The 72,089-nt window shown below is 43.5% G+C and overlaps 2 protein-coding genes across 4 annotated transcripts; one reads left to right on the plus strand and one right to left on the minus strand.

The window, feature by feature from the left end:
* Window positions 1–28,558: 28,558 nt before the first annotated feature.
* PLET1 (placenta expressed transcript 1) lies at window positions 28,559–40,798 on the plus strand. The gene is made up of 4 exons (XM_066360775.1): window positions 28,559–28,766; window positions 33,706–33,907; window positions 36,702–36,763; window positions 39,875–40,798. Exons 1-4 carry the CDS (start codon window positions 28,583–28,585, stop codon window positions 40,126–40,128), a joined length of 702 nt encoding a protein of 233 aa, XP_066216872.1. The 5' UTR covers window positions 28,559–28,582; the 3' UTR covers window positions 40,129–40,798.
* Window positions 40,799–50,450: 9,652 nt separating this feature from the next.
* On the minus strand, window positions 50,451–60,169 carry PTS (6-pyruvoyltetrahydropterin synthase). Of its 3 annotated transcripts, none has more exons than XM_066373053.1 (6): window positions 60,020–60,169; window positions 58,122–58,201; window positions 54,388–54,410; window positions 53,950–54,006; window positions 51,610–51,680; window positions 50,451–51,423 (listed from the first exon to the last, which is right to left on the minus strand). In XM_066373053.1, exons 1-6 carry the CDS (start codon window positions 60,100–60,102, stop codon window positions 51,300–51,302), a joined length of 438 nt encoding a protein of 145 aa, XP_066229150.1. In that variant the 5' UTR covers window positions 60,103–60,169; the 3' UTR covers window positions 50,451–51,299. The 3 variants fall into 3 exon arrangements, with proteins under 3 accessions (XP_066229150.1, XP_066229141.1, XP_066229160.1); XM_066373044.1 differs by having other exon boundaries at window positions 54,364–54,410; XM_066373063.1 differs by lacking the exon at window positions 60,020–60,169 and adding an exon at window positions 59,669–59,937 and having other exon boundaries at window positions 54,364–54,410.
* Window positions 60,170–72,089: the final 11,920 nt, after the last annotated feature.

Below are 72,089 nucleotides of genomic sequence, written 5' to 3' on the forward strand. Positions count from 1 at the left end.
AGCAGGGGAAAAAAAGCTAAAAAAACTGAGGAAACTCAGACCTCTGCGACAACATGAAGAGAAACAACATCCACATAATAGGGGTTCCTGAAGAAGAAAAAACAACAAGGGATAGAGAACCTGTTTTTAAAAATCATAGCTGAAAATTTTCTTAAATTGATGAAGGAAGAAGTCACACAAGTTCAAGAAGCACAGAGAGTCTCATTAAAGAGGAACCCCAAGGAGGCCTACAGCAAGACACATCATAATTAAAGTGCCAAAGTTAAGAGATAAAGAAAGAATACTAAAAGCTGCAAAAAAAAACGTAGTTAATTACCTATAGAGGAGCCCCCATAAGGATGACATCCAACTTCTCAACAGAAACACTTGAGGCCAGAAGGGACTGGCAAGAAATATTCAAAGAGATGCAAAACAAGAACTTACAACCAAGACTTCTTTATGCAGCAAGGCTATCGTTTAAAATTGAAGAAAAATAAAAAGCTTCCCAGACCCCCCCAAAAAAAACCACAAAGAATTTATTATCAAATCAGTACTGCAAGAAATATTAAGGGGCCTGCTATAAAAAGAGCAATAAAAAAGTAAAAGAGATGAAGAAAAAAAGGAATGTATATTTAAAGAATAAAATGACAATAAATAAGTACATGTCAATAATAACCTTAAATATAATGGATTAATGCTCCAATCAAAAGACATAAGGTAGCTGCATGGATAAGGAAACAGAACCTATACATATGCTGTCTACAAAAGACCCACCTCAGAACAAAAGATACACACAGACTGAAAATGAAGGGATGGAAAAAAGTATTTCATGAAAATGGAAACAAAAAAAATGGAGTAGGATTACTTATATCAGATAAAATAGCCTTTAACCCTTTGAGCAGTGAGGTTTTTTTATACTCACTGACACCTTCGAGTGAGTTTATTTTTTTTCAAAGATGAAATTAGTTTCAGTGACTGTTTTATTAATTTAAAATCAAGTTTGTTTGATAACCAATTTATGGAAACAAGAAGAACATATATTTACCTTTTTTTAATGTTGCCTTATACATTTTTAAAATAGAGATATTTGTTACAATTGTACTCTGGATGGTCATGAGGCGTGAGGACATACATGAACATTTATACTACTCAAAGGGTTAAAACAAAGGCTACAGTAAGGGATAAAGAAGGTCACTATGTAATGATAAAGGGAGCGCTCCAACAGGAGGATATAATCATTGTAAATATTTATGTGCCTAATATAGGCACACCTAAATATATACAGCAGATTTTAATGGACATAAGGGCAAGATTGACAACAATACTATAATAGTAGGAGGTTTTAATACCCCACTAATATTAATAAACAGATCCTCCAGACAAAAAATTAACAAAGATCAGTGGCCATCAATGACACACTAGATCAACTGGATTTAATTGATATCTTTGGAAACTTTCACCCCAAAGCAGCAGAATATACATTCTTTTCAAGTATTCGTGGTACATTCTCTAAGATAGACCACATGTTAGGACACAAAACAAGTCTCAAAAGTTTAAGAAGACTCAAATCATATCAAGCATCTTCTCTGATCACAATGGCATGAAACTAAAAATCAACTACAATAGAAAAACTGGAAAACATTCAACACTTGGAGGCTAAATAGAATGCTATTAAACAACAAATGGATTAACAATGCAATCAAAGAAAAAATAAAAAATTTCCTTGAAACAAATGAAAATGAACATACAACAACTCAAGAATTATGGGACACAGCAAAAGCAGTCAGAGAGGAAAGTTCATAGCATTACAGGCATACCTAAAGAAGCAAGAGAAAGCTCAAATAAACAACTTAACCCTGCATCTAAAAGAACTAGAAAAAGAACAACAAATAAAGCCCAGAGGAAGTAGAAAGAAGAAATTAATAAAGATCAGAATGAAAATGAATGACATAGAGGTTTAGAAAAAATACAAAAGATCAATAAAACCAAGAGCTGGTTCTTTGAAAAGGTAGACAAGATTGATGAACCTTTAACCAGATTCATCAAGAAAAACAGTGAGAGGACTCAAATAAAATAAGAAATGAAAGTGGAAAAGTAACAACTGACACCATAGAAATACAAAGGATTGTAAAAAAAAAAAAAAATAGTATGAAGATCTATATGCCAAAAATTGGACAACCTAGATAAAATGGATAAATTCCTAGAAACATACAAGCTCCCAAAACTCAATATGGAAGAATCAGAAAACCTAAACAGACAGATTACAACAAATAAAATTGAAACAGTTATCAGAAAACTCCAAGCTAGCAAAAGTCCTGGACCAGATGGCTTCACAGACGAATTTTACCAAATATTCAAAGAAGAACTAACACCTATTTTTCTCAAGCTATTTCAAAAATTTCAAAATGAGGAAAGACTTCCAAACTGTTTCATGAGGCAAGGATGATCTTCATTCCAAAACCAGGTAAAGACACTACAAAGAAAGATAACTATAGGCCAATATCCCTGCTGAACTTAGATGCTAAAATTCTCAACAAAATATTAGCAAATTGGATCTAGCAATACATTAAAAAGATCATACATCATGATCAACTGGGATTCATTCCTGGGAGACAAGGGTGGTACAACATTCACAAATCAACAAATATGATTTATCACATAAACAAAGGGAAGGATAAAATCACATGATTATATCAATAGATGCAAAAAAGCCACTAGATAAAATCCAGCATCCATTCATGATCAAAACTCTCAGCAAAGTCGGAATACAGGGAACATACCTCAACATAATAAAGGCCATCTATGACAAACCCACAGCCAACATCATACTCAATGGACAAAAATTAAAAGCAATCCCCTTAAGATCAGAAACAAGGCAGGGGTGCCCCCTTTCACCACTCTTATTCAACATAGTTCTGGAAGTCCTAGGCATAGCAATCATACAAGAACAAGAAATAAAAGGCATTCAAATTGGAAAAGAAGAAGTAAAACTATCATTATTTCCTGATGCCATGATACTGTACATAGAAAACCCTAAAGTTTTGGTCAAAAAGCTACTAGACCTGATAAATAAATTCAGCAAGTTTAAAAGATATAAAATTAATATTCAGAAATTAGTGACAGTTTTATACACCAACAATAAACTGTCTAAAAGAGAAATTAAGGGAGCAATCCCTTTTACTATTGCAACAAAAAGAATAAAATACCTAGGAGTAAATTTAACCAAGGAGGTAAAAGACTTGTACTTGAAAAATTATAATACATTGAAAAAAATAAATCAAGAAAAATACAAAGAAGTGGAAGCATATATAGTGTTCATGGATAGGAAGAATAAACATCATTAAAATGTTTATATTATCCAAAGCAATCTATAAATTCAATGCAATTTCTATAAAATACCAATAGCATACTTCAAAGATATAGAACAAATATTCCGAAAATTTATATGGACCTGAACACAAATAGCCTCAGCATCTTGAAAATGAAGAATAAAGTGGGAGGTATCACACTTCTTGATATTAAGTTATACTTCAAGGCCATTGAAATCAAAACAGCTTGGTACTGGCATAAGAACAGGCATATAGATCAATGGAACAGAACAGAGAATCCAGAAATAAACCTATGCCTTTATGGTCAATTGATATTTGACAAAGGCGGTTAGAGCATACAGTGGAGTAAAGACAGTCTCTTTAATAAATGGAGTTAGGGAAATTGGACAGGTATTTGCAAAAACATGAAACTAGACTACCAACTGATACCATTCATAAAAATAAATTCAAATTGATAAAAGATTTAAATGTAAGTCACAAAACCATAGACAACTTGAAAGGAAACATAGGTAGTAAACTCTCTGATATCTCTTGTAGCAATATTTTTGCCAATATATTTCCACGAGCAAGTGAAATAAAGGACAAAATAAACAAATGAGACTCTATCAAATTAAAAAGCTTTTGCACAGCAAAAGACACCATTAATAAGATAAAAAGACAACTCACACAATGGGAGAACATATTTGCCAATACATGTGATAAGAGGTTAATAACCGAAATTTATAAAGAACTTCTAAAACTCAACACCAGGAAGGTAAACAATCCAATTAAAAATGGGCAGAGGAACTGAATAGACACTTCTCCAAAGAGGACATACAGGTGGCCAATAAGCATGTAAAAAATGTTCAACCTCACTAATCATCAGAGAAATGCAAATTAAAACCCTAATGAGATACCACCTCACACCTGTCAGAATGGTGCTTATTAACAAATCAACACACAATAAGTGCTCATGAGGGTGTGGAGAAAAGGGAACCCTCCTGCACTGCTGGTGGGAATGCAGACTGGTGCAGCCGCTGTGGAAAACGGTATGGCGTTTCCTCAAAAGATTAAAAATGGACCTGCCTTTTGACCCAGCTATCCCACTTTTAGGAATATATCCTAAGAATATCAAATCACTGATAAAAGAAGATATGCACCCCCATGTTTATTGCAACATTGTTTATGATAGCCAAGACCTGGAGATAGCCCAAGTGTTCATCAGTGGGTGACTGGATTAAAAGCTGTGGTACTAACTGACCGGGCAGTGGCGCAGTGCATAGAGCGTCGAACTGGGATGCAGAGGACCCAGGTTCGAGACTCTGTGGTCGCCAGCTTGAGCGCAGGCTCATCTGGTTTGAGCAAAGCTCACCAGCTTGGACCCAAGGTCGCTGGCTCGAGTAACCCAAGGGGTTACTCAGTCTGCTATAGCCACCCTGGTCAAGGCACATATGAGAAAGCAATCAATGAACAACTAAGGTGTCTCAACAAAAAAATAATGATTGATGCTTCTCATCTCTCTTCGTTCCTATCTGTCTGTCCCTATCTATCCCTCTCTCTGACTCTCTGTCTCTGTAAAAAAAAAAAAAAAAAAAAAAGCTGTGGTCATGGCATACTATGCGGCCGTGAAAAAGAGGAAAATCTTAGCTTTTGTGATGGCATGAATGGACCTGGAGATTATTATGCTAAGTGAAATAAGCCAGGCAGAGAAAGACAAATATCACATGATCTCACTTATATATGGAATCTAATGACCAAGGTGAACTGAGGAACAGAATAGAGGCAGAGGTGGGGTCATGGGGAGCAGAGGGACAGCTGTCAGAAGGAAGGGGGATAAGGGGAGGAGATAAAAGAAGGTGAAGGGGTTAGTGAAATTATATATTTATAAAACATAGATACAGATAACTGGACAGCAAATCCCAGAAGGAAAGGGAGGGAGTTAGGGGGAGGGGGCAAAGGGATTGTAATAGGGGACACAGGGGTGGGGGTGAAGGTATTATATTGAGAGAAACACTTGAATTCATGTTAGCACAATAAATTAACATTAATAAAAAAAATTTTTAAAGAAGTAAAAGTATCACTTTTTGCAGATGACATGATCCTATATATAGAAAACCCCAAAGACTCCATCGAAAAACTATTGGAAACAATAAACAAATACAGAAAAGTCATGGGATATAAAAATCAATATACAAAAGTCTACTGCTTTCTTATACACCAAAAATGGAACTTCAGAAAATACCTCAAAGCCTCATCACAGAAGGCGATATTTTAAATATCACACACACACACACACATACACACACACTCATGCGACAATGTTAAAATTAAAAACGTGTGTTCAGCAAAGCACACCACAGAGAGGTAAAAGACAAGCCATATTTTAAAGAAAAGTACAACACATACAGCCAACAGACATTCAGTGTCCAATATGATGAAGAAGTCCTATAAATCCGTAAGAAAATGGCAAACGACCCAACAGAGAAATGAGCGCAAGACATGAAGAGACACCTCAGGGGGCAGGAAGCCAGAACAGCCCCACAACAGATGGAGAGAGAGCGCATCAGAATTCTATGTTCGCCCATGTAAGGGAAATGTGACCAGAAAATGAGATGCTGATTCCCACCAGATTTGCAAAATGGAAGCCTGACCGTTCTGGGTCATAGCAGGGGCGGTGAGTACGTCCAGTCATTACTAAGAGGGGGGACTCTGAGACCTGAAAATGTTAGAGGAGCCTGTGGTGCAGTAAGCCCAGGGGAGACTTTCCAGGCAGAAGCTCAAGAGTGACCCCGAGCTGGGAGAGAATTAGGGGAGAACAAGAGGAGGGAAGTGTGGCTGACATCCACAAGAAGAGAGAGAGGCCCCGCGTCAGGTGCTCCGGGGATGGAGAGTAAGAGCTGCGGGGGTCAGAGTCTGGAAGAAGGGCACACGCCTGGGTGTGCTGAGCGCCTGGGCTGAGACCCTTGGTGAAGCACTCGTGTCAGCAGGCTTCTCCCTACTTCCCTCTCCTCTGTCTCAGTGACTTTCAACGTTTCTCATCTCATGACACAATAGACTGATTACTGAGATTCTGCAGCACACCAAAAAAATACTCTTATTCTGACAACCCAACAAAAAAAAAAATGGTATAATTTTGATTCATTCACTCCAGAAGACTATTATTGTCTTGGCTGTTGTCATTTTTTCCCATTTGACAATATCTAAAAGAAAAGAGGTTGGTGCCTCTGACTAAAAATAGTAAAATAGCCAATGTTGCAATGCTTCGAAAATTCTTGCAGCGCTCACCAGCTGAATAACCGCTGCTCTAGCTCATAGCTCCAAGCACATCCAGGTTTTATGGGGCCTGAAGCTTCTACAGTGAGAAAGGCAGCCTTATAAAAAGAGAAAAGAAAAAAGATTATAAAACTACACTTTTAAAACGGTTGGGCAATCATGCAAGTAAGGGACCTTGAAGATTAGGCACTGGGCCCGACCTGTGGTGGCGCAGTGGATAAAGCATTGACCTTGAAATGCTGAGGTTGCCGGTTTGAAACCCTGGGCTTGCCTGGTCAAGGCACATATGGGAGTTGATGCTTCCAGCTCCTCCCCCCTTCTCCCTCTCTGTCTCTCTCTCTCTCCCTCCCTTTCCTCTCTAAAAATGAATAAATAAAATTTTTTTAAAAATTTAAAAATTTAAGAAAAAAAAGATTAGGCACCATTAGTTTCCTGATACCTACTTCTGCTTACACATATTGCAGTTTGCAATTAATTTGTTTACTTTTTAATGGTCTGATTGTACCATTAAACTCTCTGTGGGGCGGGGGTCCTGCTCACCCCCTAGCCCGATGCTCATCACAGAGTAGTGCTCGGCAAGTCCCATGCAATGATTGAAACACACAGGGTGGGCAGACGTAGGTTTTCAGTTCTGAGCACACAGAACACAGCATTTATTCTTATATTATTATTTATTTATTATTGTATTGTTTTCCATATGAAGGGCCCAGTGTGAAAATGATGTCCTTGGAATTTTCTGTGCCCTGCTGCTCAGACCGGTAGCCCCTCTGGCCCTGGGCTCTGCAGTTAGAAACCTGCATCAGGAGGTCAAGGCCTTCCCCAGCCTCACGGCAGCTGTCATTTCCCCTCCTATCTCCCACTGTCACCCTCCTTCCCTCTCCCACAAGGCTCAGCTCCTCACTGCATACCCCCTGGGTCTTTTCTCCACTGTGTCTTCAAGTCTGCAATTTTTCCTTTTTCCAGTATGTCCAAATCCTACCCTGCCCTAGAGGTCCAGGTCACATGCCAGCTCTTCTCCTCTACCAAACACCCCCCTACACCCGCTGGAACCAATCTTCCCTTATCTCCACTGCCACGGCCCACTAGCTGGCCTTTGTTGACAGTCTCCACCCGTCTCTACCTGACTGCATAGCTGTTGACATTCCTGAAACCCTCTCCCAAGGATGAGCTCCTTAAGGACAGTTTGCTCCCCCCCCTCTTCAGCAAGACTTAACCACTGATCAGTAGGGGTTAGAAGGAGGATATGTGGGGAATGACATTCCGGAGCCTGATGCTCCTGGCAGAATAGGCAGATAGTCAGCCATGAGCACAGAGGACACTTAAGTCAGGTACATATGTCGCCAGGGCACAAAATGGCAGATGCCTAGCAATGGGCAAAACTAGAGAAAACAATATTATAGGCTAGGACCTCGCCCCCAAGGTGACCTTTCTTCCCCTGGCATGTCATTAGTCATGCTGTTTAGACCCCCTCAGAGGAGGAACAAGGGAGCTTCATATGACTCCTACATAAGCCCTATACAACCACTCCCTTAAGCATTAAGCCCTGAGCACAATGAGGTTCAAATGATCTTAGGAACAAAGCCTGGCGTATGCTGACCACAGAGACAAGGTTTGGGTCAAAGTATACATAACAACTAAGCCTCGGTTGTGTTTCAGCTCCTAGGCCCAAAAAAGCAGCAAAACCAAATAAGCAATGCCATGGCTGACCTCAGGACCAGCTGCAATGACTCATGATCATTGGTGCCAACCAATCAGTAGAGACCCTGGTGCCAACCAATCAGTAGAGACCATGACCCTGAAAGGACAAACCTAGAAAGCTGATGAATATTCTATTGAGATCCTCCCCTGAGACCTCCCTAAAATCCTTACCTTTAGAAAACAGATAAAAACTCTTAAGACATAGAATTTACAATGTGCGCTCTCTATCTCTCTCTCTCTCTCTCTCTCTCTCTCTCTTACACGCCCATGTCTTCTTTCTCAGGCACCCCTGATTTTCTTCTCCTAAGCTTCAAGGACCCTCCTTTTGCCTTAGTAGCTTGTTTCCTCAGCCCATGCAGCCCATCTGGCTCACCTCTACCTCTATGACTTTCTAAATAAACTTGTGTTACAGTTCTTGATTCTAAATTCTCTTTTTGACAGAGACAGAGAGTCAGAGAGAGGGACAGCTAGGGACAGACAGAAAGGGAGAGAGATGAGAAGCATCAATTCTTCACTGCGGCTCCTTAGTTGTTCATTGATTGCTTTTTCATATGTGCCTTGATGGGGGGTGCTACAGCAGAGCAAGTCACTCCTTGCTCTAGCCAGTGACCTTGGGCTCAAGTCAGTGACCTTGGGCTTCAAGCCAGTGATCTTTGGGCTCAAGCCAGCAACCATGGGGTCATGTCAATGATCCCACATTCAAGCCAGTGACCCGGCACTCAAGCTGGATGAGCCCATGCTCAAGCCGGCAACCTTGGGGTTTTGAACCTTGTTCCTCCACATCCCAGTCCGATGCTCTATCCACTGCACCACCACCTGCTCAGGCTCTAAATTCTTTCTTAGACAAACTCAAGAACCAAGATCTAGCATTTATTTGCCACTAATACTGCCATTTTCCAAGGTAGCATGCAGGGGGGAGAAACAGGAGCGGGAGGGAAGACGAGAGTTCTATGTCAGACACATGGAAGTGGAGGTCCCTGTATGACATCCACATGTGGATGAATAGATGGCACCCAGGAAACAGGGCTGGGCTAGAAATTACACAGTTTCCAGTGATGTCACTGTTGCCATTTAATGAGTTAAAAAATAGAATTTGGAGAATGAACTTATTCAAATTTATATATGGCAAAAAGGAGTATATTTCAGTAGTAAAGTATGTCTGACACTGTCCTGCCTGGGAACAAGAAAGGAGGTGGAAATCTTTCCCGGGGAGATTCAGGAGGGAATTCAGGAGACTTAGGATGCTACTGGTGACCCCAGTGGTCTGAGGCACATCCAGATCGAAAGGAGCCCCTCTCTAGAGCCCCATGTCATCGAAGGCAGATGAGTGTAGTTGTAAAAGCACTGGCTCAGGAAATGTGGGACCTGTGGCTCAGTTACGTGTCATCTTGGTGTCACTTTCCTCTCAGAGCTTCGGTGTCCTGAACTATATCAAAGGGAAGTTGAACAGGTGATCCTTAAGGTCTCTTATAATTCTAACGCAAACGGAGTAGTAATTTGTTTCTTTAATTCTTTTATTTTTTTATTTTTTATTTATTCATTTTAGAAAGGAGAGAGAGGAGAGAGAAGGGGGGAGGAGCAGGAAGCATCAACTCCCATATATGCCTTGACCAGGCAAGCCCAGGGTTTCGAACCGGCGACCTCAGCATTTCCAGGTCGACGCTTTACCCACTGTGCCACCACAGGTCAGGCCAATTCTTTTATTTTTAATACATTTAGACCATTTCTTTTCTAAGTACTTTGTTTTCTGATTAATATTAGTATTATTTTATAGTGTTTATCGTAGAAATGTGACAAAAGGGGAAAACCCAAAGAAGAGAAGATAAATCACTACAATTTCAGTAGTCAGAAACAAATTGCCAATGTTTTGCTGTAATTTCTACAGGTATTTCTTTTACTGTGAAAATATACATATGTCTTTTTTTTTTTTAACAGAAATTGGGTGATAATATCCACTACTAACTAAGCATCTGATGTTCATCAGGCCCAGGACCCAGTGCTCTGCACACCCATTTCCAGTCCCCGCAGAACAGAAAGCAATGTCCTCAGTTTACAGAGAAGAAAACCCATGGGCAAAAAATTCCAGAATTCCTACCAGACTAGCTTTCTAAGCTGGATATTTTGTGTGGTTCTTCTTTTACATAATTCACCTTTAAAATGTTCCCACTATTCGGCCTGACCTGTGGTGGCGCAGTGAATAAAGCGTCGACCTGGAAATGCTGAGGTCGCCGGTTCGAAACCCTGGGCTTGCCTGGTCAAGGCACATATGGGAGTTGATGCTTCCAGCTCCTCCCCTCTTCTCTCTCTCTGTCTCTCTCCTCTCCAAAAATGAATAAATAAATATTAAAAAGTGACATAAATAAAAATGTTCCCACTATTCAAATGCTTTTCTACCACATTTTCTAAGTTGCTTCAAGACAGTGATCACACAGTCCCTTAGTGTTAGCATCTAAGGTATTTTCCATTTTCGCTACATAGGACGACGCTGTGATTATCTTCCTTCCCTGCACTTCTCTCCCCGCGGCCAGGAGCCTTTCCTTGGGGTAAGTTCACAGAGGTTGAATACCTAGGTCAAAGGATATGTGCCCTAGTAAGGCTATTGATAAATACTATCAGGTTGCTTTCCCCTCAAAATTGAACAACTAGTCTCCCTTTCCCATAACTTTATTGAAGCCAAAAATAAAACAGTAATATTTGTACCAGTTTTTAAACTACAGTAGTTATATATTAATCATTATAAAAGTTCCATTGTCCTGTCACCTCATTAATGTTAGGAATCACCTTAGTTTTATTCATATTTGCTGGTGTTGTAAGTGAAACTTCTTGTCAATCAAGTTGAATTTCTTAATGCTATTGCAGGAATCAAAGAAGGACAAAACTCCCAGACAATTTGATGAAGGAAGTAGGATTTATTTAGCTGGTGGAGCAACGTGACCCTCAAAAGAGGCAACCAAGCACGTACTCCTCAAAGTTAGATTTCTTACATCTTATATACCTTTTGTAGAAAACAGGTTTTCATGCAAGGGGTTCGTGATCCCTTTGTTTAGAAGTATATGTTATTCTTGTGACTTCAGGATGAGAGGGTGGGTTTAAGTGGGTTCAGAGGATAAGTGTTGGAATTTTTAATTAAGGCATGTAAACATTGTCTCTTAAAGGCTTTTGAGAAAAGGGGAAGAGGTTTTCAGATCAGTTCTATCTTCTTTGCTCTGTGTAGCAAGTGGCCCCAGTCACCCTTTCAGAGAACTATAGGAAGTGGTTCATCTATAACTGGCTGACCCAGTTGCCCCTGCTGGCTCCCTTCCCTTACATTCTTGTTTCTTCCTCCTCAGGGAAGGGGGGGGGGATGCCCCTCCTTCCTCAATGCCATTGACCATTACATGATTCATTTTAATAAGTATTTCTTATACAAATCCTTGAGAGACATGAGAGAAATAAACTATTCGGATGAAAGAAAGGGAAAAATTAATGTTATTCATTTAACAAAAGCCAAATGCCTAACATCTACAGACCATGTTGTAAGCTCTGCAGGCATGAAAATGAGTAAGAGTGAACAAATATTGAGCTAACTCTGAGCTTGACTGCAGGTAAAGGCAGTATCATGAGAGACACACAAAAAAAGGTACAATAGTTATCCTCCAAAAACTGGCAGTCTTTTGGCGATGGAGAAAAACAATACAGAGAAGATGTTTTGAACTTGATTTCTCTCGTTCCTGCTCTGTCATGGAACAGCTTTCCACCTGCATTGTGGCTGTTTGAGTCAACCTTAAACCACTCTTCCTTGTTTACATGCCTCTTTTCCTCACTCACCTGAGAGCCCCAAAGGCAAGAGTGGTTTCTTACTCATGTTCTTGTCACATGATGTCACACGAAGGCTGAATGACTGCAGAACTTCTTCACAATTACTCAGAGTTGTAAAATCATGGTGGGTTGCCACATCTCTATCCCCTGCCCACCCCACCCCATATCAGTCCCCTGCACCCCTGAGGGCACTGGAAACACAGGCAGGTGCTCAAATTCAAGGTTATATAAATACTCATTAAATTAACACTAACAGCACTAACTTACTGGTTTCATTCAACAACTACGACACTCCCTTCATCGGCCAGGGTCCTAGGATTTTCATACCAACTCATTTAGATGGCTGAACATGTAGGGAGAGTCAAGGTTTAGGGTTTGCTTGCTTTTTGCTCTTCCTTCCAGCTCTCTGCTGATCCTGCCCTCCCAGGATGAGCGGACCTCACGATGATGTGCTGAAGACCTCACAGTTAGCACTGGGGAGGAATGTTGCCTGAGTTTTCCCTTTACTGTTCATTGATATAGCGACCTGCAGAGCCCAAAGCATCGAGGGCCAGCTCAGTCAGCTAAACACACATTTGTTTCATTCAATTTCTGACAGAATTTGAATTGAATTAATTCACATATCAAAAGAGTTTCAGATTGATGTGGGCTGGTGAGGTTGGCTGCCAGCAGTGAAGGACCTAACACATATAAGATTTAGGACCCCTTTTTTTCCTTTTCCCTTCCACCCATTTCTTTGAAGCTTTCAGTACAACAGAGAATAGAGGTAAATTGTTAGCAAAATACTGAAGGAAGTGAGGAGAGGCCATCAGCCCCAGTCTATTCGTGGTCCACACACAGCCTCAGGGATGCGCCTAGCGCTCAGACAGGGCCCTGAGAGAGGCTGGCACAGAAAAAGGACTCTTGTGGAAGAAGAAAGGAGAAATAAGGGCAGGGAGGGACCCCCAGAAGGGTGACAGAGAGGGACTGTCAAGGGGGGGGAAGTCATATTTTCCCCACTTCTACGAAGGTGTGTGCCTCACTCCTGCTCCCTATGACAGATCCTAACAGACTGAACTGTGGTTGGGTTGCATTTTTCAGGGATTTGACATGATGATGGGGCCAACTTGGACTTGGTGAACATGTTAAGGACACTACTCTTTTATGGATTCTTGCTGTATGGGCCAAGAGTTTGCTTAAAGGCTTTTAATCACTAAAAAAAATAGAAGGCTGGATAAAGAAGATGGGGCACATATACACCATGGTATACTATTCAGCTAGAAGAAATGATGACATCAGATCACTTACAACAGAATGGTGGAATCTTGATAACATTATGCGGAGTGAAATAAGCGAATCAGAAAAAAACAAGAACTGCAGGATTCCATACATTGGTGGGACATAAAAGTGAGACTAAGAGACATGGACAGGAGTGTGGTGGTTACGGGGGGTGGGGGGAGGGACGGAGGGAGGGGGGAGGGGGAGGGGTACAAAGAAAACTGGATAGAGGGTGACGGAGGACGATCTCTTTTTGGGTGATGGGTATGCAACAGAACTAAATGACAAAATAAAAAAAATTAAAAAATTAAAAATTAAAAAAAATAATAAACTCTCTTGGTGTAGAGCAGAGAAGAAAGATTCATTGTTGTAAAACCTGAGAATTTATCTGCTGAAATGGACTCCCCGTGGTCAACCACGGACCCACATTTTATAAACAACAAGAGCTGAGCCGCTGTTTCCTGGCAGGGGCTCCTCATACACTCTGTGCACGAGGAAGAACCTCAGACAGACCTCTTGCTTCCTGTGCCAGGCCCCACAGCTATGCTGTGCACGTTGACCACTGGTTTTGTCTTCATACCAATAGACTGAGACCTGCCCCCTCCAATCAGAACTGCTCACTTTGGATCACTTGTTTATACAAAGCGGACCTCAGTGAGAACCAGGGCAGGAACCTTCGCTATGAAAGGTGACTGACCTCCTCTTTGTCTCCATGGAGCACAATTTGAGTTGCTACCTGACTATCTCTCAGCCAGCAGCTCCTTTTTGTTCAAATGAATGCTTTTTACTCTCTGATACAATGAAGTTTGTCTCACACTGGCAACAGGCTGTGCCTATACCTACACACCCTCCCCTATGCCCCTGATCTGACCAGGGTGCATAATAACTCTCCCTGACCAGGCAGGCCCTGTGTTGGGTTCTGTATCTATGTTAACTCATTGGACACCACCAGCTACACATCCAAGACCACCTAGACTCCCAGTCAGGAGTTCCCAGACTTCAGGCTGCAAAAGAATCACCGTGGAGCTGACTAAAATGTTACATAAAGGTGCCATTTCCTTAGATCTAGAGTGGGGTCCAGCCACATGAGTCTTTGATAAGCACCCTGTGACAGGTGTGATGCAGATGTCCAAGCATCACCATAGTCTACCCAGCTCCACCCCACCCCTGGGCGCTAGTGGCTTCCCTTTGGACCCTTAGAATCAGCCAGTTATTAATGCCTCATGGCCAGCCACCCCCAGTCATTGTGGACAGGGACACCCCCTCTAGCATCCCTCCTCCACAGGACACTCCAGTGCTGTTCCGCCTTCCCGCCCCTCCATCTCTGTTTCCCTCTCTCACCAACCTTCCCTCTGTGCTACTTAAAACCCTCACTGTGCAATAAACTCCCCTAATATCTTTGACCCTTTCCCTGTGCCCTCTGGTGTTAGATAAAACCCATCTCTGCTAAGGGCACTGCTTCCCAGGCCACCACTAGCCTCTGGGGTGCCTTGGATAAGTTAGAAAAAAATGGCCCTTCTTGATGGGGCAATCACATTGGTTAAAAGTGCCCTGTAGAGTCTAGTAGACAATCTGGTCTCTGAGGACCCAAAGTGTAGTGGAAGCTCCAATTTCAGCCCCCCCCCCCCACCGCTCAGACAGCACACAGACTGCACACCCCCGCCCAACCATTGCCTTGTAACCTGTGGAGATTGCTGAACCCACTCCCATTGTCCCACTCCAGTGGCCTTCGCCTCCACTCGCTTCAGATTCCCCCACATCTAGAACCCTCGTCGGAAACCCTCAGACTCCACCAGCCCAGCCCAACAGCCGTCCACTTCCTGTGCCACTGTCTCCTGTCCTCACCCCTGCTGCTTCTGCTCCTTAGACCCCAGTCTCCAGGTCCTCCATTCTGCCTGCCCAGCCTGGACCAGACAGTTGACCACCTGAACCATTCTCTCCCATCTCATTTTTCTGGGAAAACTCAACCCTAATGAATGTCATGATTGACCTTCTACCCTCCCCTGCCCAGGCTGGACTGCAGCTAAAGAAAACCATGTGATTCTTCCAGGGCACCATGGTTGCCAAACCAGCCGGAGCTGAGTGCCACAGATACGGGACCCCTCTCTGCACGTCACAGGCCACCTCTCCCCCTCTCCTCGGGAGCTGCTCCATCTCCACAGCCCTCCTCAAGCCCCACACCTACTCAGCCCTTCCCTCTCAGCCAACAACATCTCCTCCTGTTTTAATGAGAAATTTGAATTCACAAAATGAGAAACTTCCCAGCCCTGACTTACCCCACCTGGCCATCTATGGCCCTCCTGTTTCCCTCTCCTCAGACTCCCAGAATGAGAACCCTCTTCCTGCCCACAGCTGGTCCCTCCATTCGTGTCCTCTCCCTTTGCAACTGGTCTCCACCAGTTCTCACTCTTCATCCTTCAGCCTCTCATTGTCTAGTCTAGGGGTCCACAAACTTCGGCCCCCTGAGGCCATTTATCCGGCCCCCGCCTCACTTCCAGAAGGGGCACCTCTTTCATTGGTGGTCAGTGAGAGGAGCAACCACATCCTGTGCTCCTGGAGTACTGTATGTGGCGGCGCCGCAAAGCATGGTGTCCCTCACGTACAGTACTACTTCCGGTGACACGGGATGCATGCATCACGGCTCTGGAAGCGCGTCATATCACTTGTTACGGCTAGCAGTGACAAATATGGAACCGAACATTGACCATCTCATTAGCCAAAAGCAGGCCCATAGTTCCCATTGAAATACTGGTCAGTTTGTTGATTTAAATTTACTTGTTCTTTATTTTAAATATTATATTTGCTCCTGTTTTTTTTTTTTTTTTTACTTTAAAATAAGATATGTGCAGTGTGCATAGGGATTTGTTCATAGTTTTGTTTATAGTCCAGCCCTCCAACGGTCTGAGGGACAGTGAACTGGCCCCTTGTGTAAAAAGTTTAGGGACCCCTGGTCTAGTGTGTCTTGCCTCTTAAGCCTGTAAACATGCTCAAGTTCTGCGACATTTAAAAACAAACAAAACCTTCCTGCCTCTGGGTCTCCAGCCCCCCCTTACCTTCCTTCTTTTCTGCTGAAACCTACACTTTCTCTCCCTCTCCTCACTTCCCCTCCCTCTTCTTCACTTCCCCTCCCTCTCCTCCACTTCCCCTCCCTCTTCTTCACTTCCTCTCCCTCTCCTCCACTTCCCCTTCCGAAGTCAACCCACAGCTGTCTAGATTCTCTATTCCCATTCCTCATTCAAGAATCACCAACACCTTCCCATTGCCAAATCCAATGGATAATTTTCTATGCTCGCCGTACTGTTGTGTTTGATCCTATGGCTCACTCTCTTTCTTGAAACTGTCACTCCCTTGGGACTGCAATGCCACTCTCCCCATGTCATTGTGGGTCTCTACCCTGTCTCCTCCTTCAGGCACCACTTAGTCGTTGGGGCTCCCTATCAATCAATCAGTCCTTAAACTGCTGCTTTTCCCATTCTGCACAGTGTCCTTGGACACCAGCAGCCACTTTTGGAGTTTCCACCACCATCACTATCTTGATCACTCACAAGTTTGTACTGTAGCCCAGACTTCCTTCCTAAACTCCAGAGTGGTGTAGACACAACACCATGCTGGACATCTCCACTAGGGCATCAAATAGGCACCTCAAACTAGACCTGTCTAAAGCTGTCTAAAGATGAACTCATCATCTCCACCCTCACCCCAAACTTGCTCCTCCTGTGATTCTCAACTTAGTCACGAGCGCCATCATCCACCCGTCCAGACAAGTCAGATGCCTGAAGTCATCCTGAATTCTGCCCGCTCCTTAGCAGTCTACCTCTGGGCTCTGCTCTCCCTGCTGCCCCATCTTCCCATGCCCTTCCAGCCCTACACCTATACATCCTATTTTGTGATGATTCCTCATTGCTCACCTGGACTGCTGCAACAGCCTCCTAATTGGACTCCTGAGATTTGCCTTTTGTATCCGTTCCCCACATAATCACTGAAGTGATTCATCTAAAGCCAGATCTGGCCTGTCAATTACCCACTTTAACACCCTGCTGCCTGAAGGAGACAGCTGTAAATTCTTGGAACACAAGGTCTACAAGGCCTCCCGCGACCTGTGCCCTATTTTTTGTCCAGCATCAGCCTGTCTTTCCCTGTCTCAAACAGGACATTGTGGTCATTCCCGCCCATCTCACGCTCATACCTCCACACTCCTCTCATCCAGGCACACCCGCCTCAACCTCCACCCACTTGCACGGGTCATCTCCCTCCACCCTTCAAAACAGCTCAGCCACCATTTACTACCAAAAGCATGCTTGCCCTTCCTTTGTAGTCCTAAGACACCTGTGCTTACCTTTGTCTTAGCATTCAGCCATTATTTTCAAATGACCCACACTTAACCTCCTAACACCCACATTCAAAAGCATGAATCTACGTGCCCTTCCCCCATCCCCAGCGCCAAGCACATATCAGGTACTCAGAAAAGGGTTACTGGATGGGTTGTCACCGCGGGGCTGTGAGGCAGGTATTATAAATGCAAAGGCTCCAGCTCAGACGTCAGGTTACACATGAGCAAACAGAGGAGCAATGAATGTGAAACTGGCTCTAAGGTCCCCGCTGCCTCAGATACAACCTGGGGAACAGGCTGAGCAGAGAGCCGGAGATAAGAACGACATGCCAGGGCACAGCTGAAGGGTGACGGTGCATGTGAGCGATCCAGGGAAAGGGCGGTGGGGAAGATTCCAGGGGTGGAGTGCAGGGAAGAACGTGGGCGGCTTGAGATCCTGGCGTTGTTGGTTCTAAGCAGAACTCTGACATGAAAAACTGCAGGCAGGGCCAGGCCTGGGCTGCCCACTAGTAAATCTAGACACTGGGCCTGACACTGTCCATTGTCCCCAAGTCCTCACAACTTCTGTCTCCTGAGAGCCGCACGTGCTCCTCTCCCAGAAACAAGCCTCAGGAAGTCCCTAGTACAGACCGAGGCACAAACCAGCCACAGGACATTCGAAGAGAAATAACTGTGGACCTGTGTGAACAGGAGCTGCCAAGTCCAGGAGGTCCCTATCCTTCTCCCACCAACCCTCCAGCAGCCCTCCCCAAGAAGCAGCCCACAGAAGGGGTTAGAAGGCAAAGGCATGAGACAAGCTCAGGAACCCACAGAGCACAGGAACGTTCCGAGAACAGCCAACAAAGGGGCTGCACTTGCCGTGAAAGACCCCTCCCCATGCACATTAGAACAACGTGGCTCTTCCCCACGTGCCTCCCGCCCCCTCCCTGGCTCTAGGCTGGAGGAAGACTGCTCTAAAGGAAGGCACCGGATATAGGGTTAGAATAAGCAGGGAAAGCAAGCTAAAAATACCATTCTGTGTTGACCAAACACAAAGCAGGGTGGCTATGGCATGGACAGCAAAGGATCAAGACACAGTGCCCTTTTCTAGTAAAGTCAGTATCAGACTAACCTGCCAGAATGACCTCATTAGCAGAGAACCTGGTAGGTGTCCAGGGAGAGAGCCCCACCCTCTGTCCTCACCTGAATCTCTGGGGGCCAAGCCAACCAATCACCTGCCCTGACTGGTCCTGGGAGCAGGAGCGTTCTCTTTCTCCCTGGGGAAGGGGCTGGAGCAGAGGACGGCTGAAGCCTTCCAGTGGCCTCAGTCTAGGTCATGTTTGCCATTCACACACCTGCTTGCCACCCTGTTTTTGCTCTATGGACTGTGATAAAGGCCTTCAGTGGGCAAAGATTCACAAGAAAAAAGAATTTCCTACCTTTCTTTCCCACCCCCCAACCCCTTAGTCAACCAAGCCCAGCTCCATCCAAACTCAGCAGCAGTGGAGAGCTCTGTATTCATCGGACCAGCCATCCTGGAGCCCAGGCAGCACTACAGCCTGATTCACCTCTCATTGCTCAAGCCCAGGAAGAAGCTGGGCATCTTGGAATTCCCCTCTGGAGGCGGTGTGGGCAACTCCTAGGCACCATCCCCCGTGGACTCCCTCCAGTGATGACAACAACAGGAAAAATAAGCATTTATTGAGAGTTCTCTCTATGTTGCACATTGTGACTTACATGTACTATCTCATTAAAACGTTGGAGGTGGGTGCTAACATCATCCCTAGTATATTAGATGAACATTAGAGCAGCTCAATGCATTGTTCTGAGGTCACATGGGTAGCAAATAGAGAGACAGGGATAGTAACAGATCTCCCTTCCTGACTTCAGCGGTCCTGCTCTTAACCACCCCCACAGAAGGGGCCAGCATCCCAGCCTCTGTGTGTGTCTTCTTGTCATTGCATGAACTGTGACCTTTCCCTTTTCTCAGCTGCTCAACTTTTCTGAACGATGGTTTTCCCTCAGAGCATAAGCTTCCTGAGCTGAGAAATCGTGTTTAATGATGCTTTAAACAGGAGATACCAAGAATATAATTGTTGACTGACCAACTGAAGGTTCACAACATTATAGATGATTCACCAATGCTATTTACTGGTTGTCATTAAAACCATTATAATGTTCCATATGCCAGATAAGTCCATTCCTTTCCTCCAGAGCAGGTTTCAACCCTCAGCCCTGCTGACAGTTGGGGCTGGATTATTCTCAGCTGTGGGAGCAGTCCTGTGCTTGCAGGATGTTCTAAGGCACCCCTGTTCTCTACTCAATAGCAACCCCTGCAAATGTGACAAACAAAATGCCTCCAGAGATGGCCAAGTACCCCAGGGGTGACAAAATCACCCTCAGTTGGCTTGAGCAAGCAAACAAAAATCACAGTACTATTTCCTCAGAGTAAAACAGCAAGAATGCCTACTTCCACTTACAATAAAACAGCACTCTTATTACTTAGAGTTTGTAAATATGAGAGAGCCCGAGAATTACTTACAAAATAAAAGTCCCAGAGCACCAATATCAGAAAGTCAAGATAATGTTCCTGTTCTGCCTGAGCCAATCACTTCCTACTTATAGAATTTTTTGTAGGGCAATGTCATAGGCTGGGGTGGGGGTGGAGCCCAGAGCCAAAAAGAATAGGTCTAGGTTCAAATCTCAGCTCACAGCTCTAAAGTCATTGCTTTTAACAGGGCGGAGCAGAATAAACCTCAGCTTCTTTACTTAATAGCTTTTGGTCCAGTCAGTTAATATCCCCAGGTCTCACTTTCTATAAAACGGGTGACAGTACCTAGCTAAGGATTGTCGTGAGGATCAAATACAATAACAAAAGAGCAACTATCTAGCAATTTTGGCTCAACAGGGCTCAGGAATAGTCATTCCTTTTTCCGTCCTCACTGGTCACAGGGCCCTTGAGAGCATCATAGATGTCTTAGTTTTGTTTGCTGCACGCACGTGCACACACACACACACACACACACACACATCCAATGCAAGGCAGCTCTCACCCTGTACACTCAAGAGGACCTGAAGAGCTTTAAAATGCTGGTGTCTGGCCCCAAGGCACCTGGGCTCAGTCAGAATTTCATCCTTGACAGTATATGTCATAATCATTCAAATATTTATTCATAATGAAGGTAATATATTATCTTTCCCATAACTCTATTGGTGCCAAAACAGTAATATTTGTACCAGTTGTTAAAATACAGTAATTACATATTAATCATTAGTAGTTAATACCTTATAAATAATTTAAATAAGTCAGTATATCTCCAAATGGGATCCATTGTATTCTTAGGATCCACAAGTCTCATTAGAATTTTTAGGTTTTAAATTTGTTTGTTTTTTGTGAGAGACAAATAGGGACAGACAGATAGGAAAGGAGAGAGATGAGAAGCATCAATCTTTGTTGCGGCACCTTAGTTGTCCATTGATTGCTTTCTCATATGTGCCTTGACCAGGGGCTACAGCAGATTGAGTGACCCCTTGCTCAAGCCAGCGAGCTTGGGCTTAAGCTGGTGAGCCTTGCTCAAACCAGATGATTCCGTGCTCAAGCTAGAGACCTTGAGGTTTCGAACCTGGGTCCTCCGTGTCCCAGTCCGATGCTCTATCCACTGCACCACCACCTGGTCAGGCTAGATTTTATGTTTTAATTTCAGTGATGATTTAAAAATAGACTTTTCGGTCCTGGTTGGTTGGCTCAGTGGTAGAGTGTCAGCCAGCCCAGCATGCGGATGTTCTGGGTTTGATTCCAGGTCAGAGCAACCATCTGTTTCTCCACCTCTCCTTTTACCTGTTTTCTCTCTCTCTCTCTCTCTCTCTCTCTCTCTCTCTCTCCCTCCCTCTTCTCCTCCCACTGCAATGGCTCAATTGGTTCGAGTGCATTGACTCTGTGGAGCCTCCATCTCAGGTGCTAAAAATAGCCTGGTTGCAAGCATGGCCCCAGATGGGCAGAGCATTGGCCCTAGATGGAGGTTGCCAGGTGGATCCCAGTTGGGGCATATTTGGATGTCTGTCTCTCTGTCTCTCCTCTTCTCACTTGGAAAAGAAGGAAAAAATTGACTTTTCATGTGCTTTTTAAAAAATCTTTGAAGTGATAATCCTCAATGGAGGGGCATATTCATAGAATAAACTTTTAATTTCTTAAGTCAATGCTTCTCAAAGTTTCAGGTAACAGTGCTACAAATAATTTGGAAATTACCATTTCGATAACAAATAAGCGACAAAAGTGCATGGGCACACACAGCTAAAATAGTGCATATTTACTTTCAGGAGAGTAGATACTGTCATTTGCTTTATTTTTAGAGAAGATCACATGCTGTGTTATACAGTAATAATATTTAGTTGTTTGTTTATTTTTATTGATTTTAGAAAGAGAGGAAGGAGGAGAGAGAAAGTGAGACAAGAACATTGATCTGTTCCTGTACGTGCCTTGACCAGGGATCAAACTGGCAATGTCTGCACTTTGGGATGAAGCTCTAACCAGCTAAGCCATCCAGCCAGGGATACAGTAATGATATTTAAATACTGTTACATAATATTAGATCAGTACAAAAGGCACGGGTGGGGGGTCACAGTTCACAAGTAAGGCAAAAGTGAATAGCATCTAAGGGAATTAAATGGATTAGAGGATATTCCTGTGACTCAGCTGATAGAATGTTACTACTGTAAAGGGAAAGGTCTGGGCGGGATTCAGGGTCGTTTCAGTGGCCTCTCTGTGGCATATGAGCCTGCCCTTGGAAGTGTGCACTGCAACAGCCCAGCACAGACCCTGTGGGGCAGGGTTCGTCTCCTTCTCCCAGGCCCACAGCAGTACCAAACCTGCAGACACACTAAACAAACATTTCTTTTTTTCTTTTTTCTTTAAGTGAGAGAAGGAGAAATAGAGAGACAGACTCCCACATGCACCCCAACCAGGATCCACTTAGCAACCCCCATCTTGGGCTGATGCTTAAATCAATTGAGATATCCTCAGTACCTGAGGTCAACGCTGAGACCAACCAAGCCACTGGCTGCTAGAGGGGAAAAGGGAGAGAAAGAGGAGGGGGAAGGGGGGAGAAGCTGGTGGGCACTTCTCCTGTGTGCCCTGACTGGGGATTGAACCTGGGACATCTGCACACCAGCCAACAACACTCCATCCACTGAGCCAACTAGCCAGGACCTCAACAAACATTTCTGAAATAACCAACCTGCCATCCTCTATTACCTTATTCTTCCCAATTTTTTTCCCTTATATCCTTAATTTCTCACTTTTTATTTTATACCTTGTATGTCTGCAAGATGTCTGAAGACCTATGAGAATTAGATAGGATATTAGGAAACCAATACACTTTTACAGGGAATTCCATGAGTAGCGCATTTCCATGACTTTGCCCTTGGAGCAGTGTCTCCATCACATTCTGGTCAGAGCAGATTACAGCCAATCCGAGGAGTTCCCAGTCATGCCCCACTGATTAAACTGTACTTTATTTTTTTCACTATTGAGCTGTCTGGTTAAACAGTTGACACAATGCATGTGAATTGCTTGATAAGATGCTTGTATGCCCTCTGCCTGACAGATCCACCAGACTGTGGCGCAGTGGATAGAGAGTCAGACTGAGATGCAGAGGACCCAGGTTCGAAACCCCAAGGTCACCAGCTTGAACGCGGGTTCATCTGGTTTGAGCAAGGTTCACCAGCTTGAGCCCAAGGTTGCTGGCTTGAGCAAGGGGTTACTCGTTCTGCTGTAGCCTCCCTGTCAAGGCACATATGAGAAAGCAATCAATGGACAACTAAGGTGCTGCAACGAGGAATTGATGTTTCTCACCTCTCTCCTTTCCTGTCTGTCTGTCCCTATCTGTCCCTCTCTCTGACTCTCTCTATCTCTGCCTCTGTCATACACACACACACACACACACACACACACACACACACACACACACACACACAGGAAAAGATGGTATGCCCTCCAAAGAAATGGTAAAGTGTAGCTAACAGGAACTGAGGAGAGCCGCTCTCTCCAGAGGATACTGGCCTGGGCTTGCTAAGCTCTCCTCCGGCACCTGCAGAGCACATCCTGCTAGGACTGAAGGTGCTCTCCTCTGTAGGGAGGACCCCCACTGGCTGGCTGGCCCCAGGAAGAGGGGAGACAAACATTCCTCCCTCTGCTCAGATGCTGTTTCTAGTTCCTCTTCTATTGGGGACTGGGAAGTCCTGAGCCCTGACTTTCCCTCTTGTCTCATTTCTCTTCCTCACTTACCAATCCACTCTCTGGCCAGACCACCAACTATCTTCAACGCTTTTATTTGTCTAAAAATGAATGGAATCAATTTTCATTTGGGGGAGGCAGACCATGGATTTTTTTTTTCATTTTATTTATTGATCTTTAGAGAGAAGAGGGAAAGGGAGAGAGAAGGGGGTGGGGAGAAGCAAGAAGCATCAACTCAGAGTAGTTGCTTCCTGTATGTGCTTTGTCCAGGGAAGCCCAGAGTTTTGAACTGGCAACCTCAGCGTTCCAGGTCAACGCTTTATCCACTGCACCACCACAGGTCAAATGAGACCATGGATTCTAACATTGAAAGAAGGAGCTTAAAAGACCCAACCTTTTCACGAGAGAAGAAAGGGGTCTTCTCCCACTCTTCCTGAGTCACCGTTCCAGCTCCCCTTACCCACCAGCCACCCCTGCTTCTGGCCACAGCCACACAGGCATCTCTGGGAATTACGGGAAAAAGCAAACCTTCCTGGGTCACTGGCTTCCAGACTTTGAATTTCTGGGACCTAGAGAACGTATTAGTTTTTCATATTGCCAAGTAAGGACATTTAAAAAATTAACAAATAGGGGCCGTCTACTCTCTATTATCTACCATGACCATAATTTCATAAAAGAAAGAATCTTCTATGAAAAAAAATATCAAAAAGCTGTGTTGTGAGAATAAAAGGCAGGCCTTTAAGTTGAATAAATGTTTTGCTTTCTTTTTTTTTTTTTTAAATCTTGCCATTTTGTTCTCATTTCTCTTAATCTGTGAAGACAGTAAGCAGTTGGTCAGACTGACAGCAGGCCAGAATTTGGTGACAGCCAGCTGTAGAGCAGGGTTATTTTCCTCCGAAGCTGTCTTCCCTTGGGCAGCTTACTCAATGCCCACCAACCTGAGGCCGCTGACCACTGCACACAAACAAGGCTTTGAGGGTAAAGTATGCTGCAGAAATGACACATTTTTTATCCACTCAGGAGTTGGACATTTGGGTTGTTTCACTTCTTGGCTATTATGAATCATTCTCCTATAAACATTTATTTACAATTTTTGTGTGGACATATGTTTTTAATTCTCTTCAGTACATACCTAGGAGTGGAGCTGCTAGTTCATGTAACTATGTTTAATCTTTCGAAGAAATGTCAAACTGTTTTCCAAAGGGTTGAATTATGTTGCATCCCCACCAGCTATATATGGGGGTCCCAGTTTGCCCATATCCTTGCCAACACATCATCTGTCATTTTCATCGTAACCATTCTAGTGGCTGTAAATTGGTATCTCTTTGTAATTTTGATATACATTTTCCTAATGACTAATTATGTTAAGCATATTACATATGCTCATGTATATATTGGCCATCTGTATATCTTCTCTGGAGAAAGTATTTAAATCATTTGTCCATTTTTAAATTGGTATAGTTATCTTTTTATTGTTGAGTTGTAAGTGTTCTTTATGTATTCTAGATACTAAGCCTAATCAAATATATGATTTGTAAATTTGCAAATATTTTTCCATTATTTATGTTGCCTTCACTTTCTTGATAGTGTCTTTTGAAGAATAAAAGCTTTCAGTATTGATAAAGTTCAACTTATCTTTTTTTTCTTTGGTTGCTTTTGTGTTAGGCATTATATCTATTAAACTATTGCTAATCCAAGGCCATGAAGACTTATACCTATGTTTTGTTCTAAGAGTTTTACAATTTAAATTCTTAGATTTAGGTCCTTGGTCCATGTTGAATGAACATGGTATAAGGTAGGGGGTTAATTCCATTCTTTTGCATGTGGATATCCAGTTACCCCAGCATCATTTGTTGAAAAGGCTGTTCTTTCCCCTCATCAAATCCTGACATCCTTGTCAAAGATCAATTGATCATAAATGTTTGGGTTTATTTCTGAGCTCTCAACTCTATTCCATTGATCTATATGCCCACCTTTATGCCAATACCACACTATCTTGATTACTTTAGCTTTGTAGTAAGTTTTGAAATTGGTAAGTGTGAGTCTTCCAACTTTGTTACTATTGTTTTGTTGAGATCATTCTGGCTATTTTGGGCTCCTTGTAGTTTTCAGTGTACATGTCTTGCATTTCTTTTTGTTTAATTTATTTAATGTCTTTACTGAGTATTTTCAAGTTTACTGACACTTTTTCCTGCCAGTTCTAACAAATTTGTTAAATCCTCCTAGTGAATTTTCCATTTTAGTTATACTTTTCAAATGCAGATTTTCTTTTGGTACTTTTTTCATCTCTATCTCTTCATTAATATGCTTTATTTGGAAAGACATTCATATATTTTTATTTCATTCTTTAGACATGGTTTCATTTAGTTCTTTGAAGATATTTATAATAGTTGAGTTAATGTCTTTGTCTAGTAAGTCCAGCATCTAGGCTTCCTCAGGGGAGTTCCTCTATTGGTTGGGACTTCCTTCCTGTGTGTGGACCATATATTCTTATTTTTTTTGGAATGTCTTGTGATTATTTTGTTGAAAACTAAACATTTAAAAAACATAATGTGGCCATTCTGGACTGCAGACTCCCTCCCTGGGTTTGTTGCCATTCTCACTGGTTGTTACTATTGTTGCTGCTGCTGCTGTTCCTGCTGCTGCTGTGGTGTGTTTAGTGACTTTTCTGAATTAATTCTAGGAAACCTGTGTTTTTTATCATGTATGGCCACTGAAGCCTCTGCTCAGTTAGCCTAATAGTCATTTAATGAATAGACAGAGAGGTCTTTAAGTGCCGTGAACCACTATGTCTCCCAACCTTTGCTGAATTTCTCTGTGTGTGTGTTTTAGAGCATGCATTCCCTGATCAGAGAGGCAGTTTATGACTCTGCCTTAGCCTTATTTTCCTGCTCACACAAAGCCCGAAAGGAGAGATTAGGACTTTCTTGGGTCCTTCCTGGGCATTTGCAGAGCTGGTATGTGCACATGACCTTCTAGAGTCCCAGAAATTTGTCAGAGCTTTTCAAAGACCCCAACAACATTTTATGTTGTTGTTTTTTACTTTTCTTACTCAGCTCCTCTTAGTCCCAATTGGAACCACTGCCTCTGGAAGCTGCAAGATTTTTAAAAATCCCATTCTTTATTTTTAACAAATACCCTAGCAAGAAGGCTGTTTGCACAGAGAACATTCTGAGTCAGGTCAAATAAGACAAGCCCTGAGGTTGCAAGTTTATGGGACATTTCCGACAGGTCACATAGTGACAATTCTGTGAGGATGTGGCTTTCATGGAGAGCTCAAAACCTATTCTGTCCACTCCCGTTGGCTTTATTAGTCTGCTGGTTTTCATCACTACTATCCTGGCTAGACTGCTGGTTTCTAAGGCTACTGCAGAGATATGATGGGGGGGGGGGGTGGAAATAGGGCCAATTAAAATGCCATAATAGTGTGCTTAATGGGATTCAGTCATTCTTCTTAAACAAATTCTCCCCAGATTGTTGCAAGCTTTGGTTAATGTCTAGAGTTCATAAAAAGCTGATTTCTGTCCATTTTGTTCATGTTCTCATTGCTGTTCTAGAGGGCTGAATTTTTCAGAGGTTCTTACTCCACTGTTCTGTAAATGCTTCTCTTAAAAAAATGATTATAAATATCACCTTGATTCAGTTCTGCATGTTTTGTTTTCTTTCTACTCACATAGCAGAATATTTCCTCCCTCCTTTCTCCTGCAGTCAGAGGAGAAATATGGAAAAATATGTTTTCTGATTTTTTTAATAGTTTCCTTGTTCTATAGTGCTACGGAGGAAAGTATCAGGAGCAAGATGGACCCAAGCTGTTTCTTTCCAAATAAGTAAATAAAACCAGAAGCACAGTGTGTTTACTCCTGTGCTAGTCACAAAATAAACAAGAATTAGAGATGTGTTTGACTATGGAGAGTCGAAAATGGATATGGAGTACTCCAAAAAAAGAGGGTTTTGTTTGTTTGTTTGTTTGTTTGTATTTTTCTGAAGCTACAAACGGGGAGAGACAGTCAGACAGACTCCTGCATGCGCCCGACCGGGATTCACCCGGCACGCCCACCAGGGGACGAAGCTCTGCCCACCAGGGGGCGATGCTCTGCCCCTCTGGGGGGTCGCTCTGTCGTGACCAGAGCCACACTAGCGCCTGGGGCAGAGGCCAAGGAGCCATCCCCAGCGCCCGGGCCATCTTTGCTTCAATGGAGCCTTGGCTGCGGGAGGGGAAGAGAGAGACAGAGAGGAAGGAGAGGGGGAGGGGTGGAGAAGCAGATGGGCGCTTCTCCTGTGTGCCCTGTCCGGGAATCGATCCCAGGACTTCTGCACACCAGGCCGACGCTCTACCACTGAGCCAACCGGCCAGGGCAAAAAGAGGGTTTTTATCTCCGAGTTTCCTACAGGGAGAACAGTGGAGCTTTGAAATGAGCCAGGTTTGTGATGATGATTCAACCCCTATTTTCACTTCACCAGCATTAAACCTTTCTCAACCGCTTTCTTCAGATAGCAGGTACCAAAGGAAATGAGATGCACAATAAACCCTTGACCAATCCCTTTCTTGAGAAAAACTGGAATTGATAAAGGATCACCGTGACAAACTTCGCAAGCCAGGGCATTTTAGGGAGTAAGTTGGAGGTGAATTTGCATGCATGATCTCACCTAGAAACTCCAGCCCCAAAGCATATAAATAGGTGACGTCTCACCCTGCTCCAGGCCCAGCCGTCTCTAAACACTGAGACCATGGCAGCCCTTGCTTCCACACTGCTGTCCCTGGGGTTGCTTCTGTGTCTTGGACTGCTGTTGACTCCTGCCAGCGCGGCACAGGACAGTGACAGCTGCATGTTCTTCAGCTCAGTCTTCCCCACCATTGGCAGAGGCATCAGGGCCCATCCAGCCATCTATGAGAGCAGCACAAACTACACAAGTGAGTAGAAGCCCTTCTCTCTGTGTCTTCCTTCTCTACGGGGATTGCATACAGAACATAACTCCCAATCTCTGCTCTCAGTGACTCAAATGTGCGCTTTTGACCTGGATGGGAAGTGGGGATAAAAAGAATGAGAATGTGTGAGAGAGTGGGTTGGGTGGGAATATTTTTGTATGCTCCCTGTGCCTACAGAGCCCTGGCTAGCACAAACCCATGGCAGGCCCCGACTCAAAATCACCATGTTTATTATTTTAAGGGATAAGAATTGCCCCACAGTTTGTAATCTTTTCACATACCCTGTGATAACACCATGCCAACTGTGGATGACTGTATGTTGCACAACCCACAGAAGTACTCTTTGCATTTAGTCCACAAGTGAAAAATCTAGTTCACTGAACAGGGAACGTATTACTGTCCCACCTTCTATGTATAGGAAGAGCCAGAAGCTGAGAGAGATTAAATGACTTGCTCAGGGTCTTACTGCTCATGAGGGACAGAACTAGATCTTCAATCTTTTTCTTTTCATTCCTAATCCAGCACTTCTCTTAGAGGTGCCTCGTAATACTTTATAAATTTCCCTTTGGGGATCATTTACACCTACAGGTCAAGGCAAGTGCTTTCTAATTACTTTCATAACAACACTGAATAATGGTGGCTTATATGCAATAATTCCTTTAGCCCTCGTCACAACCTCTTAGGCAGTGACCGCTGCCATTCCCATTTCGCAGACAAGAAAACAGAGGTGGACATGCTGGCGACTCGTTCCTGTCACAGAGCTGCTCAAATGCTGGAGCTCGGATATGAACCTGAGCACCCATGTCAGAGACTTTGCCCTCATATGCCTCTCAATTACAGTAATAAGAGCTGATACTTCTTACTACGTGCTAGGTACTGTTCTAAGGGTCAATGTTATTATCTTCCCATTTTACAGATGGGGACTGAGCCACAAATAGGTTAAAGTTTTACCCAAGATCACTAGTAACAATGCTAATATTTGAATCGAAATAGCAGTCCAGCTTTGTTCAGCCAGGCTGCCCAGCTTCAGAGCCTGTCTTCTAATCTACTATGTCATCCTGCCTCTCCTGGACCTCCAACCAAATTCTGCAGGTGCCATCAGGGTGACACCCACACCCATGGTCTACAGATCCCAGACGTTGGCAGGAAAACAACCACAGCCTGCCTTCACTCAGCCATGCCAACTTGAACTTTTTTCTATTTATTTCATGGGGATTGTAACTAAATACTTCAGCTGTGATAAGGCTAACTGTGTCCTACTCGCTCAGGCAGTGGATCCTGTCCTACAGGGCAGGGAGGATAATCTAGTAACTCAAGGTGAAGACAAGGAGGGCATATGTGTGACCTTGTATACTGAGAAGGAACTGTGAGGCCGGCCAGGGGGACTCCTGCAAGAGAGATTATAGATCTCTGACTTAAGATAACATATCACAAGGTGAAGAGTGTTGTTGTTGAAATAGAAGAAACAGAAACCTAACTTGTGAAGGATTTTGGGGGGAAGGGATTATGAGTCTTCTGAAAGTAGGGAGAGAAGAAAGAAGAATTAAAACATGATCAGTAGGACGCCTTACAAGGGTAAGACCCTTGAAAAGGAATGCACTGGGTAGAAGGGAAGTCACTGCACTGACAGAGGCTGTGGTGAACAGAGGGAGAGGGGAAGGAGGCAGGACCCGGGGTGCACTGAATGCTGACTGCCCGCAGTGTACCAGCTCCAACTTCATCTCAACGTGCATCCGCTCTGTGATGCACTGACTGTAAGAATGATTCCAGTTGAGTCACACCTCTGCCCACAGAGGTGTGAAGTGCCAGGCGCCACACCTGGGGTTACACAACAGTCTACATGACTTCCTTGTGGAGTGCCACCGCTGGACACAGCTGGCTGGGGCACTGGACTTAGGGAGATGGAGTAAATGCCCACCCAGGCCAACTTCTTCTCCTCCTTATTTTGATTTTGAAATTCTCTAAATTTCAGGATTTGTGCCCACATTGGTAAGTCATGTATAAATGGCTTGGCAGGTCCCAAGACACAGTTGCAGCTCAGGCAATATCTTAAAGCTGGTGCCCAGGGTCTTCATATCCCTGAAAAAAACTGACAATGCAGTATTGTTTATGTTAAGACTGTAGTAGTTAATCATTGGCCTCCAATTTTTTACTTGTATAGGCAAGAGGGATGTGACCTGCCTGCCTTTTTCCTGAATCCTCAGCTGTTAAGGGCACTCCCTATACAACATTGGACACACAACTTTTAAAATCCATCAGTTAGTAGTTACTTACTACCCTCCAGGTGTCCAGCACTGGGCGGGCCAGATACTGACACAGGTGAAACCGCCATCTGTACTTGAGCCATAATGGGATTAAGCGCTCTACTCCAAAGTAACAAAGGTCAACATTTCAGGAGTAAGAGAGAAAGCAGGCTGAATGGGCCCAGAGGTGAGATGTAACAGGTAGGATGCAGAGAGTAAATGAGGGTGCAGTGCATGGTGAACACAGGTAAGGACCCTGCACCGACCGCAGCCATGAGTAAAGGCCAGCGCAGGTGGCACAGGTGTGATGCAGGTGGCTCAGGTGGCACAGGTGTGATGCAGGTGGCTCAGGTGGCACAGGTGTGATGCAGGTGGCTCAGGTGGCACAGGTGTGATGCAGGTAGCACAGGTGGCACAGGTGTGATGCACATGGCGCAGGGTGTCTACAGGGCTGGAGAAGCCTGGCTTCCCAGAGCGGGCCTGAGCGCACGCGGCAGAGCCAGTGCCGGGTGCCGCGCAGACAGGGCAGAAGCAGACATGCACGGATGCTCTAGGAAGAAGGGCCCTAGGACGGGTTGGGAGAGGACTGTCTCCTGGTGGGAGTGTTGTGCATGGAAGTCTAATCTGGCCACAGCCTTAAAGAGAAGAACGTGGAGAGCAGAAACCCAGATGCCCAGGAGAAAACTGAGGGTGTGAGCGAGAGGCTGGGAAAGCAAAAGGCAGACAGAGGCAAGAGTGTAACCACCGGACAGCTGACAGACCTGGTGATCACCTGGATGACACCATCACTTGCCCCAACACACTACACCGTCACGCACATTTAGGACAAATGTCAGGCTTTGGGCCGAGCTAGTCAGGGCCTGCAGGATCTGGCTCCACTCACCTTAATTGTCAATAGCAAATACTAGAACAGAGAAGTGTTTTGTGCTACCAGTAAAAACACCTGCAATTTATCCAACACCCACCACGTATCAAAGTCTTCGCATTGTTCTCTTTACTCCTCCCAGGAACCTTTCAAGATAAAGTATCATGATCTCCGTATCATGAAGGATGATGTCACTATCTCCAGATCTAGAATCAGGCCTGATGCAAAGTGAGCATTCTATAAATATTTGTGGGATGAATGACAAAAAATGAGGAAACTGAGGCTGAGAGGGGAAATGCTGTGTTAGAGCCAGAATTGAGAACCAGGACTGTCAGACCCCATTGTGCTACACGATCGATTTTCTTTGCTTTGTGAAAGAGAAGTCCTTGGAGGAACGTTGGCTGTTTGAACATGCCCTGGAAAACACCTGAGCATGAGGACTTCCTTCGGAGGAATCTTCTAAAACAGTCTCTTGAAATTCCATCATTGCACATCAGAATGCTGAAATTAGCAAGTGGAATTAATAAGTGTCAGTGGTGGCCCCTGTGAGTGCCTGCTGGGTGAGGTCAGGAGAGACTCACCTGAGTGGAGAAGGTTAGGAAACCCAAAGGGGTCATTGGACCAGTACCTGGACTAGAGCCCCAGGGACCCAGAGACGCCTCCTCCCACACCCTCGCTTAATCCCAAGTACAGATGGCGGTTTCACCTGTGTCAGTATCTGGCCCGCCCAGTGCTGGACACCTGGAGGGTAGTAAGTAACTACTAACTGATGGATTTTAAAAGTTGTGTGTCCAATGTTGTATAGGGAGTGCCCTTAACAGCTGAGGATTCAGGAAAAAGGCAGGCAGGTCACATCCCTCTTGCCTATACAAGTAAAGGGGACTCCCCCTCCCACATCCTCAACAGAGAGCAAGAGCTTTCACTTCTAGGACTAGGAAATGGGCTTTGCTTCAACTTGACAACAACATTCCCAATTTTCAGGAAACACTTCCCAGGAGGCCCAGTGGACCCTGTCACAAGCATCAATCTCGACTCTCCCCACGTCCCTCCCCTCCCCCTGAAAGATGGGCAGAGTCATTTATCCCCCTCACCTGACAGAGGAGGATAAGGGCCAGCCCAAGTCTCCCCTCAGGGATGCCGCAAACCCAGGGCCAGAGCACAGTTCTCCCGTCTACCTGTTACTGCAGGAAGTTTAGAAAACAGAAAAGCACTGGGAAGAACATAAAAAATTGTCTGCAATCCCACTACTGAGAAATCACGGGGGTTTGCATCCTGATGGCTTTCCTCCCAGACTTTTCTCAACTTCTTTTACAAAAATAAGACCCTCCTACGCCTGACCAGGCGGTGGCGCAGTGGATAGAGCATCGGACTGGGATGTGGAAAGACCCAGGCTCGAGACCCCGAGGTTGCCAGCTTGAGCACGGGCTCATCTGGTTTGAGCAAAAAGCTCACCAGCTTGGACCCAAGGTCGCTGGCTCGAGCAAGGGATTACTTGGTCTGCTGAAGGCCCACGGTCAAGGCACATATGAGAAAGCAATCAATGAACAACTAAGGTGTCGCAATAAAAAACTGATGATTGATGCTTCTCATCTCTCTCTATTCCTGTCTGTCTGTCCCTATCTATCCCTCTCTCTGACTCTCTCTCTCTGTCCCTGTAAATAAATAAAATAAAAAATAAAAAAAATTAAAAATGGGACCCTTCTACATGGACAGGCTATGTGTAACTTTCTCTTTTTACAGTTAATTTTGATTTTCATGACCTGCATCCTTTGTCTTACTATGTAGATGGCTGATTGTCCTTGTCATGTCTTCCTAGTCTCAGTTCCCGTGAATAACAACATCAACTCTGTGGTCCTGCGAGCACTGGACACAAACAACAACTCTGTGGGCCTCTGGCTTCACCCAGACCGTAGCTGCAACAGCAGTGTCCTGTATCGCACAAGGGACTCGCAGGATGGGCTCTTCATGGCCAGATGGAGGTCTCCTTCTTCAGTGAATGTAACCACAGTCGAGATACAGTAAGAACCTACCCACATGTGGTTTGCTTTGGCTTTAACGATTTGTCCTGGGTATATGCAGTTTTCCATGATCTTGGAGGGCTCAAAATACAATCCAGACACAATGTGGAAAATTCAGTACTTTTACCCCTTTCCTGACTCACCATCCTTTACACACACAGACACACACACCAGGTACGCACAACATGAAAAGAAAGAACTGGTGTTAAAGACAATCAGAGTGGCCCTGGCCATTCGGTTCAGTGGTAGAGTATTAGCCTGGTGTGTGGATGTCCCAGGTTCAATACCTGGTCAGGGCAAACAGAAAAAGCACCCATCTTTTCTATCCCTCCCCCTCTCATGAATCTCTCTCTTTCTCTCTCTCTATCTCTCTTCCCCTCCTGCAGCCATGGCTCCATTGGAGCAACTTGGCCCCGAGCACTGAGGTTGGCTCCATAGCCTCCACCTCAGACACTAAGAAGAGCTCGGTTGTTGAGCAACGAAGCAACGCCCCAGATGGGCAGAGCATCCCCTCCTATGAGCTTGCCTGGTGGATTCTGGTCTGAGCACATGCAGAAATCTGTTTCTGCCTGCCCTCCTCTCATTCTTAAAAAAAAAAAAAAAAAGACAACCAGAGCAAGACAGTGGTTAAGGCAGAATGAATGGATACATATAGACACACTTAATAAGACATATGTACATAGAGTAAAGATTTTATTCAGGACCACTGCAATAGGAGAAAAGGGACCTCAGTCTAAAACCAGGCTCCACTGTGACTACAAAATGGGCAAGTGGAAATCTATAGCCCAGGAGCAGGGTGGGGGTCAGTGAATGAAAATTACTAAAAGGAAATAGCAAGGCCTGTAAGGGGAACTTTGGCTCAACTAACCGAACAGGATCACTGCGCAAGGCAGGCCAAGGTGATCAAATATTACCCGGGGATGGCAGGAAATGAGGTACTCAATCAGATGCTAAGGGTTATCAGATATTAGGCGTATGAGGTTCTTGCTAAACTGACTTAGCAGGGTTCTTCTGAAACTGGATTTTCAAGCAAGTGCACAGATGGGTTTGGGAGCAGCTTCCAGAGACTGACTCAAGTTGGGTCAAGCAAAGAATCTTTGACACCAGGCACCCTGTTTGCTTCAAATTCTCTATGTTCAAACTGAAGAATCATTTAAAAAAAAACAGATTCATTTTGGAGGCGGCTTGCTAACTGAAAGTATGATGACTGTGCAATGACTGTTTCCTAGTGTCACACCAATGGGACACACTCTCATTCTGAGGTGACCCCAGCTGGGGCTCACACATTACACTTTAACAAAATATCTGCCTCCCAGCTAGGGATCTGTTACCAAGTTCACCCTAGAAAACCCAATGTTGAGAGATGCTTACAGTTTTGGACTGCCATTTCGCGCTGAAAGAACCAGTCTAACCCTCAGGCCATGTCCGCTGTGAACGCCACCTAGTCTTTGTGAACAATGGTGGTGAGGATGCTGTCAAGCCATCCACCTGCGCCTGCCATGCCCAGGGCCTGCTTGGGCCCAGCTGGCCCCCGCAGAGCGACGTGCAAGAGTGAACTCCAAAGGAGCTGCTACAGTCCAGCCTCAGTCAGAGCCGTCTCCCAGAAGCCCGCCAAGGCTAAAGGAGAGCAACGGCTCTCCTTCCACCTGTCCTCATTCAAGCCTCCACCCTCCATGCAACAAAACACCAAGCAGTGACAATCTGCAATAGAAACAGCACGTCCCCACTGACAGTGTGGTCTCCAGGGCCTCCCGAGCCCATGCCCACTAGGATGCACTGGCTTCCTCTCTTGTTTGCGATGTCCATGCACGGCCTTCATCAGCCAGGCTGATGCGTAGGGGAGCAGCACACATGACGCAGAAAGCAGGGAGCCCCGCTGTGCTGGGTAAGGCACAAAGCGAAGTGAACAGAGGCCCCTGGCCATGCACTTCACAGTGAGGCTCGATGAGGCAAGGCCTGTGCAGAAATGACAACGGGTATTCCCTAACTCCCAGAGAAGCTCCAGATCCCTGCGTCCCCTCCCCCAGCCTCCACTGCTTGTCAGCACATATCAGCCCTGGGATCAGTTACTGAATTCGTCAGCTGATGATTCATTTAAAACCTGTCTCTCTGAAGGGACTGTAAGTGCCACAGGGTAAAACCACACCTGTCTGTTTCACCACCATCCCCTCAGCACCAAGCACGACACTCTGCGTGTTGTGCACCCTCATTAATTATTTGTTGAATGGATGAACAAGAGGCTGATATAATAACGGACCCTACTAATATAAGGACAGGCCAACCTCTACGGAGCATTTAATGAACATTAAGCAGCTACTATGCATCAGTGATTGTTGACCACAGAAGCAGCCATCAAGGAGCTGCCCTTCAGGGGGTGCTCATAGCAAGATGTGTCTACTTGATAAAGATCTGTCTGGGTTATGGACTCAGAAAAAATGCCTTCACAGGGTAACTGAGAAGTCTGTAGCAGGCAAGGTCCAGACAGACACTACAGGCAGAGGGACTGACTCGAACAAAGGCCCCAGTATGCACCAGCCTGTGAGGAGTTCAGGGTGGTGAACCTGGTTGGGTGGGGGATGGACATGATCTTCCGTGGAGCAACATCACAGTTAGCATCTTAGTTAAGACAATGTAGAGCAGACCAGTATTTAAGGATCTGCTAATTGTGCGGTAGAGAAAGTAAGCACAGATGGAATTAAGAGGCGGGGCCCCTAGGAAGGCAGAAATGTGAGCTGAATGTGTGAAGTCCACAGCTGAGGCCCTCACATCCTCTGTCACTGATTTACCTCCACAGAGCCTTCGCTCTCAATCCCTACAACGAGGCTACATTTTCTTACCTGAAACTGAAAAACCAAGGTAAGTTCCTCTGCAGCACGGAACGTATCTGACAGTGAACTCCATCACTCTGGAAGTTACTTTGTGGGTGCCCTAGAAAAAGTCTTCCTGACTCTGCATTACCCAGACATCCACCAAGCCTTCTGAAAGCACCTTGAGACCTAGTAAAACTAGTTCCACCCCTTAATCTACGCCCGCCCATAGAAAATCATCCCCAAGATTCTGCCTGTGCCCTGGGGCTTATATTCTCACAGGCACCTGTGGCTACAGAGTCCTGCTTCTCAGAAGCCGTTTCTATTTAGTGCCACAGAGACGCCAGCAGGAAAGTCAGCTCCTTCGGCGATGTCCACCAAGACTTCCCTCACACATAGCACCTTCAAAAGGATAGCAGACTGTTTTTATTATTATTCATTTATTTATTTATTTTAAAAGACAGAGAGAGGAAGTGGGAGAGGAGAGAGAGAGAGAGAAAGAGAGAAGGGGGGAGGAGCAGAAAGCCTCAACTCCCATACATGCCTTGACCAGGCAAGCCTGGGGTTTTGAACCTGTGAATTCAGCATTCCAGGTTGACACTCTATCCACTGTGCAGGTCAGGCAGATAGCAGACTGAGGCGAGCGGGCAGATTTGCACAAAGAAGGGATGATAGCAGAGAACTGCCCAACACTTTATTTGTTCTCAGAATGGCCTTTGGCCACCACCACAGCCACCAGGATTTTCCACTGGCCTTTCACCTGCCTGCCCTTCCTCTCCTGTCTGTCCCCTTTTCTCTCACCTCCCTAGGGAGCTAAAACAAATTCAAGAAATTGAGGCTCAGAAAATACAGGTAATTGGCCTAAGGCTGCACAGAAAGTTGATGGAAAGGCTAGGACTCAAGTTTCACATCTTAACACTTTTTGCACTTTTCTCAGACTTAAATCAAACTATAAAGACAACCTTTTTTTTTTTTTAGTGAAGTTTTTAAAAACAAAGTTCAAACAAAAACAAGAAAGATGAGTCTTTCTCAATGTCCAGAAATCAGTCCCTCTCAGGAGCCCTACTGAAATGTGTCTGCTATGTGGCCAGTTCCCTGCAAATATGGTCAAAAAGGACACCTGTCATCAAAAACAAATTTTAAGGTGATTGTGCCCAGTGAAAGTATTATGAGAATGCCTGAACTATCTCCTTGGCTGCTTCCCCTCTGAGAAACAACTGGACACTATTTTTCTTTCTCAAGGACAGTTTCAAAATGACCACGAGTATAGTGCTAAGAAAGGGAAGAAAAAGTTTGCTTATAGTCAGGAATCCTTAGCTCCAGGCTAATAAAACCAAACAATAGAAAAAGATAAAAAGTAAAGTGGTTATGTCAGATGTCCTGGCTTCAAGATGCCAGAGAAACACTTGCCCTGGGGAAATGCTAAATGAGATAAGACAATGTCACAGACAACAGACACTCTCCTGGAAGCCACTGTACATTTCTCTGCTTCTTCACAGTCCCCTCTCTGGTCCACTCAGACCCTCAGAGGTATCATTGCCAACTCCAGTTTACCAGGATCAGACATCCCACCCACCTCTCAGGCTATAGGCCTGAATTTCTCTGCTTCTCAGCAAGGCAACCTCAGGAAACCAATGTGTGGTTGGTCCGGGCATGGGAAGATGAACCATGCCTCAGAAACCACAGAAAGAGATTCAGGGGCTTGGACAGGGATTCTTCCCATTTACTTAAAGCAGGATTAGCTGTCCTCAGGTCTTGATGGCCACTGGTTCTTACAAGCTTCACCTGCAACCTTTGATATTAGAGACAAGAAATAAAATTGTGCCATTGTGGATCATATCTGCATTGGTGGCTCTAATACAACAGTAAGGACACTTGCCTGACCAAGTGGTGGTGCAGTAGATAAAGCATCAGCCTGGGACACTGAGGTCCAAGGTTCAAGTGAGGATGCAACAGCTTGAGCACAGGGTTGCTGGCTTGAGCATAGGATATAGACATGACCCTGTGGTCACTGGCTTGAGCCCAAATGTCATGGCTTGAACCCCAGGGTTGCTGGCTTGAGCAAGTGGTCACTGGCTCAGCATAGCACCCCAGTCAAGGCACGTATGAGAAAGCAATCAGTAAAAAACTAAAGTGATGCAATTACTGATTGATGCTTCTCATCTTTCTCTCTTCCCCCCCCCCCTCTTAAAACAAACAAACAAAAAAATGTATTTCCCCATGTATAAGACGCTTCTATGTATAAGACACACCTTAATTTTGGGGCCCGAAATTTGAAAAAAATATTATATAAAGTTATTGAATTCAAGTTTTATTCATCATAAAATTCATACAACTCCTCATCACTGTCAAACTCCCATTCATTAGCTTGTCCTCATCTGTGTCTGATGACGATCACTGTCTACAACAATGAGCACAAAAATAAGTGCAAAAGAGCAGGAAATGCCAAGTAAAAAAATCTACAACCACTGTATAAGACACACCCAGTCTTTAGACCCAAATTTTTCGAAAAACAGTGCATCTTATTCATGGGGAAATACGGTCGTAACAACACTTGAGGGCTAACAACCCACAACAAATTCAGTAGTTATATAAACTAAGAATAAATTCCTTCTCCTGCAGGACTGTAGACCTAAGGGTAGATAGCGTTCTTACTTTTCTCCTTGACATTCTTTACCCCATAGGTTTCCCCTCCTCTGTACACACTTGGCCCTTGAGAAGTGCTTATTGAATTTTGCTCATGGACTCTGGTTCATGTTCCCAGAGGCGGATTAAGGTTGGATGAGGCCCCGGATGAAGAAAAAAACATTGGGTCCCTTAAAAAAAGAGAGAGAGAGAGAGAGAGAGAGAGAGAAGGAAAGTAAAAATACTTGGTGACCATATTTTTAAATAAATAAAAAATATTATGTACTATTAATGTTAAAATTGCACATATGAAACCAAACTTGATGTCATTAGAAAAAAGGATAAAGTTGGGGTTTTGCAAGGCCCTGCAGAAGTCGGGGCGCAGGGCATGCACCTGGTAAACTCACCCTTAAATCTGCATCTGCATGTTCCATCAGATTAGCTTTGTGTCTCTAGTGCCCACTTACCACCCAACAGAGTTTCTGATGCTAATTATTTATTTATTCAGTCATTCTGTTTTGCTTTTTTTCCCCAGCAATGATCATAAGCACATTACCCTCCACGGTCTCCAAGTCCAGGCCAACCACAACCCAAATCCCAACCACAACCCGAATCCCAACCACAACCCGAATCCTAACCACACCCCGAATCCTAACCACACCCCAAGTCCTAACTGCAACTTCAACTCTAACCGTAACCAGAAGCTTGGGCAACAGAATCTTCCTTGGCCCCATCACAGACACTGTTCAGATCCTGCTCATCTTCCTCACCAGCAAACTCCTCTTCTAGCAGAAAGCTAGGAGAGCTGCTGTTCCTGCCTCTGCTGCGTCCCTCTCCGTCCAATCTCAAGTCAGGGCTCCATCATGTGATTGGATGAAGCCCTTATGTTCTCAGATGTACAGCTCTACTGACAACTCTACTGCCACCACTTTGGACCAAAAAGGAGACTTTGTTGATCCACTCACTGGTGGGCTTGGGCCACACAGATGTTCAACTGGATCTTTTCAGGACAAAAATCGGGCTTTTTGTAACTATCAATACTTAGACCTGGTCTGGTGTAACCTGGAGTTCTGGCTCTGATTTAACATGCTGATGGCCAGTTCTATAGCCAATCCAAACTTTTATTCATTGTCAAATGAGTCCTGTGTGTCCACGAGTCTCTGTGGGAAAAAATCGTTCCTCGCTCAAAATGCTCTCAGATTTTTTACCAAACCACTTGTGTTACACAGAGCTTCCATGACTCGTGTGACTCAACAAGCTAAGGAGAAACAGCCCTCATGCTACTAGCAACACCAGCAGCATTTGAAGGGCAAGAAATAGGAATGCACCATGTTTGAGCAGCAAGTATTGGGAAGATTATGGCATAATGGCGTTATTTTCTGTCATACCAAATAAACTAGATTTCAAACAAGAATAATGTGTTAAATGCAAATATCTTTAATAAATGAGTAACTTAAAATGCAGAGAAGATCTAATTTACTTCATTTCTGTGAGCATTGAAATATTAGTAGAATGATGAGAGTGTGTACACTTTTAAAGCCAAATCTACAGGTAAAATTTTCTCAATTTTAATATTCCTCAAGTGCAAACTGGTCATTTTCTCCTAATGATGTTTTCCACTAGAAGAAATGGGCAAAATGTTTATAATACTCATAATACAATGTAAAACCCAAAGAAAGCGTGGTATTTCCAGTATGTAATAACCAACCAAGTTTTCTTTTCGTAACTACGCTAAGCTCCGGGATGCTGGCATGCAGTGGCTGGCCTTCCTCAGGGCAGCCTCTGTCCACTTCTACTTTTCCCTTTAATAGGCCGTGCATTCCTAGTTTTTAGGTCTTCTATTGTTCTGAAAACTAGACATTTTGAATATTACAAGGCGGTAACTCAGAAGGGAGATCAGACTCCCGCTTCTCTCCACGGTGAGCTGCCATTGCTTGTTGAGTGACCCTTTGTTTAAGCAACTTTTGTACATGACTTTTGCAAAGACAGCATTCTTGTGGTGTGGTCACTGAAGTTCTTTTCTGTTAACACAGTGGTCAGCCAGTGACCTGACAGATTTTCTTAAAATGTCAAAATGTGATAGCCTTTATTCATTTAGCATTCCCCTAATAGATGTGAGGGGCATTTTTTTATTAGATTCTAGAGTTGTAGAAAGGTTGACTGACAGTTTTTGCCAGCTTCATGGTTGCTTCGGTGGAGGGACCAATTCTTGGAGCTCCTTCTGCTACAATTTTCTGTGACATCACCCAGTGGCTATGTGTGTCTGCAGAGCTCTCTCACCATACTAAGCCTCTCACCTGCATCGTCTCGTTGAATCCCCACAACAACCTCTGAGACACATAAACCGTGTTACAGATGAGCACACTCAGGCAGGGGGAGAAGTTATTTGCCCAAAGTCACTCAGTGAATAAGCATGAAGAGTGGTCTATTCCACTTCAGAGCCTGCATCCCTAGCCCAGACCCACTGAGGGTTGAGTGGCTCTGGCATCACCTGAAAGCCCCCAGAAGAACGGGCTGCCTGGTCCTAGGACAGGAGAGGTCTGGGTATCCCATGCTGACACAAACAGGTGCCAGCTTCAGCAGTACCTCACCCCCTGGCCCACCTCCCTGCTACCTCCATGGCAAATGGCAGTGAGTCCTGACCCAGCCAGCTAGGAACAGCTGAGCGAGTGACTCCATGCTCAAGCTACCAACCTTGGGCTTCAAGCTAGTGACCTTTGGGCTCAAGCCAGCAACCATGGGCTCATGTCTATGATTCCACACTCAAGCTGGTGAGTCCACACTCAAGCCGGATGAGCCCACATTCAAGTTGGCGACTTGGGGTTTCAAACCTGGGTCCTCTACATCCCAGTCCAACGCTCTATCCACTGCACCACCTCCTGGTCAGGCCAGACGGTTTCTTATTGTCTGCCAACACTTGCATCAATTTGTAAAATAAATGTTGAAAATATAAATAATTAAGGAAAGCCTTATTATTTCATTAGAGCAGGGGTCAGGAAACTTTTTGGCTGAGAGAGCCATGAACGCCACAAATTTTAAAATGTAATTCCATGAGAGCCATACAACAACCCGTGTGTACGTGATGCATTATCCAATAAAAATTTGGTGTTGTCCCAGAGGACAGCTGTGATTGGCTCCAGCCACCTGCAACCATGAACATGAGCGGTAGGAAATGAATGGATTGTAATACATGAGAATGTTTTATATTTTTAATGTTATTATTTTTTTATTAAAGATATGTCTGCGAGCCAGACGCAGCCATCAAAAGAGCCACATCTGGCTCGTGAGCCATAGGTTCCCAACCCTTGCATTAGAGCAATAGTTTGGTAATTATCTTTAAGCAGAAACTTGGAAGCTAGACTGCCTGGGTTTGATATCATTTGATCTTGTCCCTTACTAATTGTGGGAAGTCATACCAGCTACTTAAATGTGTACCTTGGTTTTGTTTTTTGGGTTTTTTTGGAGAAAAACAGTACTTGCCTCATAGGTTGTTGTGTTTGTATAAAGCCCCTCCAACAGCACCCAGCACAAAGAAAGCACTATATAATTATTTAATGCCCGAAAAAGCCTCACAAATGATACACGGATGCATAGGAGAGCCAAGTATTTTAACAACATAACTATTTGCAAATAAAACAGTGGCTCTAACAAGGACTAAAATTACTGATTTATAACTGTTACAAATGGCTAACACAGGACTGTTCACAATCTTTCTCCCTCCAGCCTTTCTTCCCTGCACCCTCCAGCTTCTGAGCAGAAGGTACTCTAGCCTTCAGGGGCAGCCCTAGGTGTCCTCTTTTCCTGGGGAATCTAAATAATGAACAAAGGATTTAAATTATTCTACAGAATAAAAAGTTGAATCAGGAGGGTTAAAATTAGAATTATTTTACTTCTGATGGCTGGACTGTGTTTCTCTGAATGTGGCTCAGCAGTGGAACTGGGACATATGAACTGCCCTGCTTTTATGTAAGTTACAGCCATAGAGATAGATAGAATGAAGTTAATATATATATATATATATATATATATATATATATATATATATATATATATATACACACTTGATATAAGTGGGATTTAACAAATGCAAAAATATCTACATATTTGTCTATGCATACATATATCACCTCCACTTAAAAACAACCATAGATCTGGCCCTGGCCGGTTGGCTCAGCGGTAGAGCGTCGGCCTAGCGTGCGGAGGACCCGGGTTCGATTCCCGGCCAGGGCACACAGGAGAAGCGCCCATTTGCTTCTCCACCCCTCCGCCGCGCTTTCCTCTCTGTCTCTCTCTTCCCCTCCCGCAGCCAAGGCTCCATTGGAGCAAAGATGGCCCGGGCGCTGGGGATGGCTCCTCGGCCTCTGCCCCAGGCGCTAGAGTGGCTCTGGTCGCAATATGGCGACGCCCAGGATGGGCAGAGCATCGCCCCCTGGTGGGCAGAGTGCCGCCCCATGGTGGGCGTGCCGGGTGGATCCCGGTCGGGCGCATGCGGGAGTCTGTCTGACTGTCTCTCCCTGTTTCCAGCTTCAGAAAAATGAAAAAAAAAAAAAAAAAAAAAAAAAAAAAAAAACAACCATAGATCAGATAGATGCTTGAGTCCATCAAACTCAAAAGCCTTTGACTAAAATAACAAAAATATAGACAAAGCACATTTAAAGAGCTTAGAAAAATTTTGAAGTCATTATTTTAATTATTGATCATATTTTTCTTTTTAAGCCAAACAGACATAGATTCAAATCCCAGGTCCTCCACTTACTCTGTGACTTTGACCACTGTAACTCCAGACTCCTGGTCACCGAGCCAGCACTAGCTGCTGCCTGAAGGACATGGTGACTAAGACACCAGACACGTCATGGCTGCGTGATGTTAACTCACCAGCCAACAAGTGCCAAAAACCAGAAGTCAGTTATCTGCACAGACATCAACACAATCTCAAATGTGGGTGGAAGATGTTATACCCTCACAATCTGGTTAGGGTGCATTTTTTTCATTTTCTAAACACACTTCTCTCCTTCAATAATGGAGCCTTGACTTTCTCCCTCATACTCTGGGAATTATTAAAGGTTATTGTGACAACAAATTGGGTCCTTGTTTGCTAAAAAACACATACAGTACTGCCTCAGTGTTGCCACAGGTCTATTCAGGTCTACATTCCACAAGGAACCCTGTTCTCAGAGGCCATACAGGTGCCACGATAAAAGGCATTCTCTCTGCAAGACCAGCGGAGGCCCACCCTGCCTAGGTCAGACCTACTCTCCACGAGCTGCGACAGTAACTATAAACCAGTCTTACTGTTTATCCTGTTATAAAGGGAGCCACTTACCAGTGAGCCTGAACCTGGGCCATCAACAAATGACAGATGACAGTGTGGCCTGGAGGACAGCAGTTTACTGAAAGATCCTTGATTCAGAATCCCAGTTTATCTTTACTTAAGTGAGTAGCTGGGGACTAAAACAAATTTTACCTGCAAATGGAAATGGAAAATTTTCAGGTAAAGTTGGGCAGATACCCAGGCTTGGAGGGATACTAAGGGATTTATTTTATGTCATGGTGGCTATTCTCTGAGCTGAATTATGCACATAAAGAATACCCACTTTGTGAAGTATGTTTGAAAAGTTTGGTATTCAATCTCAAAAATGTTACAAACCAGGACCAACCAGTGCTTTAGAGATGGCGGGCACTGTCACTAATTCAATAACTACTTATTCAGCACCTGCTATGTACCAGACACCAGGCTGGGTCCTAAGGCAACAAGAGTAAGGCACACAGGGCTCTGGCCCTCCTGAAGTTGACATCCTTGTGCTTGGGATGGACAATAAACTAAGGCAAATATATAAGACAAAAGAAATCATGTATATGGGCCTGACCTTTGGTGGCGCAGTGGATAAAGCATCAACCTGGAACACTGAAGTCGCCAGTTCAAAACCCTGCACTTGTCTGGTCAAGGCACATGTGGGAGTTGATGCTTCATGCTCCTCCCCTCTCTCTTTCTTTCTCTCTCTCTCTCTCTCTCCTCTCAAAAATGAATAAATTAAAAAAATAAAAATAAATTTAAAAAAGAAATCACATATATAATTTTAAAACTGCAAGATAGGGGGTTAAGTAGGTATTATATTTGAAAACAACAGGATTTCTACCTATACTGAGTGATCAAGAGGGTGACATTTAGGTTGGGACCTGAAGAATGATTGGTTTTAAGAAGTGGTGGGGAGGAAGACAGGGACAGCCTTGAAGACAGAAGGTAACAAGGGAAAATTCCAAAATGTCCTCTATCAAAATACAGCAGGCTAGAGGCAAAGACCAGGAGGATGAGCAGCGACCAGCGCAGACACAAACCAGCGGAAGGCGGCTCACGGTCCTGAGCAAGGCTGAAACTCTGGATTGGCTCCAGGCAGGCGTCTAGGACAGTGGTCGGCAAACTCATCAGTCAACAGAGCCAAATATCAACAGCACAACGATTGAAATTTCTTTTGAGAGCCAAAATTTTTAAACTTAAACTATATAGGTAGGTACATTCCTTATCGAGGTAGTGCCCACACATGGTATTTTGTGGAAGAGCCACATTCAAGGGGCCAAAGAGCCATGTGTGGCTCGCGAGCCGCACTTTGCCAGCCACTGGTCTAGGAGAACCCACATCAGACCACCATATCCTGCCTCGCATAACATTTCAGACCAGGGCCCACAGCCAATCCGGACAGCAAACACTTCTCCCTTACAGACCACCCCTGCCCAGCACTTTCTCCCCTTCACCTTTTCCTGCCCCTTTACCTCCAGCCAATGTGAATGCTTTCAATAAATGTATATCTTTATTCCCCAAACTCATCACATGGAAGAGCCCACCAACCCCAGGATGGCAGGCATGCTCACACTCCCATCTTCCCCTGCTGCTGCTGCTGCCAGTGTGGACCACACGCCCCAGGACCGGGTCTGTCTTTGGCTAGTATGTGGCTCAATAAACCCTTTCTTTCAGGACTTTTGGCCTTACAGGTATTTTGTTCTGAACAGGCAGAACACGCAAAGGTCTTGAGCAAGGAATGAGATGGGTCTACCTCAGGACCTGAGAAAAGGCCGGTGTGACCAATACCCAGTGAGCAAGAGGCTGGGAAGGAGCCGGGTTCACAGAAGGCTTGGCAGGCCAGTGTGAGGAGTCGGCCCTTTGTCTTACACACAAGAGGAGGCTCTCAAGGATCAACAGGGTCCGAGTGGAGAAGTGGTGGCAGGAGTGTGGGAGAACAAAGTGAAGGCATGAGACCAGTACGAGGCCACGTCCATGACCTCAGCAAGAAATGGTGGCAGTTGGACTGGGGCAGTGGCATTGGAAATGTATATATAACAAAATCATTATGTATTTTAAAGGTAAAACCTTTAGAACTTTGGCAGATCAGAGGTAAAAGGGAGAAATCAAGACCAACTCCCAGATTTCTGGCTTGAAAAAAATGAGTGGATGATAGTGGCATTTTTAGGGAAGACTGGTGGAAGAATACATTTTGAAGAAAAAAAAATCAGGGATTCACTTTGGAAATGTTAAGTTTGAGATGCCCAAAAGATACCCCACTCCTCACCTATGGCTCTATCTGTGGACAAATAAAACTTTGAAAGGTAAAAGACAAAACCAGCCTTCTATTTCTTCAGGGTATATTGGGCCACAGTGCTCATATTTATTTCTGAAAAATGAAAAGGGTTTCCCAACTTAGTTCACATATATCATACTAAATGGGGAATTTTCACTAACTAATAAATTGGTTGAAAGGTGAACTTGGGCTGAAGTACTGAGGACTTGTTTCTTGGGCATCTTGAAGAATACAGGCCTGGAGCCTGACCAGTGGTGGCGCAGTAGATACAGCGTCAAGCTGGGACACTGAGGTCCCAGGTTTGAGACCCCGAGGTTGCTGGCTTGAGCGCAGGATCATCATCAGCTTGAGCCCAAGGTCACTGGCTTGAGCAAGGTGGTCACTGGCTTGGCTCTAGCCCCCCAGTCAAGGCATATAAAAAAAAATAGAATTCAGGCCTGGAATTTCGTTTCTTTAGCCAACAACCAGGGGGGAAAGCAGTGTTCCAATTTTCTCTTCAATGAGGCTACTCCTCCTATCTCATTGGTGACAGGATGCCAATGGGAACAGGTTGTTTTGAAGGACACAGACCAACTGTGGAACGGCATGAAAGCACAAATTCTGCTGAAAACCCTGTGGTGTGAGAACCGCCTTCGCTGCTTTCCCCTGTGGTGGCTGCAGCTCTCGGCAGCTACATCGACACAGTGTTTATCTGGGAAGTTTTCCAAAGTGTCTTGCAACAGAATCTTGCTCAAGTTAAATTGTGTGAAGCTAACAATGATTTTTTCTATGTGCAAAGGAGCCTAGAAATATCCCAGACATAACAAAAGCAAAATCAACACAGTCTTTTTCCCATCTTTGAGATAATTCCATTTTCAGGAGGAATGTCAACATTTGGAGTTTAAAAAAAAAACAAAACACCCATCCCAATCTAGTCTATTAGTGACCACGAGTACAACAGACCATATTATTCTGGCCATTTTTATAACCTATTGGCGGTGATGCCATCAGTTAAGGCAATAGAAATGACTGCTGAATTCTAGTCTTTCTGGACACAATGATATAGTCAATGTAACTTTTCTTAACTACTCACCTTGGAGTTGGTTTTAAATTTAAAGACTCCTGCTTCAAAGATTTACATGTACCTACCAACAAACCACACCCATCCCATTAGAAACTATCACTGCTGCTCTGATTATTCACTCCTGGAAAATGAAACGTGCTTCACTCCCCTGCAGTCAAAAGGGATGTGATGTGTGCGCCCTGCCTCTCTCCGCAGCCCCATCACCTGCCATTTGCACGTCATACTATAAACTAGCAACAGATGTGTAATCCCCTTCTTGTGAGTGTGGGATGGATCTAGTGACTTGCTTCTAAGGAACAAAACACAGAAAAAGTGCCTGGCCTGTGGTAGCGCAGTGGATAGAGCACCGACCTGGAACGCTGAGGTTGTGGGCTCCAAACCCTAGCTTGCCTGGTCAAGGCACATACTACAATCAATGAACAACTAAAGTGAAGCAGCTAGAGTTGATACATCTCGCTCCCCTGCCCTTCTCCCCCCTCTATAAAAATAAATTGTTAAAAACAAAACACAAAAAGAATGACCAGGTTCCGAGGAGGTGACTCTACCTCGCTAGTGCTGTGCTCACTCCCCACTGGCTCTCCCTGCCGTCCTCCTGCTCACTCAGATGAGCAAGCTCCTGACCTCTCACGGCAGGACCAGGCCCCATTGTGGCTCTACAATTGGTTTCCATGCTTCCCTTCATCTAGCTGCTTACCTTCCCTAAGAAGCAAACATGCAAAACGTCAACAGCTCCCGTCCCTTCAAGTATAAAAAACAAACTGAGTCAAGTCTCTCCAGACTGTCCCCATCCTGTATTACCAAGTAGCTTCCCATTAAACGCTCACACTCCATCACAACCCTATTAAGGTTAACCTGTGCACCATAGTCCAAATATACTTTCCACATCCCACCAGGTTCACTGAGGGAAGCTCACCTTTCTGTAGCTACTCCCTCTTTTCTCCCAAATTCCACACCACCACGCTCCCAAAACCACCACTTTAAGCACCATTTGGGACTTACCACATTGCCACTAAACTTTTCCAAACCTTACCACCCCATAACAATCTTACCCTTCTCTAAATCAGTATCTACTCATTTGGTATTAAGATCACAGAGATATAAAATCTGACAACAGGCAGAAGCTACTCCAGAAAGCATCCAACCCAAGCGTTCATCTGCGAGGCTCAGGGAATGACACAAACGAGCAGTGACAGTTCTGGGACGAGAACTCCAGCTTCAAAACTTTGTTATTCAATTCTACAAATATTTACAGATGTTCACTATGTATTAGGCACTATAAAATTTCAATGGTTTCCACCAATATGCCATTCATTTAATCAACAAAAAATTACTGAGTACTATTTACCAAATACTCTACTTAAAATACTTTGCCCACAAGGAACTCAGGTGAAAAACAAAAAGGTAAAGTAACAATTGCAGGATAGCTGGATAAGGTCTCTGATAGCACGTTCTAGGGAGACTTAAAAGAAACTCTTCTATCCACTCTTTGGTCTTTCCTTAGGTAGCTAATAGGAAGTACTCTCTTTTTCTAAGGAGAGCAAAGAGAAAGAAATGCTATCTTGAAGCAACTTACGAACTACACCCAGAGTGTCCATGTTACTATTAAAAATAATGTTTTTCTAAAATATCTGCAAAATATGGGATTTTTGTTTTTAATCTTGAAATATACATTCATTATTCTTTCTTTAGAGTCTGTGTTTGGTAGTCAGACCTTAAGTGTAAAACACTCAGTTGGCTATCTTTTGCTGAGTGGTCTTAGGCAAGTAGCTTAAACTCAATTTTAATTTCTCTCCTTTAAAGTGGGACTAATACTCACCTTACATTGCACTAGTGGGAATTAAAATATAAAGTATCTTAATAAATTATAGCTACCATCTTTCAAGTAATCAATACAAAATATACATGAATAAGTAATATAAAAATTGTTTAATAACTAAAACAGATTCAGATTTAACTAAGCAGGCATTGTATTACTGTCAAATTTTATCATAAAGCCCTGCCTGGGTGGCTCAGTGGATAAAGCATCATCCTGGCATGCTGAGGTCACGGGTTTAAGCCATACAAGAGGCAATCAATGAGTACACAACTAAATGGACCAACCAAGTGGAACAAGTTGATGCTTCTCTATCTCTCTCCTTCCTCCCCACCTCAAATCAATGGAAAAAATTTTAAATTAGAATTTAAAAATTATCATAAAATTTCTGCAGTTACCAATTCCCTAGAATAAAAGTATACTCCTTTGAAAATCTTTCTAGTATAGTAATAACTATGCAGGTCCTTTTACTATTTTCAGGAGGCAACATTCTAAGAACTCACTGTCTACCAGTCACTATGTGGAAAGAAAAATAAAACCCTATACTTAAGAAGTTTAGACTACAAATAAGAGCACCACAGGGAACAGTTCTTGTGCAAAGCAAGCAAATACATTCTTGTGGATTTAGTCATGAGGAAAAAATACCAGAGATAAAAGCCAAGAATATAGTTTAACTTAAGCAGGTAAGTTTAATGATCAGAACAAAACAAAATCAATCACAAAAAACTGTATACAGGAGATGCTTTACAAAGTTATCTTAACAGGGTTTAATATATGTGATTCTTCAGTCTTCTGAGTTAAAATTAGTCAGGTGGCCACAAGGTCTGGAAACATAAACAAATCACTAACAAGTAGTTTTCTGATATTCTGTGAGATCTTCAATGTGCTGCTCTTCACTGACAATTCACACTTCAATAAGCCGTGCAAAACTGCACTGAACAGCGCGCACTAAAGTCGCACTTCCATTAAACTTTGTATTCCCATCCAGGGCACTGCCTCAGATGGTTTGTTTCTAATTTTCATGGAATAAATTTGTGCCTACAGCATACCCTAGAAGTAATCAAGAGCTCAATCTATTAAGAAATATTGGCTGCCTAGGTTTTCAGACTTTGCAGTTACCCATATTTTAATTTTTAAGATTCTTCTGTTGTAAGTCTCATAAACACTTCTGCCATTTATAGTATACCAGAAAAAAAATGAATACTAAAAATTATATAACAAAAATAGATTGCTTCCATTTTCAAACAGTTCTACACCAAAAGAGTCTGCTGAAATGAAGCGATTTTTAATTTATACAAAACAGTCTCTAAATGACACTCAGGATACATTACACATCTGGTTTTAAAATTGATTTAAATTTAAACCAAGTTCTACTCACAATGATATTAATAAATCAGGCACTCCAGCACACAGTGTGGAGGTACAGTAATTATGTGACAACTTAACAGTCCACAGAGATATTTTTCAAATATGGAAAGAAATCAAATCTTTCCACAGCATTAACCCATAAGCACTATTCTCCTTTATAGACTACAATATTGCTGTCAGTTTCATATACTTTTACTTTATAAAGAATTCCCTCAGGAAGAAGTTTCTGGAGGTTTTCCCAGATACATACAGCTACATTTTCTGTCGTGCTGTAAAAGAAAAAGAAGATCAAAACACAAATTAATAAAATTTCATGTTAAATATTTACAAAGAACTGAAATTCTATTTTTAAAAGGTGTCATTAAACTAAAACTAGATACCATCTACAGCCATCAGATAAAATGTTAAAATCAATTCTTTCCTACCATCCGTTTCAGGTGAGAAGTCATACCCACCTCACAGTATCTGCAAAGTAAGGCACATCTAGATCCAGATTCTTATGATCCAGGGGCTTCATAATTGCCTCCTATAGAGGCAAACAAAGGAACACATCAGCTCCATGTCTGACTCAAATTCCAAAATGTTCCACCTTTGCCTGTGAAACTTACAATTCAGCCACTAACTCAACACTCTTAAGTACTTTATCCATGTCTTACAAAGCAATTTCAGAAAGTTTAAAACTGTGAAATAAATTAGTGTCGCCAATGACTGGTTAGCCCCTTACCGAATTCAAAGAGGTTAAGACACCAAAAAGTAGAGAATTCACTGGCACTTTCTCATAATGAGCCGTGTGGTTAAGAATTCAGCTGAACACTTCTTGCATTCTGTCCAAAGTTACCAGAATACTTTTCCATAAGAGTCTCACCCTGGAGACAATGCTACAATGTCATTAGGACAAGGATTCAGTCAGTACTACATTTTATAAAGCAGACTAAGACTGAAATTGTGTAGTAGTTCTAAATTTCTGCCATAGGGAGTAATTTAAGAATGATCTTGGGCTCTTAGAAGAAAAAATATAAGACATAAATGCTATTGCTTCCTAATGCTTACATATTATTAACATGTTTTCCCTTGTCAATGGCAAGAATTGTAATGACCTTATTGTAAATTTTTAGCTATATTCTAAACAATCTAATTTTCCCGTGGTATGTATGGTTCCAAGAAAGGTACATGAATATAAAAATAGCAATCATTTTTTGAGCAAAACCTGAATCATACAAAAACAGTAAGTCCTAAACTGAACAACTTTTAAAATAGGTCAAATGGTATCCACGTGGATATCAAGAAAATAAGTATCTTTGTTTTATCTTCAATTCCAGTTCAAGTCTCAACTTTTGCATCAGAGACTCACAGGATTCTCTCTAACTTGACTCTGTCTGCCATGATGAGCCACTTTTACTGATGGGAGTGTGCGGCATCCTCCAAAGTAGAATAAAAAGGTGTAATCATATCACTTGCTTGGGACATGTCATAGTTCTCATATTGCTGTCTTGCATTGGATAACATTCTGTGTATATATATTTAATGTCCTCAGTAGATGCAGGAACTCTGTATTTAGAGCTTTCCAAAAGTATTCTGAGTGCAGTACTATTGTTCATTCACTCATTCTCTTATTCATTTATTCAACCGAGAACTTAATTTCTTAGTTTATTTTTTAAAAAAAATTTTTCACTTACACTTCACATTCAATTTTATTTTGTATGAGTTTAAGGAGTAAAGCATAGTGGTTAGATACTTCATGAAGTGTTCCCCCTGATATGTCAAGTACCCACCTGGCACCACACAGTTATTACAATACTATCGACCGTATCTCCTATGCTGTGCTTTTTATCACCACAACTTTTTTGTAACTCTCAGTCTGTACTTATCAATCCCTTGACCTTTTCCAGCAGTAAGAACTTAATTCTCTACCTCCTAGAAAAAATGGCCGGAGTACTCTGTGGGCAAGGGCTATGTCTCATCTGTCTCTGTCTTCCCAGTACTTAGCTCAAACATGAGGCACGACATGAAGCAGGCAAACTTGAATGTATGGATAAGTAATATGAAAAAAGTACTGATAAGTAATATCAGCATTTTTATTAAACAAATGTTAAATTTTAGGACAAAAATAAAGAGCAGACCTGAAGCAAAAAACTAAACAAATAGGTGAAATGATGGGACAATAAAAACTAAGCTGGACAGAAGGAAGTCTACCCCCAACTTTGTAAAGGATTAACCATGACCTAGGGCAAGTCAGTTAACTTCTTAACATTTCTCAAACAATCTATGGCATGAAGAAGTTGGCTTCGATATCATCTAGGATTTCTTACAATGCAAGAAATCTAAAATTATACAATCACTATGTCCTTTATTGAACACATTCTTTTTGTGTTATCCTTATGATGAACTGCCCCAGTGACTTTACAGTAAAGCTAGAGGGAATAAAACAGGGTAGTGCTGAAAATCTAAGACCAGTGGAACGAGGAAAATTTGGGGAAAAAAGAAAGCTTCAAGAAGAAAGCTGCATCTAGAAAGTACAGGAGTTGTGATACGTCAGAAGTTCCGGGCCAGCAAGGAACACAGAGGCACAGCCATGTTGATTCTCATGGCCGTAATCCACTGCACCTAATTCCATTACGTCACCCAGACACCATCAGAACATAAAGGAATTCCTCCAACTACTCCCCCACTCCCACACCCAATTTCACTCACCGTCTGGGAACCTCTGGAGATACCTAGTTGGGAAAGTGAAAAGGGAACCATCAAAGATTATACTTAAGAGGGCAGCACATAATAAGCACCAAATATGCCATTACCTCCAGATACCCTTTGAGGTCGGTCAAATTCATAACCATTCCTGTAACAGGATCAATCTAAAGAATAAACAGAGGTGAATGTTACTGTAATAAGCTCTTCATATTTAAACCTCTGGCAAACTATTAAAGGCTGTACAACACACAGAAATTGTGCCCACATGTACCTTCACCCCCAACACAATCCTCAGTCTCAGCGTGGGAACCCAAGTGCTACGGGCACCCTTTCCTCTGCACTGCTTTCCTCCCTGTACACATGTAGCACATTAAAGACAACGCTGTGGTGGGGAAAAGCCTGGAATGGCAGCCGCTCACCACACACAAAGGACAACAATGAAGCAATGCTGACTTGAACAGAACTTTCCAACACAACAGCCATCACGTTGGCAAAAAGAGGGCCCAGCAATCTGTACAAACCACATAGATATATTCAGCATGTACCTCTCCACGTACTGTCACCACAACTATGGGAAAGAAAACAAAACACCAAAAATCAACATGACTTTCAACAGATCAACACACAAGCACAAGTCAGCAACATAAACTAAGTATTAGAGCTCTGCCCCGCAAAGCTATATTTCCCCCAAGACATTTGTTTTCTTAGTTAAGATCACTTTATCAACCAAAGCAAGAGTCAACCAACACAGAGGAGCTTAGCAGGAGCTCTAGCTAAGCATGAGCTTAGACCAGGGGTCGGGAACCTATGGCTCGCAAGCCAGATGTGGCTCTTTTGATGGCTACATCTGGCTCACGACAGATCTTTAATAAAAAAAATAATGTTAAAAATATAAAACATTCTCATGTATTACAATCCATTCATTTCCTACCGCTCATGTTCAGGGTTGCGGGTGGCTAGAGCCAATCACAGCTGTCCTCCGGGACAACACCAAATTTTTATTGGATAATGAGTAACATACACAGGTCGTTGTGAGGTCAGGAAGTAAACTTCCCTCCTATTAATCAAGTAGTCAGCTAGCTAATTGCAGAAACCCTTTTGACGAAGAAGATTGCTAAGAGAAAAAAGGATGAGGAGTATCGTACTTTTCAGCAGGAATGGACAGAGGAATTCGCCTTTGTGGAGAGAGCAGGTTCTGCAGTGTGTCTAATATGCAATGATAAAATTGCATCGATGAAACAGTGAAATATAAAGCGGCACTTCAACACACGCCATACTACATTTGCAATGAAATATCCAGCGGGGGACAGCAGGAAGAAAGCATGTCAAGAGCTACTGTGCAGAGTGCAAGCTAGTCAGCAGCAACTCCGTGTTTGGATCCAACAAGGTGACTGGATTTCAGCTAGCTTTGGTGCTGCTTTAGCAACTGTGAGAAACAGAAAGCCATTCACAAATGGGGAGTATACCAAAACATTCATGCTTGATGTTGTCAATGAACTTTTTGATGACTTTTCAGATAAAGACAAGATAATCAAACGAATAAAAGACATGCCTTTGTCGGCAAGAACTGTTCACGATTGTACCATCATGATGGCAAATCAAACTGAGGCAACATAAGTGAAGGACATAAATGCAGCACCATTCTTTTCTCTCGCTTTGGATGAGTCAACAGACGTAATCCATTTATCCCAGTTCAGCATGATTGCAAGGTATGCTGTCAGTGACACACTACGTGAGGAAAGTCTTGCTGTTTTGCCTATGAAAGAGACAACAAGAGGGGAGGATTTATTCAAGTCTTTCACTGAGTTCGCTAAAGAAAAAAATCTACTGATGGATAAATTTATTTCAGTGTGTACTGATGGTGCTCTGTGCATGGTGGGGAAAAACAGGATTCGTAGCACTTCTTCATGAACATGAAAAGAGACCCATCCTAAGTTTTCACTGCACCCTACATCAAGAGGCGCTTTGTGCTCAGATGTGTGGCAAGCAGCTTGGTGAGGTGATGTCGCTGGTCATTCAGGTGGTCAACTTTGTTGCCCGAGCTTTAAGTGATCACCAGTTTAAAACACTGCTGGATGAAGTTGGGAATAATTATCCCGGTCTGCTTCTGTACAGCAATGTGCGTTGGCTTGTCAAGAGGGAAGGTGCTCAGCTGCTTCGCAGCTTGTCTGAGCGAAATCCGGACTTTTCTTGAAATGAAAAACGTCGAGCATCCTGAGTTAGCTAACAGTGAGTGGCTCCCGAAGTTCTACTATCTAGTGGACATGATTGAACATCTGAATCAGCTCAATGTGAAAATGCAAGACGCTGGAAATACAGTCTTATTCCTTCAACAAGCAGTGTTTGCATTTGAAAACAAGCTGGAACTCTTTATCATCGACATTGAAACAGGTTGTTTACTACACTTTGAAAAACTGGAAGAGTTTAAAGATGCATGCACAGCAAGTGACTCTGCTCAACATCTTGATCTCCAGCAGCTAGCGGGCTTCACATCTAATCTCCTGCAGTCATTCAAAGGGCGCTTTGGAGAATTTCGTGAGCGTACTTGTCTTTTTAAGTTCATCACCTATCCACACGAATGTGCAGTGGACAGCACCAACCTGAGTTACATCCCCGGTGTTTCCATCAGAGCTTTTGAGCTACAAGCGGCTGACCGGAAGGCCTCAAACATGTGGGTGAATAAATTCAAGTCACTAAATGAAGATTTGGAAAGACTTGCAGGACAGCAAGCAGAGTTGGCGAACAAACACAAGTGGGAGAAATGAAAAAACTTCAACCCGTGGACCAGCTGATTGTCAAAACTTAGAGTGCGCTTCCCATCACATACCACACACTGCAGTGTGTGAGTATTGCAGTACTGACAATGTTTGGCTCTATGTATGCATATGAGCAGTCTTTCTCACATCTAAAGAACTTTAAGACCAACCTACAATCACGTTTAACGGATGGAAGTCTCAACACCTGCATGAAGCTTAACCTCACCACGTATCAATCAGACTACAAAGCCATCAGCAAAACCATGCAGCACCAGAAGTCGCATTAATGGTAAGAAGTACTTTATTCATCATTGGTTAGCAACAGCATAACAACGTTATTAAAAAGAATTCAGAGACTGATTGTACTTTAAAAGTGTTGGTCTTACATAAAATGTACACATTTACTTGTATTTAGTGTTAAACATATTGTATGGCTCTCACAGAACTATATTTTAAAATATGTGGTGTTCATGGCTTTCTCAGCCAAAAAGGTTCCCGACCCCTGGCTTAGACAAAGCCAAGGAGGGTGCAACTTCTGCTTATGATGTTGATGCACTCATCAGGACCCACCACAAGGTAGACCAAGGTAGCTCAATAGCTGCCTTAAATATAGAAAATGTACAGAGGAACCCCAGAGGCAGAGGTCTGCTCCAATTCCGGGCAGTCCCTTTCTAAACAAGCAACACTACTAACTAGACCCAAAACTCTTTTTTGTGGGGGAGAGTACTTAAATCTCTTATCCCTTTACTCAGATAAATGTTACAGTTTACAGTAATGCTTTGTAAATTAACAAGTGCTTGTATGAAGCATTTGAAAAATCTTCATAATCAGAATGCTTTACAAACTAACATTTTTTTTTCAGCTCCAAACACCATGGGGTATTATATGACAAATGAACAAACTAAGAATGAGAGGTATCACAGATCAAGTAAGAGAGAATAACTAAGCTAGGAATCCTGATCTGACACCTTTCCTGGTCTTATACCACATACTGTGATACTCAATGGCATACATACCAGTTTCTTGAGACATCAGCTACATCTCAAAGAATCAACTCTTATTCTTGTGTAAATTAATTACTTTCTTGGAACACTACTAGCCAAGTTTTAGACCCAATCTATTTTCATACCATTCAGCATATTCCTAGCCAATATTCCCCATTTGTCAGTCATTGTTTCTTCAAAAAACACAATCTAATTTTAACATTAGCATCAGCAATGCCTAATCAGAATGAAACATGGTGTCAAAGAATCTCATTATGTACACTAAGGCCAAAGGAAAAAAAAATATTTAAACCACTACTTGTTTTGGACTATCAGTAACACAGCAGACAATTAATTGTAAGGTAAAAGTTAAGACACATCCAATCAAAGAAACAGCTGTTCTCATTTTGAACTTCCATTCAACTTCTCATTCAAGGCTCAAAGCATTACTGCTCTGCCCATAAGGTTTTTTCTCATCAAGACAAATATATCCTTTCACTTTTATCAAAAGGGCTAGAATTTCAGTAGTTTTCCTCTTACCTTTATAATTGTGCCCATGACCATTTGGATTGTTGCATTTCCCAAACAATTTCAAGTTTTCTTCATTACTCAGAGATTTGCTGACCAGAAAAAAAGAAGAAAATCAACATGACACAAGTTCAGACACCTTCTCTGTTCCCTACATTTATTATTTGTTCTGGCTTTTTAAAAACTTCACAATGTAATAATACTTTAGCTCAACAAATGGAGAATGATAAATCAACTGGGTTTCATTATGTTTGGAACCATGCATGCCCTAAGTAAGATACTGTACTGTACAAATTAGTATAAGCAAACACAACCCCTATGGTCCCCCAAGATCGCAATACCTGATCTGCTCAAGGCCCTTTCATGTTTCAACTCAACAAACATTTACTGCCTACCTACTATGTCAGGGGTTCCCAAACTGCGGCCCCCTGAGGCCATTTATCCGCCCCACCACACTTCCGGAAGGGGCACCTCTTTCATTGGTGGTAAGAGGAGCATAGTTCCCATTGAAATACTGGTCAGTTTGTTGATTTAAATTTACTTGTTCTTTATTTTAAATATTGTATTTGTTCCCATTTTGTTTTTTTACTTTAAAATAAAATATATGCAGTGTGCATAGGGATTTGTTCATAGCTTTTTTTATAGTCCGGCCCTCCAACGGTCTGAGGGACAGTGAACTGGCCCCCTGTGTAAAAAGTTTGGGGACCCCTGTACTATGTAATTAGGCATAGCTAAATGATAAAGGATGCTTGTCCTCAAGTGGGAGTGGCTAAAAATCTCCTTGCTCCTGAAATAAGGACATGACCTATTAGTCTCTTCTTTAACATTCTTGCTGTATTACGCCTCAACTACTGCCTACTGATAACTTCACCAGTCCACAAGGAGCATTCAAATCAGATGGAACTTTAACACTACAACAATCAACTATTGTTCCAGGCAGAGAACACTTTGCTTAACGGATTTTTATACTTATACCTGTCCAATCTTTGCATCTTTAATGAGTCCTTACTACCCTATAGGTTCAAGCTTTCTATTACACAATCCCTTTCTTTCTGAGACTCTTTTTACTACGCTCCCTTCTCCTGCTTATGCACTTCTTACATTTAGAGTGCTACCATTCACGAAGCTTTGGCACAAAATCATCTCACTAGACCTTCCGCAATATTGATCAGACCGTACGCTCCCCGCATAAGGCAATGAGAGGTGCGTGTGGATCACCGCGACGCCCATGCTCTCTAGCACGGGATCCCACAAGCACGCCAGAAACACCTGTGCAGTGAATGCACGGACGCACCTGGTTAGGTATAAATGATTATCCTATTCCACAGCCAGGGAGTGGATGTCCAGAGAGCAGGGCTTGCTAATGGGTGACAAAGCTCTAGCGCCACCAAGCAGCCCGAGAGCTCTGCTTAAGGTCCCCACGGCCGGCCCGCTCTAGGAGCTGCCCCAGGAAAGCGGACACCTGCAACCACTGCCCCGCACGCCGTGATCACAACGGCCAGGGCAGCCGGAACTCGCTGTTTCCCTGTACCCGCACCGTATAGTCTGAGAAGTCTAACCCCCGCATGCGACAGCAACCCTTGAAATAACCAGGGGCCCTGGGGGACAGGAAGTCACTGCAGGTCGCAGAGCCAGCGAGGAGGGCCTCCGGGATCCGCGCCCGGTTCCTCTCCCGCAGTCGGCTCGGTCACCACCACGTTTTCCGCACTGGAGCCCGGTCAGCCCTACTAGTCACGCGTCACGCAGTCGCCAAGGAACCAGGCAGCCACAGCGCGACCCCGGGGACCCTCAGCGCGACTCCAGGAGACCTGAGCGCGACCCCGGGTGCCCCGCCCACCCGCGGCGCGCACACCTGCCTTCCGCCCCGGGCCCCGCCCCCGCCAGCGGCGCTGCTCACACCACATGCCTACCTGTGGAGCCGGTGGCTCGCGCTGAAAGAGACAAGGCGGGACACTCGCGCCCAGCGCCCACGGCCAAAGCCCGCAGAGTTCATCGCCGTGCAGACCACAGCGCTGGACTGTGATCTCTGCACTCTGCCTACGCCAGCCCGGTAGGGGCGGGGCCTCTACGGGCGGCTGCGCAGTGCGCCCCGCGCCCCGGAAATCCCAACTCCGCGACACCAGAAGTCTCCGCGCCCCTCCCTGCGGCCGGGCGCCCCATCCGGCCGGAGGCCGTAACAGCTGTCCCTGACAGGCTCTGGTACCCGCGAGATTTCAGAGAGCTGGACGCAGTCAGCAGGGGTCAAATGAACTGGGTTAGCCTAAGGGCACGTGACAAGCGTAGCGTGGGTCTGGGCACGCGTTGGGTCCTGCAGGACTTTCTGGGTGCCACCCCTGGGTTGCACTAGAAGCCTGCTGTAGCTGGTTACTCAGATAAATCCCAGGGCCTGTCTCCTTATCATAAAAGGAGCAGAAATGCAGGGCAGCGAAGGACCATGTGGGTCTCAGAGATGACACTAGGTTGTTCCTAAAGATGCTTACTACTAAGGTGACTGTTGTAGTAATATAATGCTATAGTAATTAAATATAGAAATATTTAAAAATATGGAAGATATATAAAAATAATTAAGATATAATATTAAAATTAATTAAGGAAATTAAAGTTATGCCATTTGGATAGGAATTAATATAGTGTGTGCAAATGTGATAAATAGGCTGACTTTCAAGCAGGGCCCAGTTTGTGTGTGTGTGTGTGTGTGTGTGTGTGTGTGTGTGAAGTTATACATAGTTAAGAAGTGGCTTGATGTCATAACTATGTAAATTAACATAAACAAGAAGCTTCCCTAGGAACATCTTAAAAGTGACTTGATGTAACATTTCAGTAAATTAACATAAAAAGAACTCCCTGGGAGGAACTCCCAAAAAGGTGATTTGACACCTGTTAAAACGGGGTAGTCAACCTTTTTATACTTACTGCCCACTTTTGTATCTTTGTTAGTAGTAAAATTTTCTAACCACCCACTGGTTCCACAGTAATGGTGATTTATAAAGTAGGGAAGTAACTTTACTTTATAAAATTTATAAAGCAAAGTTATAGCAAATTAAAGCATATAATAATAATTACTTACCAAGCACTTTATGTCGGATTTTCACTAAGTTTGGCACAATAAATCTTTATAAAACAACTTACTATAGTTAAATCTATCTTTTTACTTATACTTTGGTTGCTCTGCTACCGCCCACCCTGAAAGCTGGAACGTCCACTAGTGGGTGGTAGGGACCAGGTTGACTACCACTGTGTTAGAAGATGTTGGCCAGGAAAGGTACTAAAGCCAAGGGCCCCCCTCCCCGCTGCAGTAGGCACCCAGACTCCAACGTGAACATGGACTGTCTCCATGCCGCTCTGACCAAGGACAGCTGAGAGGAGCATGCCAACAGGGCCCCCGTAAGCTGTAACCAGGCATGCCAAAAGGATTCATGAGTAATAAACTGCCTATGTGGTTCTTGTAATTAACTTTGTGTGTCAGTCTCGTGTTTTCCCTCCAGTGGCAGTTAGTGTTGGCACTAATCAGTAGCATCCTCATAGCTGCCTCAAGAGTAGTCTTGAGGAGGCTGCCAGCCCTGCTTATAAGCAGCAGGAGTGTCCCACTGCATGGGTAAGCTGAATCAGGGACACTTGATCGTAGTAGAGCTTGGGCTCTACTGGGACAGTGACCAGTCGTCCTACTTTAGGGAGGACTGTCCTCCTTTTGTAAGTTTCATCCTTCCTCCAAAAGTGTCCTCCTACATGTCCTCCTTTTTGATATTGGAAGACTAAGCTGTAAATGTCCGTATTCGATCGATGCAGAGTCCATTCATTGCATATGATGTGACGTATTTGTATTTGACATGACGATTCATGAAGGATCAGTACAGTGCAGCAAGATGCAATTATGAGACGCATGCACTCCATACGGGAGACCTTGAGAGAGTGCGCAATATACCGAGCACGCATATGGCTTTCTGTACTTTTTACTGAAACACAACATGGCACATATGACATTGTAGACTCACAATTATTTTTTCAGTGAATATTCAATCATAAACAGGTAAGTACAATTCATGTAAAATTCAATATGAAGACTATTTCTTGTTCAGATATTTCCAATATATTTTACAAGATGATACACTGACAAAAAATATTCACTCAATGGAAAAGTACTCATTTAGATAATATTATCTAAATGAGTACTTTTTTCTTACAATTATTAAAAATTAATAGGCATGTAAGCATAATTACAATGTAAAATATTACAAATGTGCCCTGGCCGGTTGGCTCAGCGGTAGAGCGTCGGCCTAGCATGCGGAGGACCCGGGTTCGATTCCCGGCCAGGGCACACAGGAGAAGCGCCCATTTGCTTCTCCACCCCTCCGCCGCACTTTCCTCTCTGTCTCTCTCTTCCCCTCCCGCAGCCAAGGCTCCATTGGAGCAAAGATGGCCCGGGTGCTGGGGATGGCTCTGTGGCCTCTGCCCCAGGCGCTAGAGTGGCTCTGGTCGCAATATGGCGACGCCCAGGATGGGCAGAGCATCGCCCCCTGGTGGGAAGAGCGTCGCCCCATGGTGGGCGTGCCGGGTGGATCCCGGTCGGGCGCATGCGGGAGTCTGTCTGACTGTCTCTCCCCGTTTCCAGCTTCAGAAAAATGAAAAAAAAATAAAAAATAAAAAAATAAAAAAAAATAAAATATTACAAATGTTTTTATTATGCATTTATCATATTATAGTGTATTATTGCAATGAATAAAATGTTTCTTTTATTTACGATATTGGGTTTTTTTTATAAATAAATTTTTATTTTAATGGGGTGACATCAATAAATCAGTGTACATATATTCAAAGAAAACATGTCCAGGTTATCTTGTCATTCAATTCTGTTGCATACCCATCACCCAAAGTCAGATTGTCCTCCGTCACCTTCTATCTAGTTTTCTTTGTGCCCCTTCCCCTCTCTCTCCCCCTTTCCCTCCTTCCCTTCCCCCGCCCCCCGTAACCACCACACTCTTGTCCATGTCTCTTAGTCTCGTTTTTATGTCCCACCAATGTATGGAATCCTGCAGTTCTTGTTTTTTTTTCTGATTTACTTATTTCACTCCGTATAATGTTATCAAGATCCCACCATTTTGTTGTAAGTGATCCGATGTCATAATTTCTTATGACATTCTTATTTGAATAGTATACCATGGTGTATATGTGCCACATATTCTCTATCTAGTCCTCTATTTTTTTTTTACAGTGATTAAAGCCTTTAAGCAAACTCTTGGCCAATACAGCAAGAATCCATAAAAGAGTAGTGTCCTTAACATGTTCACCAAGTACAAGTTGGCCCCAACACCATGCCAAATCCCTAAAAAATGCAACCCAACCCCAGTTCAGTCTGTTAGGAGCTGTCACAAGGAGCAGGAGTCCAGGAAAAGCCCACATCCAGGAAAAGTCCGCATGGCACTGGAATTGTTGTCACAATTCTATACTTTGCAGCTCACATCCAAGTCCCAATGACCACTGCTTCTAGCTAGTAATGATTCAGGTAGACTGGAAATGCCATATGCAGCATGTGTGGATATGGAGCTTCTGTTCTCCTCTGCCTGGAGAGATGAGACCAGGTTGCTTTTCCCTGGAGCTCTGCGATTGTGGCTTGGTAAAGAACCTTGGGATACACTAAGCTGGGTGGCAAAGGTAGATTCATAATAGAAGTTGGCAAAAGGGGGAAAGTAGGTCCCAGCCTGAAATATGAGTGGGGCATTGAGGTAGGAGAAATAAAAGAAACACTATATATTAAACAAAGCAGCAGAAAATAGGACTATCAACACCCACAACAGAGATTTTCAAAGGAAGAAGAAAAAACCTGACTATTCAGGCAAGACATAGTTAAGTGGCCCTTGTGCAAATGAGATCAGTTTACCTGCTTCTTGGAAGAAATACCCCGATATTGTTTTCTTAAATTTATTTTTGTCCTCCTTTTCATTGTACAAAAGTTGGTCACCTTTTTACTATGGAAAATTCTCAAACTTCCCTCATGTACACGCATGCGCAAAACCTCTCATCACTCTGGGTTGGCAGTATGGAGACATGCTCCCATCTATGTCACAGGTAGAAACCTGTGTAGTGAAAGGATCTTGTTTCCTCCTATCTACTCCTAAGCAATATGCAAACAACTGACAGTTCCCAGCACCATGTAAACCAGGGGTCCCCAAACTTTTTACACAGGGGGTCAGTTCACTGTCCCTCAGACCATTGGAGGGCCGGACTATAAACAAAACTATGAACAAATCCCTATGCACACTACACATATCTTATTTTAAAGGAAAAGAAAACCAAAACGGGAACAAAGACAATATTTAAAATAAAGAACAAGTAAATTTAAATCAACAAACTGACTGGTATTTCAATGGGAACTATGGGCCTGCTTTTGGCTAATGAGATGATCAATGTCCGGTTCCATATTTGTCACTGCTAGCTGTAACAAGTGATATGATGCACTTCCGGAGCCATGACATGTGCATCCTGCGTCACCGGAAGTAGTACTGTACGTAAGCGATGCCGCGCTCTGCATCCTCTCACTGACCACCAATGAAAGAGGTGCCCCTTCTGGAAGTGCAGCAGGGGCCGGATAAATGGCCTCAGAGGGCTGCATGCGGCCCGCAGGCCGTCGTTTGGGGACCCCTGATGTAAACTCTTGTTTCTATTAAATATTTATTATTTGCTATGAGGCTGGCACTGTTCCAGGCACCGGGAAGGATAGATCAAATCATGGCTGTGGCGGAGGAAAAAGCCCCGATGGTCATTTCTCTCAAATGTCTCAGGTGTCCAGCTATATATTGTTTGTTCTGTACTGAATTATTAGTATGCTATGTAGCAAACATTCTTCACACATTTTCAAAAATGTTTCTCATCTTGCCTTTGTGCTGTAAATAAAGAACTTCAAAGAATTATGTAAACTTAAGAGATTTTTATATATGTATATGTTGGGCAAAGAGTTTGTAAAATTTATATTTTTTGTTTGCTCACTTTTATTGTTAAAAAATGGCGCTTGGCAACCTTGGGCTCAAGCTGGTGAGCCTTGCTCAAACCAGATGAGCCCGTGCTCAAGCTGGCGACCTCGGGGTCTCGAACCTTGGTTCTCTGCATCCCAGTCCAATGCTCTATCCACTGCACCACCTCCTGGTCAGGCTATGCTTCTGAATTTCATCTTCACTGAGTTTCTGGGGGGAGGGGGGGGGGGATCCTGTCAGAATACAAGAATTCATGAAGAGAAAATATTTACCATATTATTTCAGGGTAGCCCAGGGGTCGGGAACCTATGGCTCACAAGCCAGATGTGGCTCTTTTGATGGCTGCATCTGGCCCGCAGACAAATCTTTAATAAAAAAATAATAATAACGTTAAAAATATAAAACATTCTCATGTATTACAATCCATTTATTTCCTACCGCTCATATTCATGGTTGCAGGTGCCTGGAGGCAATCACAGCTGTCCTCCAGAACAACACCAAATTTTTATTGGATAATGCATAATGTACACGGGTCGTTTGTATGGCTCTCATGGAATTACATTTTAAAATATGTGGCGTTCATGGCTCTCTCAGCCAAAAAGGTTCCCGACCCCTGGGGTAGCCTATTACACTTTCAGAATGTTATAGAACAGAGAAAACTAGTGGTTAAAAACAAAAAAGAAAAAAAAAACGAAGAAAAAAACGGGAAAAAATGGCACTGGGAAGCCACGTGTGTGCTTGCCCTCAGAGCAGGGCAGTTGATTGCAAACTGCAGATGCATTTCTGCTTGGGAGGGGCTATTGTTTTGCTAATGTTTGCTGGAGGAGGGGGCTTTTTGGCCCCAGCCAGTTTTGCAGGGAGAGCAGAGAGAATGCAGAGTGCTGAAGGAGAAGCCAGTTTTTGCAGAGAGGGAGAAGGTGTGCAGATGGAGAACCAGAGCTAAGGGACTTTGCAAGCTCTACTGAGACTGGTGGGGCCTTTGATTCTGGGAGGAACTGGAGAAGATTCTCCTGGTTGTGGAACTGGAGAATGAGTCAGGGCTTCGGGAGCCCTGAATGAAAGGAAAGTGTTTTCCCTGCCTGTTTACTCATCAGCCAGTGCAAGACTTTAATAAAGGAATGGCCCACCATTTTTTGGCTACACTGTTTCTTTACCATCTGCCCAGTGAGAACCTGCATGGCCATGATGGGGGCAGCCACTGGCCCTACAGTATATAAAGACTATATGGTCTGTACAGTCCTCTCACTATACAGAAAAGAAAGCACAGCCCCAGGTTGTGAATGAAAAAGGACCAGAAGCTGAACCTAATAAACTCAGGAAAAGCCTGCTGGGTGGCTGTTGGGCAGATAAAATGTATTATGCTCACTTTGTTAAAGATAACACGAGGAGGCCGTCGCCCAGGTGATATTAATGTGTGTTGGGGTGGGCTAAAGGCAGGCAGAATCCTTGTAGCCTGGGGCTTGGTTTTGGGATTAAGCCTTTCCTACCCTTTTTGATGTGGGGTGGTACAATCCAATCATGCCTCAGAAAGTGACTTTGTATTAGAGACTTCCCTATTTTGTATATTGGATTAAGGGTTTTGAATCTACACTATAAAATAGGGGTAGAATGGGAGCTTGCGCTCTTGGTTCCTGAGGTTAGCATGAGAGAGCAGAGAGAGTAGAGCCAGCAGTGGAAGGAGGCCACGTGGAGGAGGCCAGGAAAAGCAGCCAAGATGGCGGAGTACTGAGTGAGATGCCAGTTTGTGTAGAGTTTGTATCTGGGATAAGGAAGGAGATGGGGAGCTGAGGAGAATAAGTCTGGTGAGCTAGAAACCTTTGATTCTAGGAAACTCGGATAAGTCAGTAGCTTTGTGAGCACTGAATGTGAGTGGGTTTTGGAGCCCAGTGTGTGTTTTTACTTGCCCGCCGGGTGCAAGCTAGAATTAAAGACTATGGCCCACCAGTTTGTGGCTCCGTTGTTTCTTTACCGACTGTCTGAATCCAATGCGAACCTGCATAGGCCAGAAGGCTGCTGTGATAGTGGCCCTGGCCCTGGCTCCTGGCTTTACAGTGGCCTTGTGAACTCAGACCTAAAGTAACCACACAGGATGGTCTGAAATGAAAGCTTTCTAACTAAAAGCAGTTCTTGGTGGGTAGTCATGTCCTAGGGAGGCATTTTTCTCTAACAAAGGTCAATGCTTACCTTAATCTAGCCTGTCTCTTGTCTTTTGCATATATAATAGCATAACTTTGAAATGTAAGGATGATCTTTTCCTGTCTCCCTCATGGCAGGCATCCCTCCAGAGCAGAAACCAACAAACCCCTTCCTTGTTATTGTTATCATGTTAATTACTAACTGTTAACTATTTTATTCCTGCCCCTGTAAAAGAAGTTTCAATATATACATTTTTACTTTTTATACAATAGCTGAGATTTCCCTATTTTGCTTTCTCTCCCTTCCCTTATCTATCACCAATCAATTTAATGCAACCCCCTTATGTCTTCCCCTTTGATTCTAATTTATAAAATAATGAAAAAGAAAGAAAAAATAATAATAAATAGTGAAACCGCCATTTTCTGAAACACCTTCTCATTCTGTTGAGACTTTCTTTCCCGTCACTGTCGACAGTTTGGCTCAAATAAACACATCAAAAATTCTTACAGGTTTGGATGTTTTTTAAATTTATAAGATAAATGAATTACTTAACCAAGGTCACTTATAAACGATATTTCCCAGGTATTGATTATATCAGAGATACTCAGGCAGTGGTTACACAAACACTTTATTCATTCAAAAAAAGTTTAAAGAACCAAAATTAAATAAAAAGTAAGAAATAGGCCTGACCAGGCAATGGCACAGCAGGTAGAGCACTGGACTGAGATGCAAAGGACCCAGGTTCAAAATCTCATAGGCTCACCAGCTTGAACGCGGGGTTGCTGGCTTGAGCATGGGATCATACACATAACCCCATAGTCACTGGCTTGAGCCCAAGGTCGCTGACTTGAGCCCAAGGTCACTGGCTTGAACAAGGGGTCACTCACTCTTCTGTAACCCCCCCCCCCCCCGTCAAGGCACATATGAGAAAGCAATCAATGAAGAACTAAGTTATCACAACAAAGAATTGATGTTTCTCATCTCTCTCCCTTCCTGCCTGTCTGTTCCTATCTGTCCCTCTCACCATCTCTCTGTCTCTAACACACAAAAAAGTAAGAAATAGAAGGAATTTCTGAGAAATTATTTTACCTATTTGCTTTAGCAAATTGTCTGAAATTGCAGTTCTTTCTCTAAATAATTTTTTTAATGAAAGCTAATTTTATATAAAGGTACTCACCAAATTCACCCTCAGTGATCCAGTTATGGGTTGACTCTATCCTCCCAATATTAATGTGTTCAAGTCCTAACCCCCAGGACCACACAACACAATTTTATTTAGGAATAGGGTTTTTTTGTTTGTTTGTTTGTTTTAAGTGAGGGAGAGAGAGAAAGAGAGACAGACAGACAGGAGGAAGAGAGATGAGAAGCATCAACTTGTGTTGGCACCTTAGTTGTCCATTCATTGCTTTCCCTCATACATGCCACATGCCACGATGGGGGGGGGGGTGCTATAGCTGAGCCAGTGACTCCTTGCTCAAGCCAGTGACTTTGGGCTCAAGCCAGTGACCTTTGGGCTCAATCCAGCGACCATGGGGTCATATCTATGATCCCATACTCAAGCTGTTGAGCCCAAACTCATACTGAATGAGCTTGCGCTCAAACCGGTGCCGTTGGGGTTTCAAACCTGGGTCTTCAGTGTCCCAGGTCAATGCTCTATCCTCTGCGCCACCACCTGGTTAAGCAGAAATAGGTTCTTTACAGATATAATTAATTAAGACAAGGTCACTAGGGCAAGCCTCATTACTTTTTCCCTTCACTTGTGGACCACACACCCACTTTCTAGAATCTCTGTACTCTGGCCAATGTTGAGTTGGGTTTAGGGAGAAGAAGAGGCTCTATCTACCTAGGCTCTGAGCCTTATACATATGCTCATTCAGTTTTACCAAAACTTTCTGGACTGGATTACCAGGCATATACACCTGGATTATAAAATATCATTGATCTCTTTTTGTCATCTTCAAGAACCTCATAGATGGCAGTGCCAAACCAGAATTCAAGCAACCTTATGAGGAGCCACTGAGCCATTTCACCTGCAGATGTTGTAAAGTACCAAAAGGCTACAGAATTAATATTAATATTTTAGAAGGCTTGGAGAACATTTTATTAATTTGGGTTAAGGTATGCAGAGAAATTGTGAGAATAGTCTCTGTACTGTGTGATTAGCATAACCAGGATGGCTCTTGCCATTGTATTGTAAATGAAAAGGGAAGGAAAGTATAGATTCCCTGACATTCCACTACACCTGTGGGGAAAGGAGTGAATGGCTAGCCAGGTGCAGGAAGGGAAAAGCCAAAATAAACCTTTTCTTATAACTATGAGCCATTTGCGGGCATTTGTCCCCAGGAAACTACCTCTCTTATGTAAATGCATGTGGTTAATACCTCTGACTCTGGACAGAGAGATGGCGGATGAACACTAGAAAATATAGGAAGGCCTTTCAATATGTAAAGAAATATCTTTCTACCATTGTGTTGACTTGTAAATTTTGTTCTCTCCAAAATGATGTATGGTTTGCAAATTGAATGTGGTCTTATCATGTTAAAGGACATATGACTATAACCAATAGCAGTAAGGGGCTCCTAATTGCAATTTTTGCTTCTGTACTTCCCACTTACAAAACTATAAAAACTAAGTAGAACAAAGGGCCAGCGCGCTCTCCGTCAGATTTCTGTCGGAGTTTCCGCCGCTTGGCCAAGCTACACAATAAAACTTTAATGTGTAAACGACGGACCTTGCTCCTGTCTTCCATATTTCGGGTCCCTCCGAATTTGGATTAACACTTATTGTCCCAGTAGAGCCTGAGCTCTACATTGATCAGGTGTCCTTGATTCAATTTCCCCATGCAGTGGGACACTCCTGCTTAACAGCAGGGCTGGCAGCCTCTTGAAACTACTCTTGAGGTGGCGATGGGAAGTCTATATTGGTACCGAAACCAGTTGCCACCGGAGGAAAGACATGACTGACACACAAGTTAGTTGCAACAATCACACGGGCAGTTTATTACTCACAAATCATTATGGCATGCCTGGGTACAACTTAAGGGGCCCCATTGGCATAATCCTCTCAGCTGTCCTTGGTCAGAGCAGTGTGGAGACAGTCCACATTCAATGTTGGAGTCTGGATGACTAACTGCAACAGGGGACCCCTTGGCTTTAGTACCTTTTCTGGCACATGCTTTCTAACAGATGTTAATCTACAGGATTATCACATCAAGCCACTTTTAGAGAGTTTCTTTAAAGGAACTCTTTTTTATATTAATCTATAAAGTTGTCACATCAAACCACTTTTAGGGAGTTTCTCCCAGGGAGCTCTTATTTATCTATATAATTTCACACAGACACTAGTGGGCCCTGCCCAAAAGGCATAGTCTGCCTAGCATATCTGTACACACTAGATTAGTCCCACCCAGAGGGCATATCCTTAATCACGTGCCTTAATGGCTTTTGATACTATATCCTAAATTATTTTTATATATCTTCTATATTTTTCTATATTTCTATATATTTAATTACCATAACACATTACTGTACATACTACTGTAACATTTATGATTATATTACTAACTTTTATGTTAGAACTTCACTCCCTGTGTATTAGGATGGAGTAAAAGTTTATAAACAGAAGAGAGACATAATCAGATCTGTGTACTTTTCAGATATTAAATAGTCTCCTTCACTCTTCAGATCTAGGTCAGATCAAATCTCCATGTCTTGTCTGAGGGAAGACCATGCCTTTATGAGGACATCTGTGAACTATCAGGGGGTTTGTGTTCTTATGGTGACTTCAGTCTCAAGCTCCCACATCTGATATATTAGTTCCGGTTAGGCATCTTCCTGCCATTCAGTATCTGCTACTGTTGTTCTGTATCTCACTGACCCAAAAACAAAACTTAGAACTTTTCTATATCATCACAGTGTAAATCCTCACATGTGACATTTGTATGTAAGGAACACTTCAGTGAAGAAGAAGGGTTTGTGATGTTTACAATAACTCTTAAAGAAAATTGAGAAGAAACTGAAAATGTTGGTTCAGGACTAGGCAGTAAGCCTAATCATGAATTCACAGTCGCTCCCGAAAGACATGTTTAGGGTCTTCTCCAGCAATATTCAACCCGCACAGGGAGCATGGAAGGCCCACCTGCCCCAGGACTGGGACTCAGTGGACGGAGGGAGCATAACTGAAGGAAATAGGAGCCAGAGATTTGGAGGGTGTTGGCAAGAGTGTAGCTTAAGGGACAAACCTAGGCTGATTTGCACTATTAGTAAAAACTGGTGGTTTAGAAATGTGGAGATCAAATGGTCTCTAGTGCCACCTGTTGCCCAGCTAAATAAAGAACTACCAATTTTTCATTATCTCTGAAGAACTATACACCTGGATCCTGACCAGACAGTGGTGCAGAGGATAGAGAGTCAGGCTTGAAACCCTAAGGTCACCAGCTTAAGCATGGGCTCATCCAGATTGAGTGTGGGCTCACCAGCTTGAGTGCAGAGTCATCAACTTGAATGTGGGATCATAGACATGACCCTATGGTCACTGGCTTGAAGCCCAAGGTTGCTGGCTTGAGCAAGGGGTCATTGGCTCAGCTGTAGCTACCCTGGACAAGGCACATGTGAGAAAGCAATCAACAAACAACTAAGGTGCCACAAATATGAGTTGATGCTTCTCATCTCTCTCCCTTCCTGTTTCTAAAACTATACACCTGGAGATTAGACAAAATGCCTGTTTAGCAATGTCCTTTAAAACAACAACCTGCCAAGGCCAAGTTGGGGGCAGGTGGTAGTGCCAATTTAAAGGAAGCCATCAAGCATTTCAGAGCTTGTTTCCTGTCCTTTGTGAGTACTCGAGGACCAGTAGTATGTAGCAGGCTATGAGAGAAAAA

Source organism: Saccopteryx leptura, chromosome 1, assembly GCF_036850995.1.
Source record: "Saccopteryx leptura isolate mSacLep1 chromosome 1, mSacLep1_pri_phased_curated, whole genome shotgun sequence".
Taxonomy (NCBI): Eukaryota; Metazoa; Chordata; class Mammalia; order Chiroptera; family Emballonuridae; genus Saccopteryx; species Saccopteryx leptura.

Bases quoted from the DNA above. Each gene is read 5' to 3' on its own strand.
- PTS (XM_066373044.1), bottom strand. From the start codon at position 60,102: ATGAACTCTGCGGGCTTTGGCCGTGGGCGCTGGGCGCGAGTGTCCCGC. The intron at 58,202-60,019 runs GTAGGCATGTGG...TTTTCTGGTCAG, and splicing joins GCGAGCCACCGGCTCCACAG to CAAATCTCTGAGTAATGAAG. The intron at 51,681-53,949 runs GTAATGGCATAT...TTGCCTCTATAG, and splicing joins ACCTCAAAGGGTATCTGGAG to GAGGCAATTATGAAGCCCCT.
- PLET1 (XM_066360775.1), top strand. From the start codon at position 28,583: ATGGCAGCCCTTGCTTCCACACTGCTGTCCCTGGGGTTGCTTCTGTGT. The intron at 33,908-36,701 runs GTAAGAACCTAC...TTACCTCCACAG, and splicing joins GTAACCACAGTCGAGATACA to AGCCTTCGCTCTCAATCCCT. The intron at 36,764-39,874 runs GTAAGTTCCTCT...TTTTTTCCCCAG, and splicing joins CCTGAAACTGAAAAACCAAG to CAATGATCATAAGCACATTA.